This window comes from Miscanthus floridulus, chromosome 10 (assembly GCF_019320115.1).
Source record: "Miscanthus floridulus cultivar M001 chromosome 10, ASM1932011v1, whole genome shotgun sequence".
In the NCBI taxonomy this organism is placed as follows: Eukaryota; Viridiplantae; Streptophyta; class Magnoliopsida; order Poales; family Poaceae; genus Miscanthus; species Miscanthus floridulus.
This window is the reverse complement of record NC_089589.1, coordinates 84,042,201-84,107,122: the sequence shown is the minus strand read 5'-3', so window position 1 is coordinate 84,107,122 and position 64,922 is coordinate 84,042,201. Positions and strand designations below refer to the sequence as shown.

The 64,922-nt window shown below is 46.7% G+C and overlaps 6 protein-coding genes and 1 non-coding gene across 8 annotated transcripts; 3 read left to right on the top strand and 4 right to left on the bottom strand.

Annotated features, from left to right (window-relative positions):
* Positions 1-7,533: 7,533 nt before the first annotated feature.
* Positions 7,534-7,672, bottom strand: LOC136490473 (small nucleolar RNA Z247). Its single transcript, XR_010767752.1, has one exon. It is a non-coding gene; the product is annotated as a small nucleolar RNA Z247 (small nucleolar RNA).
* A 769-nt stretch (positions 7,673-8,441) lies between these two features.
* LOC136484992 (uncharacterized) lies at positions 8,442-10,164 on the top strand. The gene has a single exon (XM_066481946.1). It carries the CDS (start codon positions 8,675-8,677, stop codon positions 10,157-10,159), a length of 1,485 nt encoding a protein of 494 aa, XP_066338043.1. The 5' UTR covers positions 8,442-8,674; the 3' UTR covers positions 10,160-10,164.
* A 55-nt stretch (positions 10,165-10,219) lies between these two features.
* On the bottom strand, positions 10,220-11,876 carry LOC136484993 (two pore potassium channel b-like). The gene is made up of 2 exons (XM_066481947.1): positions 11,701-11,876; positions 10,220-11,596 (listed from the first exon to the last, which is right to left on the bottom strand). The coding sequence occupies exon 2, from the start codon at positions 11,567-11,569 to the stop codon at positions 10,496-10,498; it is 1,074 nt and encodes a 357-aa protein (XP_066338044.1). The 5' UTR covers positions 11,570-11,596; positions 11,701-11,876; the 3' UTR covers positions 10,220-10,495.
* Positions 11,877-26,211: 14,335 nt separating this feature from the next.
* LOC136488972 (pathogenesis-related protein PR-4-like) lies at positions 26,212-26,759 on the bottom strand. Its single transcript, XM_066485737.1, has 2 exons — positions 26,519-26,759; positions 26,212-26,381 (listed from the first exon to the last, which is right to left on the bottom strand). The coding sequence occupies exons 1-2, from the start codon at positions 26,757-26,759 to the stop codon at positions 26,212-26,214; spliced, it is 411 nt and encodes a 136-aa protein (XP_066341834.1).
* Positions 26,760-29,925: 3,166 nt separating this feature from the next.
* Positions 29,926-31,956, top strand: LOC136488971 (rhodanese-like domain-containing protein 4A, chloroplastic). The gene is made up of 3 exons (XM_066485736.1): positions 29,926-30,107; positions 30,594-30,770; positions 31,704-31,956. Exons 1-3 carry the CDS (start codon positions 29,926-29,928, stop codon positions 31,954-31,956), a joined length of 612 nt encoding a protein of 203 aa, XP_066341833.1.
* Positions 31,957-51,525: 19,569 nt separating this feature from the next.
* LOC136488970 (uncharacterized) lies at positions 51,526-56,352 on the top strand. Its single transcript, XM_066485735.1, has 2 exons — positions 51,526-51,924; positions 55,735-56,352. The coding sequence occupies exons 1-2, from the start codon at positions 51,526-51,528 to the stop codon at positions 56,350-56,352; spliced, it is 1,017 nt and encodes a 338-aa protein (XP_066341832.1).
* LOC136484991 (two pore potassium channel b-like) lies at positions 56,273-60,941 on the bottom strand. 2 transcript variants are annotated; one of them, XM_066481945.1, is made up of 2 exons: positions 60,793-60,941; positions 56,273-57,779 (listed from the first exon to the last, which is right to left on the bottom strand). In XM_066481945.1, the coding sequence occupies exon 2, from the start codon at positions 57,750-57,752 to the stop codon at positions 56,679-56,681; it is 1,074 nt and encodes a 357-aa protein (XP_066338042.1). In that variant the 5' UTR covers positions 57,753-57,779; positions 60,793-60,941; the 3' UTR covers positions 56,273-56,678. The 2 variants fall into 2 exon arrangements, with proteins under 2 accessions (XP_066338042.1, XP_066338041.1); XM_066481944.1 differs by lacking the exon at positions 60,793-60,941 and adding an exon at positions 57,884-58,740.
* Positions 60,942-64,922: the final 3,981 nt, after the last annotated feature.

Genomic DNA, 64,922 nt, shown 5'->3' with positions numbered 1-64,922 from the left:
GCCAGATACCTACAAGGTTTAAGACGACACTACAACAAGAGTACCGATCCTCGATCATTACAAATCGGAGACTTAGTGCTAAGAAGGATACAAAAGACTGACGGACGACATAAGCTACTCAGTCCATGGGAAGGTCCGTTCATTGTCACAAAAGTCACCGGACCAGGCACATACAAGTTAATAACCGAGGATGGAAGAGAAGTCAGCAATACATGGCACATCAGCCAGCTAAGAAGATTCTACACGTAAAAACAACTCAAGAAAAAATAGAGATGCAAGCTACAAGGGACCAACGTTCACAATCGACAAACATACAATATTCTTCGACAACATATGTATTAGCTTATATTCATGATCAATAAAGATGATATTCATCCACAGCATGTCTTGTCATGACTTTCAATGAGTTGTTTTCACGAAACAAAAAGCAAAATGGCTGAAAACATGCCTGAGCATCCCGACCGAGAGCAAAATAGCTGAAAAGACGCTTGAGCCCGCCGATGAGGGTAGCTAAAAGCTAACACCCGAAACAAAAAGCAAAATGGCTGAAAACATGCCTGAGCATCCCGGCCGAGAGCAAAATAGCTGAAAAGACGCTTGAGCCCGCCGATGAGGGTAGCTAAAAGCTAACACCCGAAACAAAAAGCAAAATGGCTGAAAACATGCCTGAGCATCCCGGCCGAGAGCAAAATAGCTGAAAAGACGCTTGAGCCCGCCGATGAGGGTAGCTAAAAGCTAACACCCGAAACAAAAAGCAAAATGGCTGAAAACATGCCTGAGCATCCCGGCCGAGAGCAAAATAGCTGAAAAGACGCTTGAGCTCGCCGATGAGGGTAGCTAAAAGCTAACACCCGAAACAAAAAGCAAAATGGCTGAAAACATGCCTGAGCATCCCGGCCGAGAGTAAAATAGCTGAAAAGACGCTTGAGCCCACCGATGAGGGTAGCTAAAAGCTAACACCCGAAACAAAAAGCAAAATGGCTGAAAACATGCCTGAGCATCCCGGCCGAGAGCAAAATAGCTGAAAACACGCTTGAGCCCGCCGATGAGGGTAGCTAAAAGCTAACACCCGAAACAAAAAGCAAAATGGCGGAAAACATGCATGAGCATCCCGGCCGAGAGCAAAATAGCTGAAAAAACGCTTGAGCACACCGATGAAGGTAGCTAAAAGCTAACACCTAAAACTAGTCGACCGAAATTGAGCTTCAAAAGACCCTCCAGCTCTTCATTCCGAAAAGCAAGAGGCTCGGGGGCTACATCCAGATAGGAATACTTTTTCCTCAGAAAAGCACAAGCGCCACTCAAGAAAGCATTCGGATGCCGAAGTTCGTCAAGGCAACATTCTATGCCGAGTCGTTTTTACATAGCGCGGACGAAAGGTTGTCAACACAAAGATTTACATCTAACAAGTCATAGCGTGGACAAAGCACTCGACGGATCACAAAAGAGGAAGAAAAGAAAAGTACTCGACAAATTGAGAGATTTCGTCAGGATAATGCACAGAGTTGTTTACGGAGCAGAGACGAAAACGGGACAAAGTACTCAGCAAGTCAAGTAACTCCGACCACACCCAGGCAAAGAATACATCAACGAAAATAAAGAATCTTCATTTAAGGAGGAGTGTAATATTACAAGAGGCTGGTCAATTGGATCAGGCATTGTCATCAGGAAGGGAAATATCAATATTAAGACTATCTACAACCCTACTGGCTAAATCTTCGACTTCAGGCTCCATCCTCTCAATGGCGTCAAGGTATTCTTGACTATCAGCTTCCTCCGCTATCTTGGACAGAGGCGCCTCTAGAGCAAGAACCCGGACCTGGGCCAGCACATTCTTGGTACATACTTGAGCGCACTTCTTCACGAACTCTTGAAAACGAGCCAGAATCCGAGGAATGAACTGAGCCCAAGATTGCCCGTCATCCGCTAGAGTCCGGAGAACATCAGCTACTGAACGGAAAGATTTCCACAAAACGTTCCAATTTTCAGTAGCCGTCGCCAGCTTCCCAGACAAGCCTTCAATAGTTTTTTGGGCCTGCACAAGATCTCTGTCAGCTCCACGCCTAATCAGCTTAGCAAGGGCGAGTTCTTCCTCAGCACGAGTAATTACCTCCTCAGCCTTGTTATGACTAGAGCGGACGAGAGCCTTCATTTCATCAATACTCTTCGAGAGCTTCTGCTTTTCAACTCAGAGAACTAGAAAAGGCACCAAAAAAACAAGTCAGCGAAAAAAGAAGTCAAAATACAAGAAGAAACAAGCAGAACCCATGGCACCTTTGCATTCATTCTTCGCAGACTCCACCGCGGCATCCCTCTGTTTCTCCGTCTCCACTACCCGGGCATGAAGGGTCTTCTCCTCCTTCTGGTGCATTTGACGCTCTGTCTCCAACTCAGCCCAGAGGAGGTCAAGATCGGCTTTCAGAGTGTTCACCTTAGAAGACAACTTTCTCTCATTTTCAGATGAGAAAAAGAAGCCAGAATGATCACGAGAGAAAGACTGAGCAAAAAGAGACAAAGAAGAAACAAGGCATAAGGACAGAGAAAAACGAGCATGCAAAAGAGGAGTAGCAGTAAAACTTACCTGGAGCTTTTCGCCAAAAGAAGTCACGAGGGTCGACAAGCTCCCCCAGGCTGCGGTTAGTTCCGATAACCGATGAGTGGCATCGAACTGTTGCACCACGTCACCGGAAAAAGAGGGACCGTCGGAAGCAAGAGAAGGGGAAGGAGAGGCCGGCTGGGGCGAAGAAGGAACGACCAAAGCAACCTCCAGGGAAGCCGGAGCCAAACCCTCAGAAGGACCCGGCGCGACGGCCACAGTCACCTCCAGAGCGGCCAAGTCCACAACTTCGCCAGGTAGCTCCGAGGCCCCCGCAGCAACTTCATCAATAGTATGTTGTGAGTCCTGAGGCTCGGAACTCGTTGGCATGGCTGAAGGCAGAGAAGAAGTCGATGAAGAAACGAGAGAAGATGAAACACTGAAAATTGATAAAAGGAAGCACCGATGAGAACCAAAAGAAGGAAGACAGAAGCAAAAAAGATGAAGCCAGAATCTACTCACCCAACCACTTTCTTCTTCGCGAAGCCAAAAGAAGGCCTCGCAGGGGGAACCACGACGGCGAAAACGTCCCCGCCACCCGGCAACGGGAGCGGGATAGCAGACAAAGGAGCCACGAAAGAAGCTGGAGCTGGAGCCGCGGAAGAACTCTGCACTGGAGGAGCGGTAGAGCTGGGTACCGAGGATACCAAAGAACTCAACGTCGGAGCTTCAGAAGAAGTCGGCGCGGGAGCCTCAGAAGAACTCATACCCGACGTTCGATTACTTCAAAAAGTTCAAGACTAAAAGTCAAGGCAAAGAAGAGAAATTCAATGCAACAGGAATATGAAAAACAACTCACCGCCGCATGATGAGGGGTACTTCATCATCCTCCTCTCCCTCAGCCAAGGAAACCAGAGCACCTGCTGAAAAAAGAATAAAAAGTACTCGGTTCAAGGAGGAAACAGGAAAACAAAGGAACAAAGAGTATTAAATGCGCTCACCTAAGAGCATGCTAGCAACAACTGGAGTACCTGAGAGAGTACTTGGTTTGCGAGGCTTCTTGGAGATAGGCAGGCCAGATGAAGACCCATCCGTTCGCCCCCTCTTCGGGACACTGCGAGGGCCGCGAGGGACTAGACGAGGAACATATTCTTCATATACATCAACAAATCCGGAAGAAACCCTAGGAAGGGCGGTAGAGGTTTGGGACTTACTAGTTGCAGAGGTTCCAGCAAGTTTAACCCCAGTCTCCACCACGGCGGGGAGAACATCAAGAGGGATCGGGTCGACAAAGTTCCGCCCAAGCTCCTGCGAAAAAGGATAAAACACCAAGACAAAGAAAAGCTAAGCAAAAATGGATGCAGCAAGAGTACATAAAATACCCAAACAAAGAGACAGACAACTCACAGCTGGGGGCGGGTTGTTGGCAGAGAACTCAGAGACAGCAGGGGGAATGACGCTCACTCCTTTCAGCATCTTCTGGAGACGCTCGAGTACCTCCTCACCGGTCAGCTCAAGAGCCGGGACCATGCGTGAAGGATCCTCGGCCCCAGAATACTCGAAGCCAAGGTGCTCCCGCTCTTTCAAGGGCTGAACTCGGCGACGAAGAAAGCTCGAAACAATACCAAAGCCGGTCAAACCCTGCTGTTTCAGCATACTAATCCTATCAAGGAGTGGCTAGATCACTTGAATCTCAGCAGGGGACTCAAGTTTCTTGTCCCATCGATCATTCACCACAGGACCAGATCCAGAGTGGACGACAAGGGAAGGGATCAAATTGGCAGCGTAAAACCACTCGGCGCGCCAATCCTTTACAGAATCGACCAGGTCATAGTCAAAAAACTTAATCTTGAGACCCTGGCAAAACTGAATCCCGCAACCGCCAAGAACGCTGGTTTCTTCGCGGCGGGGTTGAGGTTTCAGACGAAAGAAAAAGCGAAAAAGAGATAGAGAAGGAGGGATTCCAAGGAAAGCTTCACAAAGATGAATGAAAACAGAAAGATGGAGAACGGCATTGGGGGTTAGATGGTTCAGACTAACCTCAAAATAACCAAGAAACTGATGAAGGAAGGCAGAAGCAGGAAGGCAAAGTCTAGCGTGGACAAAGGAAACAAAGAGGACAATCTCACCAGGACCCGGAGCTGGAACCCGATGCTCGCCCGGAACTCTCCATTCAGTGATGACTTTGCTTTGGATCAAGCCGTCGCTGATGAGCTCGCGCAGCTGATCTTCGCTTGTTGTTGGAGCCGGCCAAACCTTCTGAGCAGCCCTCATGGCCACGAACTCCTAGTTTTCGATCAAAGAAAGGGATGACTCCTCGTCCATGAAGGTCGCCTAGGACTTGCTTGCAGTTTTCTTCTTTCCCATGAACTGGCGGAAGCAAAAAGGCACTAAGGAAGATGAAGCTAGGACGATGGTGCTCGGGTGACAGCAACGATGACGGCGGCGGGTTTCTGAAAGCTAGGGTTTAAAGGCAAGAGCTGGGCAGCAAAGGAAAGGAAGATGAAAGGTCTTTAAATAGATTTTTCAGTAATAAAAACGGCCCACAAGGCCCGTTAAAACACAGTGTGAGAACGCAACGGTCCATTTACCGACGCGGCTAAAACGACGGAGGGCACAAATCCACACAACGGTACAAACCAATGGGCAGATTTCAGACTTATCCGTCCAGCGCCACGATAGGGTTATCAGATCGCTACAAGAACAACTCGTCAAACCAAGAAGAAAGAAAGGGCTACCTCACAAGGAACAAAGGAACCCGATTATTTAAGAAAGAACTCGGTAACCTCAAGAACGACAGGGATCACAGCAGAAAAGTAAAAGACAACTCAGAAGACAAGATTCGTTCCATTACAAGCGGCTTCAAAAATAGAAGATTACAAATCTTACAAGACCCAACGAACTCGGTACCATGAAAAGCAAAGTAGCAAAGAGGAACACGGACACAGCTAGGCTCTGGAACGACTACGTATCCCAAATTGCTACTCGGAAGGACAAACCGCCATCAGCTACACTGTTTTCTTCAAAGGACGGACGTAGTGCATCCAAGGCGGAAATCGGCAGCACGGCAAGGCAACATGGAGCAGAGAAGGCCGGCGGGCATCTGTCTACCCAAGACCGATGTGATGCTGGATATGGTGTTGATCTGCACCGGACAGTCTCAAGACAGGCGACGAGGATCAACCCAGAACTGCCAGATGAAGGAACGAAGCCCACATCATAAGACTTCCTCCAACTACCGCCACGTACATCCTGGCACAATGTTGTCGCAGGATTAGCCTACCTCTAATCCCTATCACAAGACTTCCTCCAACTACGACAAGACGCAAAGGAACTACAAAATATGCCCGGGGGCTGCTCTACTTCACAAACTACCATGTTCATGACCACGAAGGTTTCAATAGAATGTCCAATGGATGAAAACAAGCACTCCGGGACAGTATTTATAGATCAAAGGAAGCAGCGCACATGGACTAGGAGTACCAACGAAATAAGCCTAACAAAGGACACAGTGAAAAGATAGGACTCAATAATGGATGACTCAGGCGAGAGGGAACAGTACTCGAAGACGGACATATTCGGAAGAATATACCAGCACAGTACAACCCGTGAACAAAAGGCATTTACACTCAACCACCACCATACAACTACGTCTGACAACAGCAAACTATCAAAGAATATGCCAAGACCTCGCATCCGAGTTCTTCCTGAACAAAACAACAAGGATATACGCTCGGAGGCTGCATGCTGCGAAACTACTCGGATGATGGTTTAATCCAAGACTAAAGGGCTGCTTCGAAAAGATGCCGCGAAACTACTCGGATGATGGTTTAATCCAAGACTAAAGGGCTGCTTCGAAAAGATGCCGCAAAACTACTCAGATGATGACATAACCCAACTCTCAGGAACTACTTCAGAACATAAATTTTCAAACAACATAAAGATTCAAGACCCTCCAACTTTTTGTCCCAAATAGCAAGAGGCTCGGGGGCTACACTCAGTGAGTGCACTTTTTCTTCAAAAAAAGCGCACGTCACCAAAAGACTTCCTCAACGTAGACCACTTCAAGACATTACGACAAAAAGAACCCGGAACGAGCCATATTCGAGTTCTTTTTGATAAAACTTCAACGAACAAACAGAGCAACTTCAAGACAAGATCCTCCAGCTCCTTGTTCCAAATATCAAGAGGCTCAGGGGCTACAACTAGATGGATGTACTTTTCTTCAAAAAAGCACTCACCACTCGAAGGTCCCAAGAAGCGCTACAAGGTTTCACTCCAGAAAGCACTCGGATGACGTTTGTTACTACTCATCAAGACCTGAAGGAGCAAAACGAGACTTTCAGAGCTCAACCATGAAGTGCTCGGGGGCTTGTCGATACGGGACCCACAGGATACCCCACAAAGGAGAGAGAAGATCTAGTCTAACTAAGATTCTTCCCTTGTAATCCTAGTAGTAGTACTATTCAGTAATCCTACTAGTAACTCTCATTGTAAACCGACTAGGACTCTGGCCTCCTGACTATATAAAGGAGGGCAGGGTCCTGGACAAAGGACGACAATTGTACAACACAACACTTGACAATCAATCCAACGCAAAGGCTAACGCCGACTGGACGTAGGGCTATTACTCGATCCACGATCGAGGGCCTGAACCAGGATAAATCGACTGTCTCTTGCGTTAACCGTCGAGATCAGCATACGCCGAAGCCCGAACATACTGCCCCGGGGATCCCCGTGGCAGGCTATCGGTGGTAAAACATCGACACCTTCCTTCTTACAGATTTGGCACACAGGCTTTTCAGTGCGCCTACCTTGATTAGTCTTGTTGGAACGATTGGGGTTGAAGTTGGTACTACCTCCCTGTTCATTGTTTCCACGACCACGTCCGCGGTTGCCACCACGCCCGCGTCCATAATTGTTGCGGCCACGTCCTCTACTTGCCACATTAGCAGAAGACTGAATTTGGCCGCCCTCTTGATACATCGCCATCCTTTGATCAAAAGTCAGGAGCTGAGAGTAGAGGTCGCTCAAGGATAGAGATCCCACACGACCCATCATGGAGGTGACAAAGGAGTTGTACTTGTAGTCGAGGCCGTTGAGAACGAAGTGAACCATCTCGTCTTCATCAACGATTTTTCCAACAGCAGCAAGTTCATCTCTAAACGAGCACATCTTGGTAAAATATGTGGATGTAGACATGTTCCCCTTTTTTGTTGTAGATAAAAGAACGCGCAGATTCGCGATCCGCGCCTTGGAGTGTGCAGCGAACATCCTCTCCAGTGTTCCCCATGCTTCTGCCGCCGTGGTCGCCGTAGCCACCGGCGCGAGCGCTTCTTTGGAGAGGGAATTCAGCAGGTAGCTCAGAACCTGCTGATCTTTCGCCATCCAGGAGCTATACTCCGAGTTGTGGATCACCTCCTTCTTGCCGCCTTCTTTTTCGACCTCCAGGGTCTTGGACGGCTTGGTGGTGGTTCCGTCTAGGAACCCCATGAGCTCTGCTCCTCTAACGCTGGGAAGAAACTGCGCCTTCCAGAGGAGATAGTTATCCCTCGTTAGCTTCTCGGAGACAGTACCGAGAGACGAGGACATCGTCATGCTTGACGAAGCCATGAGCGTCGTTGCGTCGCGGCCCTGGTCGAAACAGGTTCAGGACGCGTGCTTCTGTCCCTGGTCGCGACAGGGCTCTCGTCGATCTTCTAGGAAGTCGGCGATTGGATGTTTTGTGGAAGAGAGGCTCTGATTACCATGTAAAACTGGATGAGAACGTGGCTACCTATCTTGACTCACCACGGTTGCCTGTTATATATAGCAAAGCACAGGTACATGGCGCCAGGACTACGCAGGGGATTGCCGTGCGTTTTACGTTCCTAGCGATAGACTTGGATTCAGTTACAAACTCCCTATTTCTAGAATATATCTCTAACCAAGTCTATTTCCAATTTTAACCAACCGTGACTTCTATCCTGAACACGAGTACAACTCATTTACAATAGATAACCGACATCTATTCTAACAATCCACACCTGCCCAGGCTACTGCATCCGTGTCTTGGCGCCCATCTTCACCGCCACAGCATTCGTCCTGTTCGAGTTGAGCGACCTCGACCAAGGCAGCCGTGACCTGAAAGCTGACATTATGATCACCCGTGTTTTGCTGGGCGCCACCTTACTCCTGGAGACGGCGTCGCTGTTCAGGGCGCTGGGCTCATCATGGGCTGCATCCGCCTTGCGCTGCAGCAAGTGTCGATGGAGCTGGGTCCGCCATGCAGTCTTGTGCACGAGACGATGGCATCGGCTTCACAGTGCGCTCGCATCCCTTGGCAGCCTCATTATGTTTGCTTTAAGGCTGAAAGGAGGATACAGGAGGTGGTCAGGCAGCATGGGGCAGTTCAACCTGCTGCGCTTCTGCAGCACCTGCGACGATCCAGACGACCTATGCAGCATGCTGGCCAAGATGTTCGGCGTCGAGGACGAGGACTGGTGGACCAAATTCCGTCACTCACGGACAATTGAGATTCCAGAATGTGTCAAGAGGCTGCTGTTCGAGCGTGTAAAGGAGATGCTGGAAGATATCAAGGGTACAAAGGAGACGTTGCTGGATCAACAACGGAAGAAACACAAGGACGAAAAGGTCGATCAAGAAATTGTGAAAGATTCGATGGCCAAACTGGACAGGTTCAGGACGCAGAGGGGAGAAGCGGCGCTAGAGGGGCTAAGACGCATGGATCTCCGCTGGAGTCTTGGCGACGAACTCCAAGAGGGCATCCTCACCTGGCATATTGCCACCCATGTTTTCCTCTTCAAGTCCAACAAAGCCAAGGCTGAATCTGCAATGCCATATGTGAAGGCAATCGGGACACTGTCAAGCTACATGATGTTCCTCCTCGCATTTCGCCCTGACATGCTTCCCGGCCTTGCTCTTCGCAGCTTGTACAAACTGACCTGCCAGGATTTATTCCGATTATCGAGTGACTACCGGAACCGGAGTAGGCGGTGCAGATCAAGACCTCGGCGTAGCCTCTGGGACATCATCATCCTAGGTTTGCTCAAGAGATTGTTAAGGTGGCATGGTCATCCTTGCTCATCTAGGCTGTCACAAGGAGAGGAAACGCTCGCAAGCATCTTGTGCGGAGATTACTCCATCGTCGATGCAGCTCTAGAAGATGAAGGTGAACCCAACGCCAACGGGGTCCCCTCAAGTGCCAAAACAGCCAATCAGCAACATCTGATGAATACAGGCAGCATTAAAAGTTACATTCCTCTCGGGAGTAAACTTGCAGATGAACTTCTCCGCATGGAGGAGACTGAGACTCCGGGATTGGACTTCTTGCAAGCCATCTTCAACGTGTGGGTCGAGATGCTGCTCTGCTCAAGCTACCGGTGCAGTCGAGAGTCCCATGCCAAACACCTCAGCAATGGGGGCGAGCTCACAACCGTCGTGTGGCTGACTGTGGAACACGCTGGCCTGTTCCCCATCGACAAGGACAAGGACAGCAAGGTTCAAGCTTCGATCAAGCCGCCGCCAGGACCTACTACACCGCCCACACCAACACAAGATGAGTGTGAGGCCACTGGGATTGGGCACTCGGAGGTGAACATACGCATTTACGGGCTATTCTAGGAATAAGATCAAAATACATATGACATGGCCTCCTTCGTTTTGACGTTTTCTACTGTCTTTTATTTACGCAATCATGTTGTGCACCTTCCGGCCGGGTTTTTGACATTTGTCCATGGGCCTTCTTTTCTTGTTTTGTGTTGATCCAAATTTGCCTGTACCAAATTCACCAGTGCTGTCTTTATCTTAGCTAAAAAGTGTTACAGAGCTGAGCGCAGAGCCTAAAAAAATGGCAGTCCATCTGAAAGCTGAGCGCAGAGCTTATCCTGCGGAAGGAGCGCACCTGGCCACAGAACCCTGCTGCGTGTCAGTGGCTCCCGTCTCCCGGTGATTGCCGGTCTATCCGGGCTGTGCGACGGCCAGGTCGTGCGACGAGAGGGTGCCAGAGTGGTCGACGTCGAGCACGTCGAACTCCTCCAGGAACTCTGCGATCTCCTCCTGGCTGATCTTCCCCAGCTCCTTGAGCTTGTACAGCGCAAACTCTGCGGCGCTGACCCTGTGGTCGCCGTCGAGGTCCGCAGCCTCGAGGTCCATGCTGGTAGTCCGCCGAGTGAGCACCCAATGCGCCAGCTCCCTCTGCCGCCGCTCCGCGGCCAGCTCCGCCGCGTACAGGAAGAACAGCGCCACCACCAACGTGCTCACGGTGATCCACGCAGCTGCGAACGCGCGCCCTGCCGTCGACGAGAAGCTGCGGTCGCCGTACCCAAGCGTGGTTACCGTCGCGCACACACAGTAGAACGCGTCCACGAGGCGCATCCCTTCGACCTTCATCAGGAACGCCATCCCGGACGCGAGGACTACGGCAAGGAGGCCGGTGGCGGTGTAGAGCTTGTAGCGGACCTTGTTGGCCTCCATGTCCCGCAGCGACTTGGGGTCGTCTGCGTGGTTAAGGTGCACCGCGCGGAAGACGAGCGCCTCCTGCTTCTCGACAAGGTAGTCGGCGGCCTTGCTAAGGAAGGCTCCGACCAGGGCCACGCCGGCGAAGGCGAAGACGCAGGCCAGCAGCTTGGCGATGTCGCTGGACGGGACGATGTCGCCGTACCCGACGGTGGTCATTGTGACCACGCAGAAGTAGAGCGCGTCCAGCGCGCGGTTGCCGCTGCGGTCACCGGACATGTCGTCCATGGCGAGGTAGAACGCGGCGGTCCCGACGAGGAGGTAGGCGAGCAGGAGGATGCCCACGAGCCAGAACCTCGGCCGCGCACCGGTGATCAGCCCATTGGGCGGCACCGGCGGCAAGGTGCCGCTGGCGCCCTTCCGACTCATGTTCTGCCTCAGGAGAATGGATCCTTGCTCGGCGTTTTGAGACGGCGCCGTCTGGCAGCGCCGGAACCTTCTCGCCCTTCCCGGCGGCGGCATCTTAGAACGGTCGCCGTCATGTAACAGGTGTTGCTGAACGCCGTTCTCCGCCATTACTCTCTTGGTCTATAGGCTACGTTGCTGGAAAGGAGAGGCGAGATGGGGTGAAGAATTTGCCTGAAACTTCAGAGTTGCAAGCTTGCAGCAATGGAAAAAACTGTCGATCTCTCCCTGTCCCATCTTACCGTTGGTTTTTGAGAGGGTCGGATCCTTCTGAACGGCTCAATGCAACCTGTTCTTTTTCCTTGTCATTGTCTGGTGTCACAAGTTAACTATTCATGTGTGGACGTGCATTTTTGTTGTAAGTTTTTTGGGGCAAAAGAATCGGATATTCTTTGTCTTAACGTTATGTATCTTGTGAGCTTCACAAGAAAACTAAAGCTTTTTTTAATATAAGACCCAACTAAAGCATTGTTTTGTACTTTCTGCCTACAGTCACTGTCAATAGAAATATGATGTGCCAACTGCATTGCATGTGGTTGTGACTCAGCCTGGGCACATTTTACCCGAAACCCGAAACCCGAACCGAACCAACCCGAACCGCACCGAAATATCGGTTTTTTCGGTTGTTCGGTTCGGTTTCGGTTTCTGTGCTGGGGAACTTCGGCTTCGGTGTTCGACTTCGGTTCTGATGTTCACCGAACCGAACACCCGAAATCAACCGAACTGCAATCGCCAGGACTCCAAATCACAGGCTGAGGCGTCCGCATAGCAGGCTACCAGCAGCCCAAACCAAAGGCCCAACGGTGAACACACCACACATCAGCCTAAAACAGTGAAACCCTATCCACACCACACATAAGTCTCGACGGGCAACAGGCCAGCGGCGGCGGCACTGGGCCACTGGCGCACTGTGAGGCGTCGAGGCGCGGCGGCGACGGGCGTGGGTGCGAGGTGTCGCGAGTACGGCGGGGAGGCGAGGTGGGGCTGCGCGTCCCGGCCGCGTGGGCGAGCAGCGAGCGGGGCGGCACGACAGTGCAGGCGAGTGGGGCTCCGGTGCCGCGTGTGCGAGCAGCGAGCAGGGCGGCGCGACCGGCCAGCCATGCGTGGCGGCGCTGGCGCAGCGACCGCGCTGCGAGCGGCGGCTAGGGGCGGTCGGGGATGGCGCAGCCGCAGGGGACTACCGGGCGACGCCGCAGAAGCAGGGCAGCAGACGGACAAGATCCCACGCAGGTACGAGACAGGCAAATCTCGGTTGAAACCGACCACCGAACCGATGAAACCGAAACCGAGATCGTCGGTTTCTCATTTTCTCTACAACCGATCGGTTGTGACCTTCTCCAAAACCGAAGTTTTTCCAGACCGAATAACCAAACCGAATTATCGGTTTAAACCGAATGCCCAGCCTGAGTTGTGACTGCCAATGATGCGTATGGTTCCAACATTTTTGGTCTGCCTATCTCGGTACCAAAAATAGTGCACTTCTAACGGTGTAGGCGCCACAATTGTATTATTTTTTCTAGGATGGTGACAGTAGCAATTAATTAGAAGGAGACATTATGCATCGAGAATTGAGATATAATTTGCGGACAATAAGAGAAACAAGGATTTGTTATCAAGGTTTCTGATTCAAATAAGGTGCAGCGATCGCAAATGAGTCTATAGTCTAGTGGTTACGAGAGTCTCAGTAGCACCTCATGTTCTGAGTTCGACCCCTGTGCGAGCGAATTTTCAAGGATTTAATAGCGTTGTGCTTTCAGTGGTACAGGTGACGTTCCCATCGACAGCGAGATGCCTCTGGTGACTTCGTCAACCATGATGATCTCATAAGGGTAGGTTTTGCGTGCCTATGTTCATAGGGGTAAATGTGCGTGCGTTGAGTTTCCGTGTTATACTGTATAATACCTTTGGTGATTTCGTCAACCTTGAGAATCTCATAGGGGTAGCTTTTGCGTGACTATGTTCATAGGGGTAAATGTACGCGCGTTGTGAGTTTCTGCGTTGTACTATGTAGTTCAAAAAAAAATAAGGTGCAGCGTGATCAACAGAATTTAAAGTGATCCCAAATTTAAGCGTTTGAATTCTTTTGGATACGTAATTTGGAAAGCGTGAAATAAACACCAGAACTACTTTAATAAAATAAGAGTACATATCCTACGGGTTGGGTGGACTTAGACATTTGCACATCTAGAATGGTGCGAGGACAAGGAAGGGACTCAAATAGAAACGGCGAGATATGTAACCGACGTAAAGCTCAAGCTTCCTCGCACAGCGGAACAGGAACTCAAAGAAACATAAGCAAAGCAGGATCCACTGTCACAAAAACGATTTTGGAAGATATGGCTATTGATTAACGGAGGCAAGCAAACTATGTGCCGCCTAATGCTACATCAATAGATGCAGTTAAATTAGAAGGTCATACATTTTTTGATGCAGAGGACTTAACATGCAGAGGCGAGCATTCTAAGCTAACTACCTCATTTAACATCGATTAACATGCAAAGGATAAAACTCACGATCTCTCCCTGTCACATCTTACCGTTGGTTTTTGAGACGGTCGGGTCTTTCTTAACGGCTCAATGAAACCTGTTATTTTTCATTGTCATTGTCCATTGTCACAAGTTAATTGTACATGCGTGGACGTGCTTTTTTGTTGTCTGATTTTTGTGGCAAAAAGACTCGGATATCCTTTGTCTTTTGTTATGTATCTTGTGAGCTTCACATGAAAACAATAGCTTTTTTTTATAAGAGACAACTAAAACATTGTTTTGTACTTTTTGGCTTTTTCTAAGTTATAAGGAAATCAAAACATTTCGGCCTCCAACAAACCTACAGCCAACAGGTGAATGAGTGCAGCGGGTCACTACCAATAGAAATATGCATGTGGTTGTGACCGCCAATGATGCGTGTGGTTCCAACATTTTGGTCTGGACTATATATCTCGGTTGCAAGAATAATAATGTAATTCTAGCTGTGTAGCCATAATTGTATTTTTTTTCTGATACGGTGCTGGTAGACAATTAATTAAACAGAAACATTTTGCACTGAGATTTAATTTTTGAACAATATGGGAAACAAGGATTTGCTGATTGGTTTCTAGTTAGTTACAATAGAATCTTGGTAAGTTGTGGTAAATGCTTTGTGTAGCACCTCGGTGAAAAATACCCTTTGATTATGAGTTGTCATGTTAGGACTTTTCCTCTCCGTCTCTCATGATTAACATATAGTAGATGAGAATAGAACACATAGACATAAGAGATATGAAGACTATTCTTTATTTCTCTGAATATGATTATTGATACTCTCATATATATATATATAGTCCTGCAAAGGTCTAAGAGCATACAAACGTGCTAGGATTTTTTTTCGAATTACATAAGTACAGACGCAGACGCTCAACACACACGCACGCACACTCACCCCCTATGAACACACGTACGCAAACCTGTTGGTTTTAGTTAACGCAAACAGATAAATCCGCAAGCGCATGGATACCGCTGTAGCTTTCACCCGGAGTATTCCTAGGTATCGATTTCCACGGGGAATGTGAAGTGTACTAGAAAGGATCAAGGCCGTCTAAGGATAAAGTGTTTTTGTGGGAAGAGAGGGGTTTTCTAAGGTTCTCCCAGATAACTAGATAACCAAGATTCAAGCTTAATTACTAAACTCACTTACTTTGGAGCAACAGTACCTTTTCGATCCTCGAAAAGACTGGGAAGGGGTGATCGGGGTCAGGCTGCCAAAAAGCTCTACGAAAACACCAATCCGAACGTTGTGGATTCCAAAGGCCTAGTCAGAGTTGTCACCTCTGGGGCTACCATAACTATTCGTGGGATTGGGCACTAACTCAGGTAAACACTAGCCTAGACACCACGTCTACGCTAACGATTACTACTCTAGCCCGAATTCTTAGACTAGAGCACTCGGTCGAGCGGAGTTCCCGTAAGTAAGCAAAGCAACAACTAAACTTAGTTAAGTAGTATGCTTGAAAATACCAAAAGAAAACTTGGATATTACTCAAGTCGAGTCGGCTCCGTAGAGGTACAAAGTTGAGGAGGACCCGACAAACCCGGCTCCTCCTTCGCTCTATTTCTCTCCTGTCTTCCTCTTTTTCTCTATTACAACTAGGTGTGAAGCACCTAGAGGGACACTACTAGAAAATATGTGAAGATGAAGCTTAAGGTTGGTGTGTGTTGTAGAGGGGGTGCCTTTCTATTTATACAAGGAGTTGAGGCGGTGCAGTGGCTATTCTTGGCGCGTCCCCGACCTCCACCGCCTCTGCATGCTCCCATGCCACCGACTATCGAAGGAGTGGTAGAGAGGCGCCGGTGAGGGGTCGGCCACCCCCTGACCAAGCCCCCTCGCCACCGCCTTCGCGTGGTGAGCCGTGGGCTGGTCCTGGACTGCTCCTTGGTGGTTTTTTCATCCGAATGAGTTGAATTGATGGACGTCTTTATTGTTCCTTTGCACAAATCAGCGTCGGAAAGTGCCTTTCGGTAAATTTTTTCATGCACTTGTGTTTATGTCCTGCAAAACAAATGAGAGCTCCAAAACTCATGGAACTTGTTAGATAAAATAATATTTTGTTATGATGTAGCCTGAAATGTTGTCATTCTAATTGACTTTGGTGGGCAAAATATAGGAGTTAAGTACCGCCAACAAAACCCTACCCCTATGAGCACCTCCGAAAGACTGTGCTGACACATCTCGAGATTGACGAAGTCATCACAGGTCATCGCCTACCACTGAAAGCATAACGCCGTTAAATCCTGGAATAAATCTAGGAAAATGCGAGCACCTGTGCTAAGTCGAGGACTTGAACCCAGGTGGGCAGGTCCACCACAAGGAACCCTCACCAAACGAGCTAGGATTAGAATTCTTTCTTCTTCTTGCCTTCTAGGATAGAGTCCGTATGTTTTACAACTTAGCCAACCCTATGTTTAGGAGGGAATATATGTCCTCTATAATCATATTCGAGGGTCATGTCATTGTTAAGAGGCCATGATGAGGTAAGAACGGTGGTGTCACATCGAGCATGGATAGGAGGAAGAAGATGAGATAGTTTAGGTTTGACCGCTTAATGTCCAAACCATATACAAGTTCTCCATGCCCCACCGGTCCGAATGATGACAACACTTGAAACTACACGCCTAGTTGTAATAGAGAAAAAGAGGAAGACAAGAGAGAAAAAATAGTCTCTCTCTCTCTCTCACACACACACAAATACACACATACGCGCGCACACACGCATACGCACGCGCACACATCACACACAATCAACCATGTGCTTCCCTTGATAGCCTAGGCTTAGGTGCCATTCGCTCCTATATGACTGGGGCTTACTCTGGCTGATCGGCATATCCATTACCTTTAGATCTATCAGAAATGAGAAAACAATGTCCCATCAACAATCAGTGCCATCTTTTTTTTGTTGCTTTATGTTGGCTTAATATGAGATGCTTGTTAACCATTGCCCTTGCCATATTATTACAGTGGTAAATTTAGGTATTTGATAGTATATATATACTGATTTCCGGCTCCTAACATTGTATTATTGCTTAATTAGTTATGCTGATGTTTGCCTTGTTGCTTTATATTAGTTGATTTGAATACTAAATTGACTTGTTAACGTATTTATAGCTTCTGCTGACGGTGCACTCAGCACACAATGTTTTCTATTTTGATTTATTTATTTAATTGCTGAGCGCAAGGTTCAATATTCCAGTAGATTACCCAGCAGATGAACATCGAGTAATTAATGGAATACTACTGTCATCGTTATAGTTTAGAGCACCAGTATAGAGTTTGGATTCTAAATCAATTTATAAAGGTCAACCTTCAACAGGATGTGCCCTTGCTCGGCCCAGGTGGCCCACTAGGGTTCTGCCTTCGTGGCCATGGTCGTCTTATCGCCGCCACCAGCGCCCCCACCTCCTCTCCACCACTCTCTCATCCTCCCTCGTGCGCCTCCCCACCTCGGCCGGTGGCGGATGGCTGGCTCACGGCCCAGCAGCTATCGCCGCCCACCGCGCCGCCAGATCCACCGGCAACGGCCGATAACCAGCCACAACATGCGGCACTGCCTCTGCGTCCACTGCTACTCCAGGATGCAGCAGCCACTGTTGTCCATCTCCAGCACACCGATGTAGAGGAAGGTGAGGAGGAGCAAGAGCCTCCCTGCACGTCGGAGGTTGGGAGCCTCCTAGGAGCGCCGTCGGCTGGGTTAGGCCCCTCATCATCCTCGCGTCTGGCATCCCCTACCCGGGCCGTGGCATCCTCCATTCCCTCCATCAAGACCTCGCCTCTTCCTGTGTCGGGGAGACCCAAGTATGGGCCTTCTGGGTTAGTGGGCTCCCATCCCCCAAGCCCGCTGGTGGCCATAGCAGCGCCGGCAGCCACCCCAAGTTCCTTCTCCCTCTCACCAGCCGTGGCCCTATACTACCCTGACTTTTCTCTCTGTGTGTGTGTGTGGGTGGGGGGCGCTCTAAGCGTCGTCAGTGGGCTGATGACACTAGCCTTGAGGGGTCCAACGATCTATGGGTCCAACGTCATTTGTTGCCCACCAAAGCTATCTATGGTGTCCCCCATGCGCACCCAACCTCGCTCAATCATGGTTTCAGGGTGTGGTGGGTGGACGCAGGTTGATAGGGGCTTAGCGAAGGAGGCGGAAGCGCAGCCGGTTGCACCCCTAGCTGGTGTGCGGCCTGCATGCTTGAGTAGACAATGCCCATCCACAGGGGCGGCGAGGTGCCATGGATGCTCGTGTCCCTACCCACTAGTGCATCGGCCCTCGTGTCATGTCTCATCAACGACGGGTCTCCGACCCGAACGCCGATGGATGGCGGGAGATCCTCCCTCGGCCGGAGACATAACCTGCAGCTACCTCGGTTAGGCCTTGCCAGGGCCCAAAGTAGCACTCGCAGCCTTCTCATAGAGCTTCACAACAAATGGTTCAATTGCCTTTTTTACTTGCACCGAGTAGCGACTTGCTAGTTACAATGGCGTTGCCTATGCTGCCATGGCTTTCGCCACCTCACCAGGGACTGTAGGCAGCTAAGGTCTGCTGGGACAATGATGACAATGGTGGCAAAAAGGCCATGGCACTCTACACATGCGCGACCTCCCACCGGCCTACCAGCACGTGGCCCACAGTGGTCCACCAATCTAGGATGGGGCCACGTAGGGTGGGGGCACCGGGAGCATTTGTCGATGCCGATGCTAGTGGCACCAGAGTAAGCTGGCAAGGGAAATCTACATGGGGGCGCCTGAAGACTCCATTGACGCCATCGCTACTCGTGCTGCCACATAGTGCGGCCTCCTAAAGCCAGATCCACTGATTTGTGCTGTGCACAAGCATGGGGCATGCCGCCTAGGTCTAGGACACCACACATGCTGCTCGCAACGTCTCGGAGGACCCTATGCTGTAGGAGTTTGCATCCTCGCCTGCTGTCAGCTAAACTATGATCGAGCATCAGCACGACGATCGCCCTAGCCTTCTCCGACAATGTGTGTTGTCCCCTCATGCTCCGCTCAGGTGGCTACGGTCTCAACCCTAATGTTGCCTGAGTAGGGGCAGCGACAGGTCATGCCAACAGAAGTGGCACAGACCACCAAGTTGGGAGGTGATGCGTCTACAGGGGACGAGGTGGCCTATCCACTAGGTTTTGGCCCGACTGTGCCCAAGGCGAACAATGGCCTGCTTAGTACGCTACCATGGGACAGCTGAAAGGGTCGAGATGGCGACTAGAGGGGGGGGGGGGTGAATAGTCTTTTTTTAAAATTAATCGCGTCAGCTAACCGAAACAAGTGCGGAATTAAAACTATCGATCTAGCCAATACTACACCCCTCTATCTATGTTCTCTAGCACTTTTCAAAGATACTAATTAAGTAACTATGGTGCAGGGCTAGCTAGAGCTCTCCTAACCAATTCTAGGAGCAAAGTCACACAAACCTATGCCACTAGTACTTTAAGCAACAAGGGAGCTCCTACACATGCTAGTAAGCAAAAGCACAAAGCCACCTAAGCTCACTAGCAATGCTCAATAATAAGGAAACCAATGCCAAATTAGAGAGCACAATTACTTAGCTACACAAACTAAGCAATGTGACTAACAAGGTTACACAAACCAAATTAGCCACGCAAGGGAGCTACTTCTATGCTATACAAGCAAGAAGGTAACTAGCAAACTACACAAGCTAACTATTTACAAAAGCAACAACACAAGCTCAATGTATATGAAAGTAATCGCAAGCTTGTGTAACGGGGATGCAAACCAGCGGGAAGAACAAGGTTGACACGATAATTTTTCTCCCGAGGTTTACGTGTTTACCAACACACTAGTCCCCGTTGTGTTGACTGCTCACTTGGTGGTTCGGCGGCTAATTGGCATCACCTACCAAGCCCGCACGTCGGGCGCCGCAAGAACCTACCCTGGAAGTGAGGGTAGCTCAATGACACACTTTACTAAAGTTGCTCTTTGTGGCTCCCACAGGGCGAGCACAATGCCCCTCACAAAGAACTTCTCTGGAGCGCTGCACAAACTTCTTGCGGGCTTCGACGGAGACCACCACCAAGCCGTCTAGGAGGTGGCAACCTCCAAGAGTAACAAGCACCACCGGCTTGCAACTCGATCACCTAGTGCCACTCGATGCAACCTCACAATGCAATCGCACTAGAATTGCTCACTCACACAATCTGATGATCACTATCAAGTATGTGTGAGATGGAGGGCTCCCAAGTACTACCACACAAGCCACCAAGGCTCTAGTGTGCTTAGTTCTCGGCCAAAGGCCGACCACCACTTCTATTTATAGTCCCATGGGCTAAACTAGCCGTTACCCCTTCACTGGGTGTTTTTCGGGTCGACCAGACGTAGCACTGGACACAACGATCGTGAATACTGGACGTGTTTGGTCGCTATACCGGACGTGTCCGGTAGCTGTCTGACCGCCACATGTCCTATCGTTGCCTCCAACGGCTCTCTGACAAGACGACCGGACGCTCAGCACGAAACGACCGAACGCTCAGCCGCTGCGTCCGAGCGAGTCCAGTAAGCCTCCAGGGCCGACCGGACGTGACAGTTAGAAACTGACCGGACACTGAGCCTCAGTGTCTGATCGAGTACAGTAAGCACCCACGGACGACCGGACGCGTCTAGTCACGCTGGACCGGACGCTGCCAGCGTCCGATCAACTATTCCACCGAACACCGATTTTGCTGATTCACACCGAACGTGTCCAGTGTGGCGACCGGACGTGTCCGGTCGCTAAGTACGTCGCCAAATACCGGACGTGTCTGGTCACCATACCAGACGCGTCCGGTCACTCTGTAACCAGTGCGACTAACTTGTTTTCAACTCTATCTTCTTCACCCTTGCTCAAATGTGCCAACCACCAAGTGTATCACCTTGTGCACATGTGTTAGCATATTTTCACAAACATTTTCAAGGGTGTTAGCCACTCAACTTGCCACGCCACTCGATCCTAGCGACGATGCAAAGTTAGATCACTCGAGTGGCATTAGGTAACCAATATGCAAACAAGTTTGCCCCTCTTGATAGTACGGCCATCTATCCTAAACCTGGTCATCAACTTCTCTACACACCTATGACCGGTGAAATGAAATGCCCTAGGTTATACCTTTGCCTTGCGCATTCCATTCCATCTTCTCCAATGTCGATGCAACACATGCACCAACACGATCAACATTGATATGATCCACTTCATATTATCACGTGATCATATTGGTTCATCGATTTTGACTTCACTTGCTTTTCACCGTTGCCTTCGTCCATCGGCGCCTAGTCTTGCTCAAGCTTCACCGCCACGCGGTCCATCGCTCCAAAGCCTCCGACTTGCCCTTCACGCTTGCAACCGGTCCATCAAGCCAAGTCTTGTATTGATCTTCTCCACCTTTGATCACATGACTCAATGTCATGTCTCAAGTGCAATGAGCTCCTTCATCATCACATGTGTGAGCTTTGCAACATCTTCAAGCCATTTTCACCTTCATGGCATATGTTGCTCACACATATGTACCTATGGACTAATCACCTGTGTATCTCACATAAACACAATTAGTCCACCTAGGTTGTCACTCAATTACCAAAACCACACAAGGACCTTTCAACAGCCCTTCGACTGAGGACAGCGACAACTCCGTTGCATACCACCTCAAGAGCTTCACAGAGCGAATGCTGAAGAAAGTCAACTCCCCTCTAATTCGTTAGCTACCCAAGCAGCCATCGCCTGCTAAGCCAGCACTCCCAAAGAGGGGCAAGCGGCTGGCAGTTTAGAGCCTCTCCTGAGTACATGCCTTCAAGCGAGGTGAGGTCCTTATCATGCAGCGTATGGGCTTCGCTACGGGTCTTTCAACGCCAAGCATGTCAGAGTGGAAGGCCTATGATGAACTCTTCAATGACAAGTTGACTGCTTCCAACATCGAAGCATTGGACGTGCTCTTGAACGATGCGGGAAAGGATCGTGCAGAGAACAGCGGAGATGCAAGGCCACCTCTTAGGTTGCATCGCTGCGCATACTTTGGTTTATACCATTTGTGTAATATTTAAAGCTGAACTCATATGCTAGGATGTTCCAGCAGCTCCGGCTGTTACTATAGATCTTCTAGGACGCTTGCAAGAAACGTGTGGTTTGTATGGTTACATTACAACCTTCTACTTAATTACAATAATATGCAAATCTTTTGCGTATTCGAGAAAAAAAAGAGCACCGGTATATTCATTCGTACTCCATGTGTTGAAAATACACCCAGCTATCAATTCCTCTCATCTCATAGGTTACACGGATTAATATAATGTTCACTAATTCCGTGCACTTTTATTGTTACACTGGCTTGTTTCTCTAGATTTATTCAGCAGCTTGTCGATAATTAACATGCCCATCATATCTCCTACAACTAAAAAGAACAAAGTGTGGATATTTTTTGGTGCGACATTTGTTTTGGTTTGTCCGTCTGCCCACTCCTGCGATCCCACGACATCTCCCGCATGCTGATTAATTACTGATTGATCGTGCCATTCTCCTTGATTGAATATTGCCTGTCATGTGATAGAGGAATCACGGCAAAATAGAAAGTAGAAAATTATTGTGCTATCCATATATACATTGCATGTTTGCATGCACAAGCATACATGGCAACGAGCAAAAGGATAGAGAATTAACACAGAAGGAAAGAGAATTAAGACAAAAGGAATCTCTTTGCATTTCTGAGAACCTTGCCAAATCTACCTACATTTAATTACTTCACCTCTTTGCATTTGCAAAAGGGACAACTTTTTCCTCCTTTCATTTGGTTTTACGCTCATGTGTTCCATCGCACTCGCTTGCTATTTCTTGCTGAAATTGCCCTTGGGTCTGTTCATTTTGAATCCTTTCCTCATATCCTCGTTCCCCAATCCATGGTCCATCGCGACAATAGACACCAGACACCATTTCTTGCGTGAACCATAGTTGATGTCATCTGTCTTCCATGGTTCAGCCTCCCAATCCCAAGAGAAGGTCCCTACCTCTCCCTGACTGGAGATCCGACCTGCTAGAGGATCTCCTCGAGTCCATCGGGCAGTGTCTCGTGTCAGGCCACGACACGGTGTCCTTCCGATCTACTTGCTCCCCATGGCGCGTCGCTGTCCCATTCGTGACCTTTGGGCCGCTCCTGCTGCTCCCATTTGACCCCGACTCAGACCGCATCGGCTTCTACGTCCTGGAGAAGAAGGTCTTGTCCAAGACGCTACCCGACGTGCGCGACAAGGTGGCGTGCGGCTCCTCGTGTGGGTGGCTAGCGCTCATGTATGAGGCGGCGTTTGTGCGCTGCTGAATCCATTCGTCGATGCCCGTGCCCCCCACGTTGAGCTCCCGCCAATAGGCGAACATGTCGTGGCGGTGTCCTCATCAGAACGCATGTCTAGGGTCCATGGCCGGTGGGTCCTCCATCCCACCAATGGCTATGGGGATGCGGATGCCGCAGGCAGAGCCATCAAGCTAGAAGACATGAGGGACGCGTTCTTCCGTGAGATCGTGCTCTCGGCGCCGCCTGACGCCACCGACTACGAGTGCGTGGCCATGGCCACGCTTGGGTGCTCCACGGAGGTTGCGTTCTGCCAGGTTGGAGTTGACAGCGCATGGACGCTGCTCGACACCAAACTAGAGTTCTCCATGGGGTCCATCGTCCACTGCCAAGACAAGTTCTTGGCGATCGACTGCACTAGAGAAATCTTCGTCTACAGCAGCAACATCGTCGGCGCTACTCCAACCGCGACGTTGCTGCCATCGCTGTCGCCACCTGCGGGGCTCTGCCACTGTAGCTACCTAGAATCAAACGGTGAGCTGCACATTGTGGGTGCCATGGTGAGCACGTTCCACGAGACACAAAGCTTCACCTATAGCAACGCGATCTACAAGTGCAACCTCCACGACCGTACGCCAGAGTGGTCCAGGGTGAGGGACATCGGTGATCAGACACTGTCGTGTCTAAACATTTCAATGAAAGCTTCAGTGGAACAAGTGTATCCAAGTATAAGGAGAACAAAATCTACATGTCTGAGCCATTGTATGGGGATCCATATGACTTGGTCTATCGATTGGAGATCGTTGATATTGCTACCGGCGCATCCGAAGTGAAGCCCGTCCAGGAAAAGATGTAGGGTTCCGAGGCTCTAGGTTGGATTTGACCCAATCTCTGAAAGGGAGGTACGTTGATGTTCTTTAAAGGTTTATTACTTCAAATACTCATATTAGGGCAAGCGCGGTTGGGATGTTTTTCGCTTCTGCACACAAGTAGTGGCTAAAAGAATTCGATATATGCCACATTTAGTTATTACTATTAGTTCACGAACTAAGTTAATTCAAGCAAAACCTTAACTGACGTACATTATATGTACGAATGCAGCAAGTTCTCTCCTTTTATATTCAACTAGGTAGCGTGCCCGTGCGTTGCTACGGGACAACTAAATATTTTATACTAAAAACACACGGATCGCACGATAAGATAACAATACTGTTAAATTAAATACCGACGTTAAAGTGACATTTAATTCAAAAAACAAAGTTCGTGAAATTAACACAGTCACGGAGAACGCGGCGTCGCAGGCTCACAAACTCTACTGTATAGACTTTTTCGTGATATGACTAAGATAATATTTTATATCGGCAGAAAGAATTCTCTGATATCTATTTCTTTCATGCGCCAATAAATCCATGGATAAGTTCCGCTGCATCTCCATATAATCCTGTACACACAGGTTCGAGTATATATGTAAATATCAGTGCCTATCACATGGATAATACTACGTGTCTTAAAAAATCTCTCATAAAATTTTAAAACAAAGTATGTTATACTCACCGTATAAATATGTGTGGCTTTAGGACTATTCCACACAGACATATATTATAGAATAAGGTATCTACTTGAGTGTCTGTTCCAAGATGTTGAATTAGGTGCTGTAATTCTTAATTTTGACATATTTTTTAGGTCAAGGCAACCAATGGTGACACTTTTCTTAGTGGTGCATAATTTTATGGTACACCTCTTGATTATCTGAGTAAGGACAAGTTAGCACTACAAAGGCTCAGAAAAGCTGCTGAGAAAGTCAATGTTGAGTTTTCCTCCACTATGCATACTAAACCCTATGTCCTCGTTTATCATTGCCGAAGCTTTTGATGCAAAGCAATTCAATATTACCATGATCAGATATAAGTTTGAGTCTCTCGTGAGCAATCTCATAGAGGGACTCTCATCCTTTATGTGATCTGCCTCAAGGATATTGACAGGACGATGGACCCATGTTGGAATGTCACACCAAAAAGTATCCACGTTTTGTCCACGATTTATTTTCCATAAATACATGCGGGTACTATGATAACACTAACTACACCAAATGAAATATTAGAGAGAATTTGTATTGCCCCCAGAAGGATTTATTTATTAAGTTCTTTGGACTCTACATGTAGTTTTGAAATATCTGTTTGCATGTCTTACCTCGTATCCTAATTCAAAATTTTGTAGTTTAATTAGAATATTTAGGTGATTGTATATATATAATATTCAATACAAGAATAATATATGCACGATCTTCTTAAAAGATTTCTGCAGTGTAAAGACATCTTCGTTTTTCATGCATGCCCAGGCTAACGCTATGGTAAAAACAAAAGGATAATATATCAATTAAAAATAAAAATAAAACTCATGCTCAAAGTCAAAGAGATAAATTATGGATGCTTGAATTTTGTCATCCATTATCTACCGGCGTGCCTATAAAATAGACTGAATAAACAATTAAACATAGATAGAAAACTAAATTAATGAAAGGATCATTGCAAGACATCAATCATCTCATAGCTTCGGACAATATCGCAAAGCTACTAAAAACTGTAATCATGCCCTCACCTCAAACATTGTCCAGATAAATGGATTACAATGAAAGAAATGGATATCAGAGATTTCTTTCTGCCAATATAAAACATTATCTTAGCCGCATCACGGAAAGGTATATAAAGTAGAGTTTGTGAACCTGCGACGCCGCGCACTCCGTGACTATGTTAAATTCATAAACTTTGTTTTTTTTATTAAATGTTACTTTAACGTTGGTATTATATTTTTACAGTATTATTATCTTATCGTACAATCGGTGTGTTTTTAATATAAATTATTAGTTATCTCGTAGCAACGCACGGACACACAATCTAGTACGATGTATAAGCGATATGTTGTGCTGCCATCCGATCGAGCATAGATTGTTTTCTAATCTTGCCAATCAACGAATTGGTAGTCAACGGAAAGGTGGCCGTTGGCCATGCCACCTCCATCGGTGTCAATTTGCTGGAACACCGAGATGTCCAGGTCGAGCCCGCATTGTCGCCCTGGTCCACCACCCTCGCCACCGTGCTCGCCCCTGTCGCCCTGTTCGTCACCTGCTCAAGAAACCATTGTCGATGATGTTGCGAGTGCGAGAGAAGAAGAGACAGACAGACCCACAACAGAGAGGGAGAGAAGAGTGCATGCATTCGCACCTGGAGGCAGCGGCCACATGATGGCTCGCCATGTTCACCGGCAGGGCCACAGAACGCCGTCCAGCCGTAACGCTGCCGCCACGCCAGCGGCATGTCGGCATCCCACGTAGCGCAGAACGTGCTCGCCGTCCGCATGTCCCAGTTGATGCTCTGTGGGTTGTACAGGCTGTACGTCGCTAACACACCGTGTGCTTCCTGCGCCTTCGCCCCATCAAAAGCGGCCAGGACGAACATGGCCGACGCCATGAGGAAGAGGAGTGACACCCTTGAGACTGCCATTATATTGTCCTCTCTCTCTACTCGGACTAGTACTGTTGTTCTGTAAATAATTCGCTCAGTAGAGATGTGTGCATGCACTGGTTCTATAGGGCCATATTTATAGTCGTTGATGGCTACACTAGCTTCAAGTGCAAACAGAAAAGCGATGACTAAGCTGGTGCCTAGTAGCCGTATTTAAGCTCTGATATGTCCCAAATAAACTTGTTATCATCGTCTTGACTTGCTAAGATGTACATGCGACAAGAACTAGTACATGCATGGTTACACGGGCCTTGTTTAGTTCCAAAAAGTTTTCCCAAAAAGTGCTATAGTAGCTATCACATCGAATCTTGCGATACGTGCATGAAACATTAAATGTAGACGGAAAAAACTAATTACACGGTTTGGTTGGAAATCGCGAGACGAACGTTTTGAGCCTAATTAGTCCATGATTGAATACTAATTGCCAAATAAGAACGAAAGTGCTACAGTGGCTAAATTCCCAAATTTCATCCAACTAAATAAGGCCACAGTCTATGCCTTATTACTACGTCTTACGTCAGTTATGACTTATGACATATGACATTGATGGTTCATTTTTTATTTTTATTTTTAATCCTTTTTATTCAATATATTAATAATAATCGTTCCTAATTTTTTTTGCAGATCTAACCCATTTGGTCGCGTCAGTGCCATTGACGCGATAGAATAACGTTGTTGCGCCATATGCATTGGCGTGGTAACATCTCCTATGTTAGACGGCGTTTGCAACGTGGAAAACCATGTCACAGTAGTGTTTTGTCGTGCCACTGGGAGTTGCGTTAAGACTGAACCTTAGAAAAACATAACGTTTCGATATGATGTCGGATGAAGATGAGTTTTATATGAATATTGTAGATCTCGGTAAGATCTACAATGTTCTAGTTTCAAGTTTTTTTTCATTTGAGAACGTTAACATGCTCAAAAAATAATATTAAATTTTAGGAGCATAATAATCATGTATTAGTGCTTATCGCATTAGAAAAATAATATCTTTTCTGTATTGTGTCAAATGAAGATAATTTTTACATTAAAATTGTAGCTCACAATGAGATCTATAACTTTATAGTTTCGAGTTTTTCGATTTGAGGTAATTGAGATGCTCGAAAAAATAATATAAAATTTTAGCAGTATAATAATAATGTACTAGCGCTTGTCGTATTAGAAAAACAATACCGTTTTTTATGATGTAAAATGAAGGTACTTTTTATATCAAAGTTGTAGCTCTCAATGAGATCTACAACTTTCATTTTTAAAGGATTTTTATGCGACATCAAATAAGAAATATATGATTTTTCTAAAAGAATAAGCTTTGATGCACGATTAATATGCCCCTTAAACTTTTTATTATTCTTTTGAGTATCTTAACCATCTCAAATGAAAGACCTCTAAACTAAAACGTTTTTTTATCTCATAGTTAGCTACAACTTTAATATAATAAAAAGTATCTTCAATTGATATCATACAGGGAAAAATACCTAGGAAGTAAGCGGTACCATGACTGAAATGAAAAAAAAGGACTCATATTCGCAGGGTAGTCTTATGAAGGTAAAGACTGATTTTTCCTGCTTTGGAACTTTCATAATCTAGTACAACTCCCAAATTACGTTATGTCAAGATAAGTGGTAGGGCAACATGAGTACTTGACATTGCGAGAACAATTTCCTTGCCTATATAGCATAGTGAGAAACAAACATGACACAATGGCAGAAGTTTTGTGATTCTCCCCACCTAACCTATCATGGCATAGAGATCTTTCAAGAGCAAGATAAATTTCACTGGAACTTACACCTAGATAGGAAGTTCTCGGTGAAATAGCACTATCTAGCCATGAAATGATCTTTGGCAAATGAGTTATTCCTTATATGCAGTAGGTTATTTATATGGTTATCCATTGGCTTCTTACCTGTCATCACTCGAGAAGCCATACAGGATTTAATTGGGGTGGCATGCATGGTGATAATTAGAGAAGGTGACTAAGGATTATATTTTTCCTTGGTATATGGGTGACCATTTATTCTATGGACTGAATAGTCGCTTGCATGTCTATGTATTCTGCATGCATTCTAAATGCAGAGGTCGAAAGTGGATCTCATGGTGGTTACATACTCAACTCAACGAAACTGTTTGAAATAAGTAAAACCTTCCTTTATCAAAAATAGTATCTCACTGTTATTGGAGATCACATCATCAACCGCAATAGACTTACTAACTTGTAAGAATAATCAAATTAATGCTTAATTGTGACCTGATGCATCTTCAAAAGAGCATGTTTAATTAGAAGCGAGATTTTTTTTCATTATCTAAAAAATTAAATAGATGCTAACATCTTCCAAATTACCATGCTGAGTTTCCATTGCCTTGTGTAATGTGTTAGACGAACAGAATATCCTTATGATGGTACGCATGAATCTGGCTTGTAGTAAAGCTGTTGTCTATGTGATGTTTCGACCATACTTGAACAACGCTCTGGATTATTTGGACCACATATTAATTTTATGCAGGTGGATTACATCTTGTTCAGCCGATGACATGATACAATCCAATCTACTTGCTGCAAGAACAAAGCAATAATAGAACCGCCGTCGTAGTTACCAAGAATTTCAGTTAATTGTACCTATCTGCTGAATGATACGAAGCAGGACAGCTTGATGTGGACCAGTTGAAAGTACTGTTACACACACTGTAACTAGTTTCAAAAAATTGTACTAGCTAGCGAGTTCGGTAATTATGATCGATTAGAACGAAGAATCTTATATAGAAACTACAAGAGGCCAGAAACTTAAACAGACTTATTATTTTATTTACCGGCTATCAATTTATATTTCGAAAGTGAGTTTGACAATTTTGATGGTGGGTGTGTATCTCTACTATAATGGACCGATCAAAATTATACTATGTCCCTCCTGGAAAACATCCCCCGCTGAGAGCCTCCAACCATTGTGCACCCAGGAAAATGTACAAAAGAATTCGTCTCTATTAAAATCAAGAGCTAATAAAACACCTAAACCAAATCCGATGGACACGATTCGATGTGTGATGCCAGGTTTCTCACCCCTCACGCAGCCGCACCCCGCGCACCCCCCGCACGCCCTCCACGTGGCCAGGGATTGAATCCCACGTGATTTCTCCGGTGAAAAGAAAAAAAATGTCCGCAAGCCGTTCCTCCGCGCCGCAAAACCCTAGCCTGCTTCAGGGGCGCAAGGCCAAAGCATCCCCGTCCTCCCCCAACCGCTCCTCCTCCTCTCTGGCTCCGGCGGCCTCCCCTGCTCCGGCTGGGCGCCGTGGCCGCAAGCCGTGCCATCATGAGGCCCCGCCGACGCGGACATCGTGCGTTCACTGTCACTGCCCCGGGTCCGCAGCGGTTTTGGTCAGGGCCGTGGTCGGCGGGCGTGGGATCTGAGCCTCCATTGATGGACTTCTTTCGAGCCACACACGCTGCCTCCATCGTGCTTCAACTTGGGCGGCCGCCAGCCTCTCTCACGCCGCCCACCCCTCCACCGCCTGAGCCTCCCTCGATGCGGCGGTCGGTAGGCTCAGGAGGTAGCACCGCGGATACGGTGATGGATCTACTTGGCGGCTGCAGGAGCAGTTCCACCTGAGCAGATCGGTGAAGGATCCGATGAAGGATATACTCCGTTCGATTATGCTATGCAGTTTGTAGGGATGCAGTCTAAATTTCTAGGAACTTTTTCAGTTTTCTCCTTTTGATGTGGCACTATGGTGGCGGTTCTACAAATTCGTTGTGCAGGGATGCAGTCTGAATTACACTGAATAGTTATCCTGATAATTATAACTCTGGTTGTCTTTTTGCAGTAGTAATATTTCTGCTTGTCTACAATTTCGCTGCGGCACCTGCAGGAGTTCAGGCTCACCACTGTCGACGGCTTCGAACCCGGCCAGCCGATCAATCGACTTCACTGACCTCTTCAAGGAGGACGACGTCATCGATGTCTCCGGCAACTCCATCGGCAAGGGGTTCCAACTTCCAAGGTACACCAATTCTCGCACCTCCATCATCACTGTACTTGGCTACTTGCAATGCCAGCAACAAAAATTATCCCACATTAATCCGCAAGCCTCCGGTTGTATTGTATGTATCATTCCGTTTCTTGGAGAGCGTTGTTAGCAGCATTTGTAATTCTTGACTGAATTTTTTATGCCTGGCTGTTCTGTACATCTTTTGTAGGTGAAGAATGGAGAAAAATAAGAATAAATGCTATATGTAAAGGGACCTCAGATGGAATTCCAAATATTTTACATTCGGTCATATAATTCTGGTGTGTTGATTGCTTACATTTGTGTTGAAAAAACACTTGGATATCCCTTTTATTCCATCATTCCGCGTCATAGAATACTATATTCTGATGGCTAGAAATATTAATTTTGTACACTAGAGTAATAATGTTAAGAAGACCGTTTCCATTCTTGTGAGTCAATGAATTAGCTTCTATGCTTTCGAATGGTATTTTGTATTTACTAAATTTATTTTAAAGGTAACCTGTTTATTATAAATGGTAGGAATTTGCTTAATAAAATAAAATAGGTATAAATTCATAAATATAGTTGAAAAGAAACTTGAAACAACATGCACCAGATATGCTTCCTTAGTTCTAAGTGCTTGTTACTGTGATCATATACCAAAGGAAATCAAAATTTTCAAAATTTTCTTTGTTAATAACTCAATCTGGGTATTCCCACAAAATATTAGCTTTTCTCCATTATTCTATTTAAAATGCTTCCTGTTGGTTTAGTTAGTATGTTGTATTGTGGATGTGACTCTTTACTTGTTGGTACATTGATGTTTTATGGTTTATCATTTAATTATTTTTTCGATAATGATATCAATTAATTATTGGGTCACCGAAACTGATTCAGATTATGTTTTTGATATTGTCAAGATTGTTTGTTGCTTCTCGGATGCAGCGGCAGCGGCAGCTCCAAGCCCTATGTCATTGTGTCTGCCAGGGCGGGCTATCAGCTGCTGCTCGAGGAGCTTAACGCGCAGCTCATCGACATCAGGCCGCTGAAGGATGCACGGGATGCCATCACGCCTGATCTCAAGGAGGCCAAAAAGAAGGTGGCTGCCATGCTGTACAACGGGGAGGACAAAAACGGCTTCATGAAGAAGCTGACACTAAGGTTCAAGGACCTGGAGAACACCTGTAGATACTTCTAATTGTTCCCCGGTTGGATTGATTAACTCCTTACCACAATTTAACGAACCAACAGCATGTCTAGCATCAAATTGCTTGTGTGAAAATAAGAATTGTATCATCACGATGGAAAGAATAGAGTTCATTCAGCCCAATCTGTTAGCACACTTATGAAGTCTGGTTGCAAGATGCTGGAATGCAATGACATGATCATTGGATTTTCGAGCCACAAATGATCGAGTTATAGATCCTAAACCCTATTGCAACGCATGGGCATTTTTGCTAGTATATATTAATAAGAACAAGAGGATTGACCCAGTTTATAAGGGAAACCGGCCAAAAACCCGTACAACAAAGTACCAACCATGAGACAAAAGCCTCATCAAAGCATCAAGCAGCTACTAGGCATGTTTAGAAAATCTACCACTAAGATCCTTGTTCCATCCACTAATCACAACTATGAGTCATTGCTGGCGAGCTCGTTAATACCTCAACACAGCAGCTTTGACTTCTCAACAAGATGTAATTAGGTGCCACCACCGGTCGAGGAACTAGGCACAACGCAAGATTTCCATGATGATGCCTTCAAGAAGGTTACGACACTAACGACGCCACCATCGCCAGCCCACAAATAGGCTAGGTTTTCACCTATGGGAACCCAGCAGGGTTGGGTGGGGTGGACGCCTACACCGTCATCTGAGCTTTCGCCCCGACATCAACCGACCAACCCTCATAGAAAGCAGCTGAGGCATAGTCACGCCAGTAGCAAGGCTACGCACCAACTGCTGGAAGCAGCCCCAACGATAGACCTAGTGCAAGACAGAGCAGGACACGAAGCACCTAATGGAGACCACAAAGATGACGGGTAGCTAGCCAGCCCCACCGCCGGATAAACAACACTGCCTGCAGGAGCAAGCAACATCACCATGCTTCTCCGGCCACCAACACGCAGATTTGGCCTCGAACACTACACCATCCAGATCCACGTCACCATGCCAAGCCTCACTAGCCACCACGGTCACCATGCGTGACCATGTGCTGCTGCCCAACGCCCGCATGCCCCACTTGCTGCTGCACTGCCGTGCCTAGAGCTTGCAAGCAAGGCGCCGGCACACCGCCCTCGTGGGGGCCTATGTGTCGCCCCTCGCAGGAAATAGTGTATCCGCCCACTAGAGCCAAAATTGCCTCCACCACTATCAAATGTTGAACCACACCAAACGTCGCAACCAGCCCCACAGCACGCCAGCACTAGCTGCAAGGGGAACCCATCGTCCTATCGTCCACAATGCCAGGTGCCACCCTCAAGCTGATCCGGGTGCAGGAGCCCCGAATCCAGCCTTCTCGTGAACGGCGTTGCCTCCGAGCATAGCCAACCCAGACCCCAACCAAATCAGGCCAACCCTACTGAGGAAGCACAGATCTAGGTGGGTGCTAGCCAGATCCAACCAGAGCCGTGCCGAAGCCAATGATGAGTTGATGATGCAAGCACTATCTGCACGCTGGTTTGCACCCTCTCTGTTTATCCTTGCTTTATCTCTCTGAGTTTGATGTGTTTAGCACTGACATTCATGATAATCAAACTCAAAATGTGAAATAAAAGCATGCCAAACTATGAACTTGATTTTATAAAGGTGTCAACACAGAATTTTTGTCTTCATACCGCGGACACACGTAGCAAGCCAGAAGGGTCCGCTGGATGGAGCAGATCCACCTAGCTTCAGCGCAAGGGTGGTCGATCCTGCACAATCCTCCCGAGACATGCCAGTCAATTTGACCCTGCAATTGACAAGGAGAGAAAGCTCATCAGTAATTAAGGGCGGAACGTGCCGGTGTTGCCAGACAGTCTCGAATGTACGGCTCTGAGAGCCGATATGAGAGGAGATCGACTAAATAGTTGATTCCAGCATATTCATAAGAATAAATTGATTAAAACTCATGGGGTTGTATAAGAATGATCGGTTATCATTTAGGATAAATATTATTTAAGCAAATATTAGTCAATGTCAATAAAATATCAATGATGATCGGTTTATACTGAGCCAATGATTGCAAGTAACCGAACTCCTTTTTATATAAAGAAACAATTCAACAACACTTAACCATTTAATAAAGATAAATCTAATGAACATGTTAGATCTCATCTATCGCCATGACCAGTGGGGCATGGGCAGAATCATGCAGACCGTAGAAACAACAATAGACTTGACGACCCTAACTCATTACTAATATCAGTGGGGCATGAGGCAGAATCATGCAGGCCGTAATACAATAATAAGATCATGGGCTAACATATCTTTCAACTTATCTCTACTTCAATGATGTCGTAATGTGAACTGTTCGTGAAAGCGCTCGATATCGGCTAAAGAGCAGATTCAGGCATAGCGTACAGTTAAGGTCATGCCTTCTCAGGAACGGATCTACCAACTAACGATCCCCACTCCATGGTGCTACAGTGCGGTGAGAGGCAGAATCCCACAGGCCGTGATAACGGGCAACGAAACGGTTCTCACTAACCAATAGATCCACTCAAGATCGAACATGCCTTAACCGCATGCTATGCACGATTAAGATTGATATAAAATAGCAGATAAAACATAACTCATCGTTTAAGCTGTAGATTAGATCAACTTTAGATTAGCAAACGATGGGTTAAATAAGATATAAGGCCTATCTAGATCAATCTCAATCGGGCAGAGTGATATTGCTGTAATTAGATAAAAGATGAAAGCAATAAGCAATATCGATAACTTAATGAATCTACCAAAGACTGCCATCCTAAGGTAGAGCCGATAACTTGACCTTGATCTAATTCAAGCAGTGGGGTGTGAGGCAGAATCACACAGGCCATACTTGAATTAGACAAGAGTTGATAACTAGCCTATACTAGAGTCGTAGTGGGGGTCGATCGGATCGATGCAGCCATACGAACAGAGGTATAAACCATGACGGTACTTATAGAAAAGCAGTGGAGGTCGATCGGATCGATGCAGCCGTACTCGCTGAAGAACTCGCCGAGATATACTCTAATCCTACTCCTAAGGGGTGGCCGGAGCCAAAAAAAAGTAATTGACTTGTATTTGATTGATTGTCTGTTTTTACAATAGCTGGGGTTTGATATTTATACCCGGAGTCTAAACATTAATCCTACTCGAGCACGATTTGCTACAATCTTTGGCATAAAAATGAAAACATTCCTAATTTAAGATAACTTGGACTCTAATCTCTCTTTTTGTAGAGTCTAGTATGTCTCGTCCCAGCACTAATCATAGCCTCTGTCGTTATCTACTAGCGCTATCTGAAAAAAGTTGATTCTAGTGCTGTATCTGAATCAGCTGGTTTCGATCCGCACGTAATTGATCCCTTGCTGACATGATTTCGGGGGCTCTCGAGCTTCTGAGACCCTTCTTCCAAATTCCGGTGTAAACACATGTCCCCCAATTTTGGGATAAAAGTAATTTTATTCCAAAATTATCATGCCTGCATCCCTGATTGGTCCACAATCACGGGTAGAGATCCTTGATCTGGGGTCCACTGTTTGTCGCCGCTTACGTCCATTCATGAGCCTATGCCTCAAAACTTTTTACAAGAACATCACTGTTTCACGGGCATTTGGATTCATCTTCTTAGGCCGGCTATAAAACGCTTATCCGACCCTGGCGAGAGCAACTCAACACTTTAGCCATGTTTTTCTTCCATTCGTCTTTTCGAGTGCTCCAACTCTGATGGACCCTCCATGGCCTATCTTTTGCGATAAAGGTCTTGAGCGGTTAGAAGAATTCTTGTGCATAGAGTGATTTTATCACTCATCTTAGCACCTTGTCGAGCAAGAGAATCAGCCACTGTGGTTAGAAGAATCCTTGTGATATCGCCTGGGTCTTTTCTCCATGTTCATAGAGCCGTTCTAGTGTTTGTAAGGGCTAAAACGTGTGGACACTCTCCTCTTGTTTCCTCAGTCAAATGTCCATCGGGCAAGCCGCGAACTTCTTTCCAGCGATTTCCTAGTTACTGAAAAATCGGCTGGGTATCCGTTAGACAAGCGGCCTTTCCTTTTCTCTAGCACAATCATATCAATGGGCCGATGTGACTTGGTTCATGATGACCCTCGGCCTTGTGGGATCCGGACTCACTTCAATCCAAAGAAGCCTTGGTTGGCTAATCTCTGGTCAATGTAAATTCTTTGTATCCATTCCATGATGCTTCGTAATTTGGGGAAACGATGAGTTCGAATCTGTTACCCTTCCGTTATCCGTCCCCTAAATTCCTGGAGTGTCAATCCATTTCTGTCTCTGATTTTAATTTCATACCCCTAGCGAGATATATCTTCTTGCCTTCCTGGGCTATATGTATAGGTTACTACTATGAATCAAAGAACAACTTGCTTCGCTTCAAGCCTTCTGCATCCTCGATATAGCCCCCGTCTTTTCGTAGGTTTGAGATCATGGAGAACAGCAAGGGGTCGGCTGAGGAGGTCTCCACTGGATCTGCATCATCGCGCCAGTGTCTTCGCCGCCAAGAAGGTGCAACTCGTCACCAGCTCCCCTGCTATCAGAGGAGACGGATCGACAATGATGACCTTTTCGCCGCCATCGACCGTCATGGCCAGGGTCTCGCCGAGTGTATTTCGCTTGCAGAATCAACTCTGGCCATGGTTCGATGTCAATCGCTTCCCAAGGTCGACTCGGTGGAGGATAGGTTGGCTAGGGCTGAGGCCAGAATCACGAGTGAGACATTTGTCATAATGTTTGCCTTCCTTCAATCTCATCCTCAAGATTCTGATTATCTCTCCTCTCATTCTTTAGATTTGTCTACCCAATTGGAGTGCCTTCAATTGGCTGCGGAGCACACGGCAGGATTCATCAACGCCAGAGGTGCCGTCCCAGTGGTTCATTTGTATAACATCCCGAACCGTGTCAGGGAGGTCGCCCTTCATGGCATCCGTCATGGTGTTGCCACGGTGCTGGCTGCTGCGCAGTCCCGTTCTGGCCATAATCTTTGGCTTCTTCCTCATGGTTTTCCAGATGAGGTGCACCCCGGGGATCAGGATCGCTTGATTGAGGATTTCCTTGGCACTGCCAACTCCGTGGCCTTCAACACCCTGGCCGATGATATAGTAGGCAAAGTGTTTTTCGGCCCATAACTTGTAATAGGCGACATTTAGCAAACAATTTCTTTGTCTTGAGCGACTTCTCCTTCATTTTTGTGCTTCATATTATACGCATCACTCTGTCTGTATAATCGATATGCATTGTACTGGCTTTCACCTCTTCGGGTTTATTTTTGCGCTAGCGACGATACCCTTTCGGCATCGGCCATTAGAGATGACATCCGAGCAAATTGGTTGTTAAGTATTAATCCAAACGTTAGGGTAATATTCCTTCAAATATTTCCCATTTGATTGCTCTGCCGAATTCTCCTTCTCTTCTCAATATCTCTGAAATATAAGTATTACCAGGCGCATAACATTCGATCTGATAAGGTCCTTCCCAGTTGGGTGACCTTTCGCCAAACCTGCTGTTCTCTGATCCGATCGGCAACTTTACTTTCTAGATTAAGTCAGAAAATTGCTCAATCTTGAGCCTCTAATCGTAATATCTTGCAATCCTTAGTTTATCGGCTTCAAAGTTTTTGAGAGCATGCAGCCGAAGATAATTCAAATCTTCTAAGTTGTTCATTACAAGATTCTTGTAGACTTTGGCTGACAAATCGTTCGGCTCTTCTGCTCGTGGCTCTCAAAGGTAATCCACGCCAAGTCTTTTCCAGAATCTTACTGCTATTGATTGTCACAAGTCCATCCTGGCTAAAATACCTGATGCCATTCAACAAGAGAAATGTGAACTGCTGGCTGAGGTCAGAACAGGTTGAGCTATCTGAGTAGCCTCAAGAGCATCAGCTTGTGTGGAATCAATCATATTCCCTGTTGTTCAATTGCACTTTTTGTTTCGGCTAAAGAGCCGATTCGATACAGCCGATCCCAGATTTCTGATCTTAATTTAATTAAGTCTAAAAACACGGCTTTCATTAAGAGAGCCCTTAGATCTTCTATCCTCAGTCATCTGATGCCATATTCCCTTCGACATTGGTGAGGCGACGCTTTGCCTCCTATTAATTGCGGTTGCCTTTTGCGCGTTCCGAGGCGTCCGTCCCTTCGCTTCATGTCTTCAAATACCAGTCGATGGCTTCTACCTCGAACACATCTCCATCCGCAACTGTTCCTATACTCTTTTCCGCCTACCAAAAACCCTATAGCGGTTTTTTCTTCTTCCTTTCGTAGATCCAACCATTCTTCATGGTCGGCGAAGACAACAGAGGCAAGCGCACGGCAGAGGAAATCCCGAAAGAGAATATGCTGATGAACCAGCGTCTCCAGCGCATGAGGTGAGATTGACATTTCTTGTTTATAATGATGAACAATTCTGACTCGCCTACAGGTTTGTCGTGAATGATAATCTCCGTCCTCTTCCTAGGGCTGGCGGGCCTTCTGACGCCGCATCTTCTGTGCCGACCTCGTCGTCAGACTCTTCCGACTCCTACAATGGCGACGACGCCTGGCGCTACCTTCATGAGTGGAGGATGGCTTAGAACCATTACTCCGAGGCGACCTAGGAGACCGGCCAACTAGAGATTCGCCTCGGGGTTTCCTAGGCCGCTCTTCATGCGGCCGAGGAAGAGGATAACACTGCTCGAGCGTGGCTGATTGAATCGGATGCCACGGTGGTAGGTAAGATGAGCCCCAGGGACTCCTTTATGCAGATTTTTCGGCTGTTTTTATCTTGATACCTCTTCTGTGATCATCAGCCCTGACAGCGCAGTTGGAGTCTCTCCAACTGGCAGCGAACGCGACCGTGGATGTCGTCAATGCCCAGGGTTCCTCTATCGATGCTCGTCTCTAAGACATCCCGGCCTGTGTTCGGGAAATCGCCCTCCACGATGTTCGCCGCGGCGCATCAGTGACATTGACCATGGCGCAGGTTCAAACAGGGCATGAGCTCCACGCCATGGAGACCGGTTTCCTAGTAGGTGACAGCCCTGAGGAGCACGAGGACCTGCTTGAAGAATTCACCATGGTAGCGGAGGCCGTAGTAGACATCACATCCGCTCAGAATGTGGTGAACAAGGTCTTTGATTAGTCTGTACTTAGGGGAACCAATGAACAAATACTTCTCTTTCATGAATGCACCTCAGTGCAATGCCTTCGTGCATGACTCTAAATGTTTCTTGCTCTTTTGTTTTTGCTCTATAGGTGATACATATCATATCGGCTTTTACTATCTTTGAAGATTTTTTACTTTTTGAACTAGAGGCGATACCCTCCTGGTACCGGCTATTGGAGCCAAGAACGAATCGGCTTATCAAATTCAGATGTTAGGACAACATTTCTTCAAGCATTTTCATTCCAAAGATCAAATGATCGATCAATCCAAGTCAAGCATCCCATTAAGCGAAACAAAACTTCTCTTAAGAAATCCATTAACTCTGAATCACACTTACACTGTAACTCAACATTCACATATGTCGGCCTAAACCCATCTCCAAGACTCAATGCTTATTTTTCCTTAATGGTCGATGCGACGCCACGATTATTGATCAAAACAAACTTTCAGAGCCGATTGCTTAAACCAGCTGTTGGCCGTCATTATTAATCCTGATGAAGCCTCCTTCCCATGTTTTGCTAGAAAGGCATTCGAAGTCTCCTAGGCCCCAAAAGACTAGATCGGCTATTGCAATACTTACAGACTCGTCAGCGTGAACCATCTCGACATCATCTCCAAGCCATTGAATCAAACACTGATGCATGGTCGATGGCACACAATAGTTTGCGTGAATCCAGTCACGACCAAGGTGTAAACTGTATGATCCTTTTCCATCGATGACAAAGAACGTGGTGAGCAGAGTTTTACTCTCGATTGTTAGTTCGACGTTCATTGCCCCCTGGGTCTTTGATGTATTACCTCCGAAGTCTCTAAGCATCATGTCGGTTTCAAGCAAATCTCCTGGTCCCTTGCCAAGCTTACGGAAAGTGGTGTATGGCATAAGATTGACAGAAGCACCTCCGTCTACTAACATTTTATTCATTGGCTTCCCATCGACAAAACCTTTCATGTATAAAGCCTTCAAGTGCCGATGTTTGACTGGCTTATCAAATATCGCTTGTTGTGTAACCGTCAACTTGGCAACCATCTCTTCATACTCCTATTCATCGAAGTCTGAATAAACTTCCTGATCTATCGGAGCTCTAAATTCCGATGGCAGCAGAAAAGCTATTTGGATATTGGCCGATGGTTGTTTTCTATCGGCTGTTTGCTTAGCACGTCATACTAGAGTTTTACCAGATGCCTGAGCCTATTCCATCTCTTTATTCCTTAGGCGTTGCACCCTTCTCTTCTAGCTTCTTATCAATCCTCTGGGGCACCATTGGCCTTTCTTCCAGACATGTTCCCTCTGATTGCTTTCTTCTTCATGATCAGCCCAGTCTTGGTCAACAACTCCTTTTCCCAGCCGATCATGAATACTTTTATTTTTAAGCGCCGATCCATGTTATTTTGATGATATGCATCTTAGGCATGGATAGACCGGTGGTTGATTTGAGATTGCCTAAACTCTCAATATTGATTGCTGCATTATGGACAATTATATCTGGTAGGCAATTTCAAACCTTCGTTCCAGCAGTATCTGAAGAAAGGACAATTCCAGTGCGATTTGGCTTGCTTCTTTTCATACCTCTCTTCTTCCAGTTGACGCTGGTATTCTTGATCCTCTAACCATCGCTAATAATCTTTTTCCTTCTGCCGCCGCCACTTATTCAATAGGATTTGAGATGTGACTCGCTGCTTTGTCGCTCCATCCTTTGATGTTTCCCCCTGCTGACATTGGCTCTTCTGCTGATCACGACGTTTTCTAATCTCTCTGTATTCATTAGTCGATATATGCATCTTAGGATCAACTGTTCTAGCTTCTCTTGATTTGGTCGATATTAGGACCTTAGTCTTTTCTTTGAATAGCCCAACGTCAACCATATTTTGATCTCCTGGGAAAGGATTATCATCAACTTTGATCTTCCGAGGCATATCAAACTTGAGCCTCCCTTGCTAAATAGCCTTCTGTATATGCTGCCAAAAAATTCTGCACTCATTAGTGGAATGAGAAGTAGCATTATGGAACTTGCAGAACTTCTTATTCTTCAACTGTTCAGGGGGCAACATAACATGATTGTCTGGCAATTTGATCTGGCCCTTCTCAAGTAAGAAGTCAAAGAGCCTGTCCGATTTTGTGACATCGAAGTCATAGCTCTCCACGATTCCTCTTCCCCAAGGATTGGGTACCATCACTGTCTTCTTACCCCAATTCCATTCAGCTACAGCAACCTCTTCTTCTTCTTCTTCATAGCCGTCATCAATTGAGTATGGATCATAAGCTTCGGCTACTGTGGTGCTCTTCTAGAATCGGGTATCTCTACATATACTCTGGAATTGGCTATTGAGCGCTGCTGCCCGTTGAGCCAATTGTCCCAAGTTGTCAAACTCTTGTCACATCAGTTTTTCTTTCCACATTGGCAACATTCCTTGGACAGATAAAGCAGCTAGCTGATCATCGACCAAGTTCAATGAGAAGCACAAGTTTCTAGTCTCTCAGAATCTTTGAAGAAACTCAATGCCTGATTCATTAGTCCTCTGTCTCATGGTTGTCAAATCGGTTATCTTCTTCTCTCCAGTCCTAGTGTAAAAATATGTATGAAACTCCTTTTCTAGGTCAACCCAATTGGCAAAGGAGTTGACTGGTAGTGACGAAAACCACGTGAAGGCTGGCCCTGACAGGGATAAGGAGAAGAAACAAACTCGATGGGCATCCTCAACTAACGCTTCTCCCAATTGTGTGAGATACCGATTGACATGTTTTATTGTGCTTGTACTGTCTTGACCAGTGAACTTGGCAAACTCTGGGAGCCTGTAATTTGTAGGAAGAGCGACCAAATCATACCATTCTGGATATGGGCATTTGTACGAAAAGGTCAGCCCTTTTGGCTTTAGACCGAACTAATTCTTCATCATCTCGGTCACCTTCAGCAACAACTCGTCAGCTTGTGGATTTGGATTTCTCGATACTTGCTGACCCATCTGTAGATTGAAATCCCACGTGCCTTGATATCCTAGATTTGGCATCATGTGGAGGGTGTTATAATTTGTGTCATAGTGATAGCCTTGTGGAATCTTAATCTGTTGGGTCCTTTGCTGGCTTGCTGTTTGAAGTCTCTGATTATAGACATAAGGATCTATATCTCTACAGATCCTTTGCATTGATGGTGCTATTTTTTGAGCTGACGACGGTATGTGGCCTGATGTGCCAAAATTGATCATCTAGTTCTGACTTTGCCCCGCCGGCTATTGCACATGCTGTATTGACGGTCCAGGATTGTACTATATTTGATTCGTGGTAGTACCTAGAGTTTGTTCAGACGAACCTTGAAGTGCCTGGACGTCACCATTACCAGCTAGTGCTGCTTCTTGATGGCTGGTACCAACTTGATTAGTCCCTTGAGTCGACAAATCTGGAATGTTGTAACAAGTCGATCCAACCTGACCAACTGGAATTCCATTAATCATCTCTTTCATGGCATTGTGAAATGCATCAACAAAAGCTTCATTGTGGCTTGATATGGCATCATGAACAGATTTGTCTATGGATTCCGTAAATAAACGCCTGTCTTTAGCTTCGACTGTATCTATCTGACCCTGTAGTAGAACTCTTGGTAGTGAAAATTTCTGAATAATTGTGCTGTCACGTGTTTTGGTGTAGGACAACAAACACTTCTTCTAAAATTCTTCTGTAGCTTTGTTGATGGTATCCTTATCTTTAACAGGTAGGTCTTCATAATATACTATAAGGATGTTGTCATTGTTGTGAACCGCCATGACGATTGTGGTGTCCCACCGGGCGTGCCAGAAACGTGTGTCGACATAGAATTTTTGTCTCCATGCCGAGGACACATGCAGCAAGCCAGAAGGGTCCGCTCAATAGAGTAGATCCGCCTAGCTTCAGCGCAAGGGTGGTCAATTCTGCGCAATCCTCCCGAGACGTGCCAGTCAATTTGACCCTGCAATTGACAAGGAGAGAAAGCTCATCAGTAATTAAGGGCGGAACGTGCCGGTGTTGCCAGATAGTCCCGAATGTGCGGCTCTAAGAGCCGATATGAGAGGAGATCGACTAAATAGTTGATTCCAGCATATTCATAAGAATAAATCGATTAAAGCTCATGGGGTTATATAAGAAGGATCGGTTATCATTCAGGATAAATATTATTTAAGCAAATATTAGTCAATGGCAATATGATATCAATGATGATCGGTTTATACTGAGCCAATGATTACAAGTAATCAAACTCCTTTTTATATAAAGAAACAATTCAACACCATTTAACCATTTAATAAAGATAAATCTAGTGAACATGTTAGATCTCATCTATGGCCATGACCAGTGGGGCATGAGGCAGAATCATGCAGGCCGTAAAAACAACAATAGACTCGACGACCCTAACTCATTACAAATATCAATGGGGCATGAGGCAGAATCATGCATGCCGTAATACAATAATAAGATCATGGGGCTAACATATCTTTCAACTTATCTCCACTTCAATGACCTCATAATATGAACTGTTCGTGAAAGTGCTCGATATCGGCTAAACAGCCGATTCAAGCATAACGCACAGTTAAGGTCATGCCTTCTTAGGAACGGATCTACCAACTAACGATCCCCACTCCACGGTGCTAACAGTGGGGTGAGAGACAGAATCCCACAGGCCGTGATAACGGACCACGAAATGGTTCTCGCTAACCAATAGATCTACTCAAGATCGAACATGCCTTAATTGCACGCTATGCACGATTAAGATTGATATAAAATAGCCGATAAAACATAACTCATCATTTAAGGTGTAGATTAGATCAACTTTAGATTAGCAAACGATGGGTTAAATAAGATATAAGGCCAATCCAAATCAGTCTCAATCGGGTAGAGTGATATTGCTGTAATTAGATAAACGATGAAAGCAATAAGCAATATCAGTAACTTAAGGAATCTACCAAAGACTGTCATCCTAAGGTAGAGCCGATAACTTGATCTTGATCTAATTCAAGCAGTGGGGTGTGAGGCAGAATCACACAGGACATACTTGAATTAGACAAGAGTCAATAACTAGCCTATACCAGAGTCGCAGTGGGGGTCGACCGGATCAATACAGCCATACGAACAGAGGTATAAACCATGACGGTACTTACAAAAAAGCAGTGGAAGTCGATTGGATCGATGCAGCCGTACTCGCTGAAGAACTCGCCGAGATCTACTCTAATCCTACTCCTAAGGGGTGGCCGGAGCCGAAAAAAGTAATTGACTTGTTTTTGATTGATTGTCTGTTTTTACAATAGCCGGGGTTTGATATTTATACCCGGAGTCTAAACATGAATCCTACTCGAGCACGATTTGCTACAATCTTTGGCATAAAAATGAAAACATTTCTAATTTAAGATAACTTGGACTCTAATCTTTCCCTTTTTGTAGAGTCCAGCATGTCTCGTCCCAGCGCTGATCATAGCCTCAATCGTTATCTGCTGGCACTATCTGAAGAAAGTCGATTCTAGTGCTATATCTGAATCAGCTGGTTTCGATCCGCACACAATTGATCCCTTGCTGACATGATTTCGGGAGCTCTCGAGCTTCTGAGATCCTTCTTCCAAATTCTAGTGTAAACAAAAGGTTGGCGGGCATAAACTTTATTCCTAGCGCATTTAATTGTTGCTTGTGGACATATCTTTACTAGGAAAACATGTCAACTAAGTCGTTGTGAAGTGAGGTATGACTAAAGAAATCCTATCTTTTCTATGTAAGCTCTTGGAGATTTCTTGTTTTGTTAAAACTTCAAAATTAATAGCTTCAGTTCTCCTCAATGGCGAGATTTCCTACCAAGGCCAAATATCATGTTACATGCTGAAAACCTTCCACATATGCTACTTGTCTTTGCTTTGAGCTTTGTCAAACTTTGTTGACCCGTGTTGAGAATTTTATCATGCTCTCAAGATCAAGTTCACATACACTCCACCAAATATATGCTATACTTCTACACTAGAAGTAAGCAAAAACATGCCTTCCCATTTCTAACAAATAAAACTCCATGTTTTCAAGCATAATCTTTCTCCATCATTGAGGCATCAACTATACAAAAATATTGAAAAAAGAGAAAAAAAATTGGGACACATGAAAGACCACGAGTTAAAAAAATGTATGGACACATTTTTGGTCCATAGTCGAGCAAAAAAACTAGCCATGCTCCCAAATAAGGGATGGAGAAAGAATCGTGTCATGCTATGGAGTAATCATGATCATCCTACCCCCACACACATGCACATCTTGATATAAGTGTATGACATTTTTCTCCATGGATCCATTGTTTGACTTAGCAATATATACAATGCTCAAATGGACCCACCGAAGGTGTGTCGATGCTCAAATGGAAGTGGGACTTCATACCCATGCTCCCAAGCACCATAGGGGCCACCACAACAATGGAGGGAGGCCCACACCTCAGTGGGGCATCGCCCAACATCCTCCAAGGTTGCCCGATGGTGAACTCCACCAAACTGACTCAAGTTTGGACAACATGCAAGAAAACACAAAATAGACTAATCCCAAGCATTAGTTTGAGGTGGTTTGATCCAAGGGCTGTGAGGGGGCTCTCCCACGGATTCATGGGCCCACCTTGGAGTAGCCCCTACTCCACCTCTTGCTATAAATAGTACCCTCACTCCTCACTTGTAACAGACACCACAAGAGAAGCTCTCTCTACTCTCAGATGTAGTCTTAGTGTTAGTGTTAGTCTTAATGGGAGTTAGAGTGAAGAGGAGCTCTGCTTAGAGTCTGGAGCAGTCTTTAGGAGTCTAGCGCCCTTTTATCTCTCTTGTAAGACTTTACTCATTTTAATACATATTACTTTCTATGCAAGTTCTATTTCAAGTCTAGTTACTTTGAGTACTAGTATTGTTCTCTAGCTATGCTCTAGTGATACTTATAACTACCTTGTTTAGTGTGGTTACATCATGTGTGGGAACATCATCTGATTATGGTGCTCTAATCTTATTTCATTGGGACCCGGATTGGAGTAGTAAGTCTATAGATTAGCTTGCCTATGTGTTTATGGCTAGGCCTCCGGACAGTTAGTGGTAGGGGAGGTGGTGATAGCCCAATCCATTCTTCTGTATTGTACCACAATAGGTCTAGTTATTAAATCATAGGGCTCATGGCATGGTTGGGCCTAATCAGCCCTCTAGGTGAGTTTAGGGCAGGTGTGCTCTGAAGGGCATGCGAATCCCTCTATTTCTTGGTTTATTTGTATCACTGTAGTTCCTGGCTAGAGTTGTGCTTGTTTAGAAGTAACTTAGGACTCTTGTGCTTTCTCTCATTCATTGTCCTCTCACTTAGTTACACTTTCACTTTACCTTTTCATGACTAGAACTTCTTGTGTGTCGCCCTATCTTATCCTATATCACTTAGCCCCATTTTAGTCTAGTTGGTAAACTAGTTAGTAGATATGTGATGGTTAACTATCACCTTCTTTAGCCATTGCCTTCCTGAGAATAAATACAATACCTTGGAATACTATTGGGTGAAATGCTACAATGGTATTATGTGCTTGTAGAATATTCTATATGAGCATAAGAAATACCAACAAGTAGCAAGCAAAAATGTTTTTGAAACCACTTTGAAAAATGCTAACTTAGTGCTTAGATGTTGGGCAAAACATTTGGAAGTCAACACCCTTGCAAAGTTGGGGATGAAAGGCACTTGATGGTGCTGATTATTACTCATCAGATGTCTGGTGTGGCACTAGAGTGCCCACCAGAGAGCTCCTAGAGTGCACTGACCTGAGTGGATTTTCCAGCTCGGCACCTTGGCTTCTAGTGTACACCAGATTGATGGCACCTATGAGCACCACTAGAGCGTGTGAAGTTCAAATGAAGGCACCAGACGCATTTGGTGTGGTCACCGGACATCACACTGGGGCATTCTAATAGAGAGGATGTTTTTTGGGGACTGGAGCTCTATCATGCACCGGAGGTGTCTGCTGTCGCACGGACATGTCACTAGAGAGGAGTTCTAGAGAGCATGTAATTGGGGTTTCATGAGCGAACACTCACCAGACGTGTCTGGTGTGTGCCGGACATGGCACCGGAGATGCTACAGTGCCCAATGATAGTTTTCTAGCCATTGGGGACATCCCGTGGGGCACTTAGGTGCTCATCGAAGAGCTCTGGTGCACCCACGATTACTGAGTGAAGAGGGCAACATTTTGATTTTCGAGTGGGGCTATAAATAGACCTTGTGGCCAGCCTTGGCCATTATCTTGGCACTCCTAACACTTGTCCACACCATTTGAGAGCCGAGCAACACACTCCACTCACGTGCATCCATTTGATTCACACATTTGGGTGAGATTGGAGAGCCTCTAGTGCATTTGCATCGTCGATTTGCATCTCGTGGCACTAATTGAGCATAGCAGCTAGTTGTGGCTCTAATCAAGCATTGTGAGGGCCAGGGCTCTTGTGTTTGTCCCCATGGGAGATCACAAAGAGCAACTCTAGTGAAATGCTCGTGGCTTGTTGTAGTGCACCACTTGATTGATTATTATGGTACCTGTCACGGGGTCGGAACCGCGGCAATCATTGTTGTTCGAGTTGGTGTCAGAGTACGGGTCTCTGGTGGCTCAGGTGGACTCAAGAACACAAGAATCATAGAGAGGACACAACGGTTTATCCTAGTTCGGGCCAATTGGTGCCCTACATCCAGCAGTTGATGATCCTTATACTCAAAAGCACCCAAAATCGGGGGGTTACAATAGGGTTGTAGATAGGTTTTGCATGGGGTTAGCTCGGTGCTAATCCTAAGGTTGCCTCACCGCCGGTAGAGCCTTCCCTCATTGTCTAGGAGGAAGACGACGGGATGCGGTGGAGAAGCTCTCGGTGCCCCTCTCTGGGTTGCCTTGCTCTCAGTGCTGAGCAGAGGCCAAAGGATGGAATGGAATGATCTGTCTTTTGATGATCCTCCTCTCCCCTCCTAGGTCCGGCCTTATCCCATATATAACGAGCTTGGTCGGGTACATGGCGGTTTGGGGGAACTAGTCTACGGTCTACATGCGCCGGAGTCCAGGAGCGCCTTGCAACGACGCGCCGTGGACCGTGGAGGTGTCGTGGAGTCAAAGAAGCCTTGGGCGTCGTTCGACTGCTCTGTTCTAACACTCTGCGTGGCAGGTTGTGTCAGCTTGTACCGGCCTCCGCCAGGTAGACCTTATAGAGTCTTCTTGGCGGTGAAGGAGGTCGGCTCCAAGGGCTGACGCGTGAGCCCAGGAGCCTCCAAGCCCCTGGAGGCCACGGGGAAGCTTTGTCTTCTTGTGTCCTACCCCGTGCATGACCTTGTTGGGAAAGTGGCCAGCAATGCCGTGCCCAAGGGGCAACGCCAGGGAGCCCCCAAGCCTCGGTAGCTTGGGGCGTGTCTTCTTGCGCCTGGTCCTTGGCTGGCGTCGTTGGCCGGGCAGGAGCCAGGGGCTGGGGCTGAGTGCGGGCGTAGATTGGGAGCCTCAGGGCTTGGGCGAGCCCTCGAGTCCCAAGCAGAGGTCGCGGCGTAGTCAGGCTCGGTAGGGTTTCTCCTCCAGAGGGTGCGCGCGAGCGTACCCAATGGGTATAGCCCCCGAGAGATCCTAGAGGGGTCGGTCGGGGGGTCTTCATCGTTCAAGAATCACTAGATCCGAGGCTTAACATACCCATATGTTAGGATCTTGTCAGTACCCAAGTGTGGGTCTAGCTTGTCACGCTAGTTACACGTGAACCATCGCTTGGGGACTCACCACAACGAGGACGTGTGTTGCTGGCATGTAACCGAACCTCAAGGATAAATCTTGGGGACTCACTTTCCCGGTCCGGTATATTGCTTCCATACTTGTTGTTTCATTCATATCTTGCTTGTGTGGTAGTTTCTTGTAGTGGTAGCTAACTAGAGTATTAGTTATAGTTGTTTGTAGCAACTAGTTTTAGTTGCTCTCTTTTGTGGCACTAGTTAGTTTGTGTTAGTTGTAGCTCTTGTGTGGTGCTTGTGCTTAGATTAGAAATCATAGCTACTAGAATTGTGTAGGGGCTTGCTTGGGTGTCAATAGAGCTAGTGCAAGCAGAGGCTTTTATGATTTGTTATTTCACTAATTAATCTCCTTTGCACCAGTATTCTGAATTGTAGGAATAGGTTTATAGGATATTCAACCCCTCTAGCCATCTAGATTCTATCATCTTCCCCTCTTAGTTCCCAGGGTTAATCACCCTGTGGCTATCAAACTTGCCCTTAGTGGTTCTGTCACTCTTATACTTTGTGCACTAGGGCCTATTTGTTTGAGTTGTCGCTTTTGAGCTTTGGCTCAAAAGATGACTTTTCTGGCTTTTGGATACTAACTGTTGGCTTTTTGCTATTGACTTTGTGATAAATTTTTAGCTTCTCAGCACATCAAAAGCTAGAAAGGTTCATCTGAGTGTGCCTTTTAGGTTTTAGTTCATTTCTTAGAAGATAGCTTTTGTGGGGATTCTAGACAAATAAACATCATATTCAAACTAGAAAAGTGCAGGTTTTGAACTCTAGAACTTCTCGCATATCTGTTTATCATAAGATTTTGTATTTGGTTATCATTTAATCTTCTTGTGCAAAACTTGTACCGGAAGGCCAGAGATCAATGTGTTATGTGTGATCTCTATTGTTGGGGACGAAGCTCATCATCATGTTGTCAAATTACAAGGACCAGTGAACAAACATAGTACACCTCCTTGCTTTGTTTGTTTCTGTGATACATAATCAGTAGGGGGCAACAACCCCTCATGTTCTCGTCAAGAAAAACGAACATAGTACGTGTCCTAATGATCGAGTTTGAGCTCACTCAAACGGTTATCGGAAAGGACAGATGAAGTGTTGGTGGAACCTAGCAGTAGTGGTATCTTGCGCTAAAATAACCGTAGATTCCCCAACTTTGCTGTCGCTACTCTGTTTAATAAGGTTACTGGTTTGGTGGTCTGTCATGGGAATTAATTACAGGTATCGTCGCTACTCTGTTTAATAAGGTTACTGGTTTGGTGGTCTGTCATGGGAATTAATTACAGGTATCGTCTCAACAGCTTGATTCTTTGCATATGTACGCATGTGTATCACTCCCTAGCTACGAAGACAGCCGGCAAGCGTCACGGCCTTTTCAGCTTCCCTTGTCACGTGCTATGTAAGCATGAATTTCATTCATTTCCATGTATATATGCCCTCATACTCATTCAACAACTGATTTTACGGCCATTATTTTGTGGCCATTTTAGTTCAGCTCGTGCAGATCGATCGGTGAATCCATGGCTGGAGAGATGTGGGTGCTGGACATAGTATGGCATGTTCTGTTACTTGCTCCGAATGCGGTGGTGAGCTTTTTGAGTAGCTGGTCCATGGAATTCCTGGTTCTCGTGAGCTTGCTCCTGCACATTTCCCTCGCCATCTTCGCAGAGTTGAGATTGCACGGGGCTGGCCCCCAGCCCCGTGCTCAAATTCATCGTTTGGCTTTTGTACGTGGGTGCCAACTATGTCGGGACGACCGCCCTGGGCAGCCTCTCAGTCAGTAGCGCCACCGGTGAGCACCAGCTTGTCGCCCTCTGGGGCGCGCGCGATATGCTGGAAGCCTTGCTGCGGGTCGTCGGAGCTGGATATGTCGTCTGGACGTCGGTTTCCGGCAGCTGGAGCTTGGTCATTTCAGCTTGGCTGATGCTCGTCCTTGGTGCATACAAGTACGGGGAGAAGATACTAGCACTCTACCGTGCAAACCTGGACAACATCCGGAGCACGGTAGAGAAGGAGGAGCTGGTGGCACAGAACGGCTTGGACAGCGGCTGTGGACATTGCTACAGCCCTCGACCATGGACCGGGTCGGAGTCGGAGTACCTGCAGGAAGAAGCAGAGGCCCTGTTGTATGCTCACTCCCTGTTAGAGAACATTTGCGTGCATGCCATGGTTGATGCTTCGGATGTGAAAGAAGACCCCGCTGCCCAAGAAGGCACGTCGTTATCTCTGCTTGACCGTGGATGGAAAGACATGTGCAAGGTGGTCGAGATGCAGCTCTCCCTGATGTACGACGTCCTCTACACCAAGGCCTCGGTGTTTTGCTGGGCGCCACCTTACTCCTGGAGACGGCGTCGCTGTTCAGGGCGCTGGGCTCATCATGGGCTGCATCCGCCTTGCGCTGCAGCAAGCGTCGATGGAGCTGGCTCCGCCATGCAGTCTTGTGCACGAGACGATGGCATCGGCTTCACAGTGCGCTCGCATCCCTTGGCAGCCTCATTATTTTTGCTTTAAGGCTGAAAGGAGGATACAGGAGGTGGTCAGGCAGCATGGGGCAGTTCAACCTGCTGCGCTTCTGCAGCACCCGCGACGATCCAGACGACCTATGCAGCATGCTGGCCAAGATGTTCGGCGTCGAGGACGAGGACTGGTGGACCAAATTCCGTCACTAACGGACAATTGAGATTCCAGAATGTGTCAAGAGGCTGATGTTCGAGCGTGTAAAGGAGATGCTGGAAGATATCAAGGGTACAAAGGAGACGTTGCTGGATCAACAACGCAAGAAACACAAGGACGAAAAGGTCGATCAAGAAATTGTGAAAGATTCGATGGCCAAACTGGACAGGTTCAGGACGCAGAGGGGAGAAGCGGCGCTAGAGGGGCTAAGACGCATGGATATCCGCTGGAGTCTTGGCGACGAACTCCAAGAGGGCATCCTCACCTGGCATATTGCCACCCATGTTTTCCTCTTCAAGTCCAACAAAGCCAAGGCTGAATCTGCAATGCCATACGTGAAGGCAATCGGGACACTGTCAAGCTACATGATGTTCCTCCTCGCATTTCGCCCTGACATGCTTCCCGGCCTTGCTCTTCGCAGCTTGTACAAAGTGACTTGCCAGGATTTATTCCGATTATCGAGTGACTACCGGAACCGGAGTAGGCGGTGCAGATCAAGACCTCGGCGTAGCCTCTGGGACATCATCTTCCTAGGTTTGCTCAAGAGATTGTTAAGGTGGCATGGTCATCCTTGCTCATCTTTTTTTTTTTGAGGGAACAGGAGGGACTCGGGTACACTACGGGAAACTGGCACTTTGCCGAGTGTCTGCGGCACTCGGCAAAGCCCGAAATACACTCGACAAAGGCTTTGCCGAGTGTCGCACTCGGCAAAGGGCACTCGGCAAAGAATTAATCAGCAAAGAAGCTTTTGCCGAGTGTTTTTTGTCGGGCACTCGGCAAAGCCTTTGCTGAGTGCCGGAAAAGCGCTCGGCAAAATGAAAATGCAAAAAAAACCCAAAAATAATAGCAAAAATTTTTCAAAATTTTTTTTCGGGGGAAGCCGCCAACAACTAGCGCCCGCCCGTCTTCATCTAAGTCGGTGCATTTTTTGCGCTAAATTCGTGGCTAACGTGGCCGGCGGGATTCGAACTCAAGACCTCTCCCTCGCATGTCTGCTGCTGTATCACTGCACTACACTGTCACTTGTGTCTAGATTCCGTTATCTATCCTCATATATTATACTAAACTGAGAGTAAATTACTTATTTGGGGCCCTAAACGAATTCAAATCAAAAAGTGGTCAACTATAAAGTTTTATAACCTTTTGAGATCTACAATTTTCATTTAGGAAGTTTTTTCATACGATGTCGTTTGAAAAATTCGAATTTTAAATTTCAGAGATTCAAACGTAGTTTTGCATGATAAGATGATTTCAAATCAAAAAGTTGTCAACTACATAGTTTCATAACTTTTGGAGATCTACAATTTTCGTTTAGGAAGTTTTTCCATCCGAGGTCTTTTAAAAAATTCAAATTTTAAAATTTTCAAATTCAAACGCCGTTTTTGCATGACAAGATGATTTCAAATCAAAATATTGCCAACTACAAAATTTCATAACTTCTCAAGATCTACAAAGTTTATTTTGGTCATTTGTTCATCCGACATAGTGGTAGTAACATTATTCACAAATCTTATATATCCCTCTTCAACTTTCATGAAACTAATATGAGACATATGAGAGAGATGTAGATTTTATGAACAACGTTATTGTCGTTTTGTCAAATGAAGAAATGACCAAAATAAACTTTGTAGATCTTGAGAAGTTATGCAACTTTGTAGTTGAAAAGTCTTTCATTTGAATTCATTTCGGACCTCAAAAATTGCTTTGAAAAAATAATTTGCCAAGGGCCAAAAAAAATACACACGGCAAAATACCTCTTTGCCGAGTGCCAAAAAAAGGCACTCGGCAAAGACGCATTTTGCTGAGTGCCAAAAAATGGCACTCAGCAAAATGCCTCTTTGCCGAGTGCCAAAAAAAGGCACTCGGCAAAGACACATTTTGCTGAGTGCCAAAAAAAAACACTCGGCAAAGCCATCTTTGCCGAGTGCCGAAAAAAACACTCGGCAAAGCCGTCTTTGCCGAGTGCCCGATAAAATACACTCGGCAAAGCTTCTGGCACTCGGCAAAGTGTCGGTTTCCGGTAGTGGTAGTCCATCCTGGAAATTTATTAGAGTAACCAAGAAGGTTACAAAAAAGCAAAAGTTTTTCAAGAAGTTACAAGAAAGACCGCAGGCAGACCGAAGTTCAGGAAACAAAAAAAGAAACAAAGAAAATTAAAACAACCACAGAGAGTGCTCTAGCCATAATTCATTTGAAAGAAAGTATTTCTTTTTAGCCCTCCATAGGAGCAAGCCAAAAGTGTGCCTGAAAAAATCTGAAGCCCTTTGAACGACAGCAGGGAGTATTCTGAAAATGACATCTTTCCTAATAGTCCAGATACTCCAACTCATAATGATGATGATTTCCATAAAAAAGCTGACATTTAGCTGCATTCTGAAACTCTCGAAGATCTGCAAAGGGTCCAGTGCTAAATTAACTGTGATGCCAATAAGATTTCAGCAGGCTTTAGCCATTTTACATTCCAAAAAAAGATGCTGAATAGTTTCCTCAGAATTCGAAGAACAAAGCACACAATTGTGAGAAGGAAGATGCATGTGCTTCCTCCTCAAAATGTTACTGGTGCTCAGTCTGTCATGAGTGAGCAACCAGAAGAAGACCTTGTGATTATGCTGGCAAGAGAATTTCCAAATCCATTTATAAATTGGGTGTGACCAACTTCTTCCACGTAGCTGACAGTAAGCCTTCTTGGAGGTGAAAATGGAGCTGCCCCAAATATTCATCCAGGTGTCAACACCATCAGACAGCTGAAGGTTTTGCAGGATGATTTCAATCTGCTGAAATTGTGCAAAGGCCTGTGTTGAAAGAGGAAGGTTGAACAGGCTGGAGGTGTTACTAACTGAGGCTGCACATTGGAGAGAAAGGAGAGGCTTCTTGGCAAAAGAGAACAATTCAGAAAAGGTTAATCTTAGAGGTTGACCCATCCAGCAATCATTCCAGAGAAGGCAAGAAGCACCATCTGCCACTGAAACTGAGGCAATGTCTTTAAACTTATCTAACAATTTCAAGCATCTTTCCACCAGAATGACCCTTTCTTGACATGATTAGGGAGCCTACCATTACTATAATATTCCTCCCGGATAAGACGCACCTAGGGGATGTCTGCTCTGTTGAAAAATTTGTGAAAGTTTTTTAGGAGCAGGGCCTCATTTTGGGTTTTGAGGTCCAGCACCCCAAGTCCACCTTCTTTTGACTTGGGCACCATGGGCCAAGCAGCCTTGGCATTGATTCTGTTGTTTTCTTCAGCCCCTCTCCAAAGATAGTGCTTTCTATATTTGTCAATTTGCTCCCTGACAGTGGAATGAAGGTGGAAAGTGCTCATGAAGAACATAGAAAAGGGATGTGAAGACTGAATTAGTCATCTGGATCTTCCCAGCTTGAGAGAGAAAAAGAGAGGCGCTGACCAACCTCCTTTCACATCTAGTCACCAAAGGCAAGAAGTCCTCAGCTCTTGGTTTAGTAGTACCCAATGGAAGCCCCAGGTAGGTGAATTGTAGACTACCAGTGGAGCAGCCAAAGGTGGCAGCAAGGTGTTGAAGTCTTTCCTCAGAGATATTAATTGGAACTTGCATTGACTTGAAGAAATTCACCTTCAGACCAGTAGAATCAGCAAAAGTGTTTAGAAGAGCTTTCATCACAAACAATTGCCTAGCACACCCTTCCATAATAATAAGAGTGTCATCAGCATACTGAAGGTTTGGGAAGTCATTAGTATACTGAAGAGGGATTGGGAGATTGAGCAACCCTTGTTCCTTTGCCCTGTTGAGAACTGATTGCAGTAAATCTGCAGCAAGGACAAACAGAAGAGAGGATAAGGGATCCCCCTGTCTAACACCTCTTTTGCAATGGAAGACCTTACTAGGAGTACCATTTAGTAGAACAGAAGAGGTGTCAGAAGAAAAGATAAGCTTCAACCAAGCCAGCCATTTTTCTCCAAAACCTTTCTTCATCATAATTTGTAACATAGCCTCATGTTCAATTTTGTCAAATGCTTTTTCAAAGTCTAGCTTCAAGATTATAAGCTCCTTTCTTGAAGAGTGGTAAATGTGTAGATATTCAAAGGACCAAGCCAGACAGTCCTGAATAGATCTAGACTTGATGAAGCCATATTGATTGACATGGACTAACTTAGTAATCCAGGGCTGAAGTCTGTTAGCCAGCAGCTTAGTGGTGATCTTTACTGAGGAGTTGAGTAGGGAGATGGGTCTATATTCACTGATTCTGGTTGGTCCATCAACTTTTAGAATGAGGGTTATAAAGGAGCCATTGATGCTCTAGAGGCAAACCTCTTCAAAAAAAGAAAGCAGAGCATAGGTCATTGCTCATCTAGGCTGTCACAAGGAGAGGAAACGCTCGCACGCATCTTGTGCGGAGATTACTCCATCGTCGATGCAGCTCTAGAAGATGAAGGTGAACCCAACGCCAACGGGGTCCCCTCAAGTGCCAAAACAGCCAATCAGCAACATCTGATGAATACAGGCAGCATTAAAAGTTACATTCCTCTCGGGAGTAAACTTGCAGATGAACTTCTCCGCATGGAGGAGACTGAGACTCCGGGATTGGACTTCTTGCAAGCCATCTTCAACGTGTGGGTCGAGATGCTGCTCTGCTCAAGCTACCGGTGCAGTCGAGAGTCCCATGCCAAACACCTCAGCAATGGGGGCGAGCTCACAACCGTCGTGTGGCTGACTGTGGAACACGCTGGCCTGTTCCCCATCGACAAGGACAAGGACAGCAAGGTTCAAGCTTCGATCAAGCCGCCGCCAGGACCTACTACACCGCCCACACCAACACAAGATGAGTGTGAGGCCACTGGGATTGGGCACTCGGAGGTGAACATACGCATTTACGGGCTATTCTAGGAACAAGATCAAAATGCATACGACATGGCCTCCTTCGTTTTCTACTGTCTTTTATTTACGCAATCATGTTGTGCACCTTCCGGCCGGGTTTAGACATTTGTCCATGGGCCTTCTTTTCTTGTTTTGTGTTGATCCAAATTTGCCTGTACCAAATTCACCAGTGCTGTCTTTATCTTAGCTAAAAAGTGTTACAGAGCTGAGCACAGAGCCTAAAAAATGGCAGCCCATCTGAAAGCTGAGCGCAGAGCTTAACCTGCGGAAGGAGCGCACCTGGCCACAGAACCCTGCTGCGTGTCAGTGGCTCCCGTCTCCCGGTGATTGCCGGTCTATCCGGGCTGTGCGACGGCCAGGTCGTGCGACGAGAGGGTGCCAGAGTGGTCGACGTCGAGCTCGTCGAACTCCTCCAGGAACTCTGCGATCTCCTCCTGGCTGATCTTCCCCAGCTCCTTGAGCTTGTACAGCGCAAACTCTGCGGCGCTGACCCTGTGGTCGCCGTCGAGGTCCGCCGCCTCGAGGTCCATGCTGGTAGTCCGCCGAGTGAGCACCCAATGCGCCAGCTCCCTCTGCCGCCGCTCCGCGGCCAGCTCCGCCGCGTACAGGAAGAACAGCGCCACCACCAACGTGCTCACGGTGATCCACGCAGCTGCGAACGCGCGCCCGGCCGTCGACGAGAAGCTGCGGTCGCCGTACCCAAGCGTGGTTACCGTCGCGCACACACAGTAGAACGCGTCCACGAGGCGCATCCCTTCGACCTTCATCAGGAACGCCATCCCGGACGCGAGGACTACGGCAAGGAGGCCGGTGGCGGTGTAGAGCTTGTAGCGGACCTTGTTGGCCTCCATGTCCCGCAGCGACTTGGGGTCGTCGGCGTGGTTAAGGTGCACCGCGCGGAAGACGAGCGCCTCCTGCTTCTCGACAAGGTAGTCGGCGGCCTTGCTAAGGAAGGCTCCGACCAGGGCCACGCCGGCAAAGGCGAAGACGCAGGCAAGCAGCTTGGCGACGTCGCTGGACGGGACGATGTCGCCGTACCCGACGGTGGTCATTGTGACCACGCAGAAGTAGAGCACGTCCAGCGCGCGGTTGCCGCTGCGGTCACCGGACATGTCGTCCATGGCGAGGTAGAACGCGGCGGTCCCGGCGAGGAGGTAGGCGAGCAGGAGGATGCCCACGAGCCAGAACCTCGGCCGCGCACCGTTGATCATCCCATTGGGCGGCACCGGCGGCAAGGTGCCGCTGGCGCCCTTCCGACTCATGTTCTGCCAAAGGAGAATGGATCCTTGCTCGGCGTTGTGAGACGGCGCCGTCTGGCAGCGCCGGAACCTTCTCGCCCTTCCCGGCGGCGGCATCTTAGAACGGTCGCCGTCATGTAACAGGTGTTGCTGAACGCCGTTCTCCGCCATTACTCTCTAGGTCTATAGGCTACGTTGCTGGAAAGGAGAGGCGAGATGGGGTGAAGAATTTGCCTGAAACTTCAGAGTTGCAAGCTTGCAGCAATGGAAAAAACTGTCGATCTCTCCCTGTCCCATCTTACCGTTGGTTTTTGAGACGGTCGGATCCTTCTGAACGGCTCAATGCAACCTGTTCTTTTTCCTTGTCATTGTCTGGTGTCACAAGTTAACTATTCATGTGTGGACGTGCATTTTTGTTGTCAAGTTTTTTGGGGCAAAAGAATCGGATATTCTTTGTCTTAACGTTATGTATCTTGTGAGCTTCACAAGAAAACTAAAGCTTTTTTTAATATAAGAGACAACTAAAGCATTGTTTTGTACTTTCTGCCTACAGTCACTGTCAATAGAAATATGATGTGCCAACTGCATTGCATGTGGTTGTGACTGCCAATGATGCGTATGGTTCCAACATTTTGGTCTGCCTATCTCGGTACCAAAAATAGTGCACTTCTAACGGTGTAGGCGCCACAATTGTATTATTTTTTCTAGGATGGTGACAGTAGCAATTAATTAGAAGGAGACATTATGCATTGAGAATTGAGATATAATTTGCGGACAATAAGAGAGAGGGATTTGTTATCAAGGTTTCTAATTCAAATAAGGTGCAGGATCGCGAAAGAGTCTATAGTCCAGTGGTTACGAGAGTCTCAGTAGCACTTCCTGTCCTGAGTTCAACCCATGTGCGAGCGAATTTTCAAGAATTTAACGGCGCTGTGCTTTCAGTGGTATAGGTGACGTTTCCATCGACAGCGAGACGCATCTGGTGACTTCGTCAACCATGAGGATCTCATAAGGGTAGGTTTTGTGTGCCTACGTTCATAGGGGTAAATGCGCGTGCGTTGAGTTTCTGTGTTGTAATGTGTAATACCTTTGGTGATTTCATCAACCTTGAGGATCTCGTAGGGGTAGCTTTTGCGTGCTACGTTCATAGGGGTAAGTGTGTGTGCGTTGTGAGTTTCTGCGTTGTACTATATAGTTCGAAAAAAAATAAGGTGCAGCTCGATCAACAGAATTTAAAGTGATCCCAAATTTAATCGTTTGAATTCTTTTGGATACGTAATTTGGAAAGCGTGAAATAAACAACAGAACTACTTTAATAAAATAAGAGTACATATCCTATTGGTTGGGTGGACTTAGACATTTGTACATCTAGAATGGTGCGAGGACAAGGAAGGGACTCAAATAGAAACGGCGAGATATGTAACCGACGTAAAGCTCAAGCTTCCTCGCACAGCGGAACAGGAACTGCAAAGAAACATAAGTAAAGCAGGATCCACTGTCACAAAAACGATTTTGGAAGATAGGGCCGGCTATTGATTAACGGAGGCGAGCACGACTAAGTGCCGCCTAATGCTACATCAATAGATGCAGTTAAATTAGAAGGTCATACATTTTTTGATGCAGAGGACTTAACATGGAGAGGCGAGCATTCTAAGCTAACTACCTCATTTAACATCGATTAACATGCAGAAGACTTAACATGCAGAGGATAAAACTCACGATCTCGCCCTGTCACATCTTACCGTTGGTTTTTGAGACGGTCGGGTCTTTCTTAACGGCTCAATGAAACCTGTTATTTTTCATTGTCATTGTCCGTTGTCACAAGTTAATTGTACATGCGTGGACGTGCTTTTTTGTTGTCTGATTTTTGTGGCAAAAAGACTCGGATATCCTTTGTCTTTTGTTATGTATCTTGTGAGCTTCACATGAAAACAATAGCTTTTTTTATAAGGGACAACTAAAGCATTGTTATGTACTTTTTGGCTTTTTCTAAGTTATAAGGAAATCAAAACATTTCGGCCTCCAACAAACCTACAGCCAACAGGTGAATGAGTGCAGCGGGTCACTACCAATAGAAATATGCATGTGGTTGTGACCGCCAATGATGCGTGTGGTTCCAACATTTTGGTCTGGACTATATATCTCGGTTGCAAGAATAATAATGTAACTCTAGCTGTGTAGCCATAATTGTTTTTTTTTCTGATACGGTGCTGGTAGACAATTAAGTAAACAGAAACATTTTGCACTGAGATTTAATTTTTGAACAATATGGGAAACAAGGATTTGCTGATTGGTTTCTAGTTAGTTACAATAGAATCTTGGTAAGTTGTGGTAAATGCTTTGTGTAGCACCTCGGTGAAAAATACCCTTTGATTATGAGTTGTCATGTTAGGACTTTTCCTCTCCGTCTCTCATGATTAACATATAGTAGATGAGAATAGAACACATAGACATAAGAGATATGAAGACTATTCTTTATTTCTCTGAATATGATTATTGGTACTCTCATATATATATAGTCCCGCAAAGGTCTAAGAGCATACAAACGTGCTAGGATTTTTTTTCGAATTACATAAGTACAGACGCAGACGCTCAACACGCACGCACACTCACCCCCTATGAACACACGTACGCAAACCTGTTGGTTTTAGTTAACGCAAACAGATAAATCCGCAAGCGCATGGATACCGCTGTAGCTTTCACCTGGAGTATTCCTAGGTATCGATTTCCACGGGGAATGTGAAGTGTACTAGAAAGGATCAAGGCCGTCTAAGGATAAAGTGTTTTTGTGGGAAGAGAGGGGTTTTCTAAGGTTCTCCCAAGATAACTAGATAACCAAGATTCAAGCTTAATTACTAAACTCACTTACTTTGGAGCAACAATACCTTTTCGATCCTCGAAAAGACTGGGAAGGGGTGATCGGGGTCAGGCTGCCAAAAAGCTCTACGAAAACACCAATCCGAACGTTGTGGATTCCAAAGGCCTGGTCAGAGCTGTCACCTCTGGGGCTACCATAACTATTCCTGGGATTGGGCACAAACTCAGGTAAACACTAGCCTAGACACCACATCTACGCTAACGATTACTACTCTAGCCCGAATTCTTAGACTAGAGCACTCGGTCGAGCGGAGTTCCCGTAAGTAAGCAAAGCAACAACTAAACTTAGTTAAGTAGTATGCTTGAAAATACCAAAAGAAAACTTGGATATTACTCAAGTCGAGTCGGCTCCGTAGAGGTACAAAGTTGAGGAGGACCCGACAAACCCGGCTCCTCCTTCGCTCTATTTCTCTCCTGTCTTCCTCTTTTTCTCTATTACAACTAGGTGTGAAGCACCTAGAGGGACACTACTAGAAAATATGTGAAGATGAAGCTTAAGGTTGGTGTGTGTTGTAGAGGAGGGGGGTGCCTTTCTATTTATACAAGGAGTTGAGGCGGTGCAGTGGCTATTCTTGGCGCGTCCCCGACCTCCGCTGCCTCTGCATGCTCCCATGCCACCGACTGTCGAAGGAGTGGCAGAGAGGCGCCGGTGAGGGGTTGGCCGCCCCCTGACCAAGCCCCCTCGCCACCGCCTTCGCGTGGTGAGCCGTGGGCTGGTCCTGGACTGCTCCTCGGTGGTTTTTTCATCCGAATGAGTTGAATTGATGGATGTCTTTATTGTTCCTTTGCACAAATCAGCGTCGGAAAGCGCCTTTCGGTAAATTTTTTCATGCATTTGTGTATATGTCCTGCAAAACAAATGAGAGCTCCAAAACTCGTGGAACTTGTTAGATAAAATAATATTTGGTTATGATGTAGCCTGAAATGTTGTCATTCTAATTGACTTTGGTGGGCAAAATATAGGAGTTAAGTATCGCCAACAAAACCATACCCCTATGAGCACCTCCGAAAGACTGTGCCGACACATCTCGAGATTGACGAAGTCATCACAGGTCGTCGCCTACCACTAAAAGCATAACGCCGTTAAATCCTAGAATAAATCTAGGAAAATGCGAGCACCTATGCTAAGTCGAGGACTTGAACCCAGGTGGGCAGGTTCACCACAAGGAACCCTCGCCAAACGAGCTAGGATTAGAATTCTTTCTTCTTCTTGCCTTCTAGGATAGAGTCCGTATGTTTTACAACTTAGCCAACCCTATGTTTAGGAGGGAATATATGTCCTCTATAATCATATTCGAGGGTCATGTCATTGTCAAGAGGCCATGATGAGGTAAGAACGGTGGTGTCGCATCGAGCATGGATAGGAGGAAGAAGATGAGATAGTTTAGGTTTGACCGCTTAATGTCCAAACCATATACAAGTTCTCCATGCCCCACTGGTCCGAATGATGACAACACTTGAAACTACACGCCTAGTTGTAATAGAGAAAAAGTGGAAGACAGGAGAGAAAAAATAGTCTCTCTCTCTCACACACACACACAAATACACACATACGCGCGCACACACGCATACGCACGCGCACACATCACACACAATCAACCATGTGCTTCCCTTGATAGCCTAGGCTTAGGTGCCATTCGCTCCTATATGACTGGGGCTTACTCTGGCTGATCGGCATATCCATTACCTTTAGCTCTATCAGAAATGAGAAAACAATGTCCCATAAACAATCAGTGCCATCTTTTTTTTTGTTGCTTTATGTTGGCTTAGTATGAGATGCTTGTTAACCATTGCCCTTGCCATATTATTACAGTGGTAAATTTAGGTATTTGATAGTATATATATACTGATTTCTGGCTCCTAACATTGTATTACTGCTTAATTAGTTATTCTGATGTTTGCCTTGTTGCTTTATATTAGTTGATTTGAATACTAAATTGACTTATTAACGTATTTATAGCTTCTGCTGACGGTGCACTCAACACACAATGTTTTCTATTTTGATTTATTTATTTAATTGCTGAGCGCAAGGTCCAATATTCCAGTAGATTACCCAGCAGATGAACATCGAGTAATTAATGGAATACTACTGTCATCGTCATAGTTTAGAGCACCAGTATAGAGTTTGGATTCTAAATCAATTTACAAAGGTCAACCTTCAACAGGATGTGCCCTTGCTCGGCCCAGGCGGCCCACTAGGGTTCTGCCTTCGCGGCCATGGTCGTCTTATCGCCGCCACCAGCGCCCCCACCTCCTCTCCACCACTCTCTCATCCTCCCCCGTGCGCCTCCCCACCTCGGCCGGTGGCGGATGGCTAGCTCATGGCCCAGCAGCTACCGCCGCCCACCGCGCCGCTAGATCCACCGGCAATGGCCGATAACTAGCCACAACATGCGGCACTGCCTCTGCGTCCACTGCTGCTCCAGGATGCAGCAGCCACTGTTGTCCATCTCCAGCACACCGATGTAGAGGAAGGTGAGGAGGAGCAAGAGCCTCGGTTGGGAGCCTCCTTGCACGCCGGAGGTTGGGAGCCTCCTAGGAGCGCCGTCGGCTGGGTTAGGCCCCTCATCGTCCTCGCGTCCGGCGTTCCCTACCCGGGCCGTGGCATCCTCCATCCCCTCCGTCAAGACCTCTCCTCTTCCTACGTCGGGGAGACCCAAGTATGGGCCTTCCGGGTTAGTGGGCTCCCATCCCCCAAGCCCGCTGGTGGCCATAGCAGCGCCAACAGCCACCCCAAGTTCCTTCTCCCTCTCACCGGCCATGGCCCTATACTACCCTGACTGTTCTCTCTCTGTGTGTGTGTGGGTGGGGGGGCGCTCTAAGCGTCGTCAGTGGGCTGATGACACCGGCCTTGAGGGGTCCAACGATGACCGCTCCTCAACTCCCTACCTGGACGTCATTTGTTGCCCGCCAAAGCTGTCTATGGTGTCCCCCATGTGCGCCCAACCTCGCTCAATCATGGTTTCAGGGTGTGGTGGGTGGACGCAGGTTGATAGGGGCTTAGCGAAGGAGGCGGAAGCATAGCCGTTTGCAACCCCAGCTGGTGTGCGGCCTGCATGCTCGAGTAGACAACGCCCATCCACAGGGGCGGCGGGGTGCCATGGATGCCCGTGTCCCTACCCACTAGTGCATCGGCCCTCGTGTCATGTCTCATCAACGACGGGTCTCCAACCCAAACGCTGATGGATGGCGGGAGATCCTCCCTCGACCGAAGACATAACTTGCAGCTGCCTCAGTTAGGCCTTGTCAGGGCCCAAAGTAGCACCCGCAGCCTCCTCATAGAGCTTCACAACAAATGGTTCAATTGCCTTTCTTACTTGCACCAAGTAGCGACTTGCTAGTTACAATGGCGTTGCCTGCGCTGCCATGGCTTCGCCACCTCGCCAGGGACTGTAGGCAGCTAAGGTCTGCTGGGACAATGATGACAATGGTGGCGAAAGGCCATGGCACTCTGCATATGCATGACCTCCCACCAGCCTACCAGCACGTGGCCCACAGTGGTCCAACGAGCTAGGATGGGGCCACGTAGGGTGGGGGCACCAGGAGCATTTGTCGACGCCAATGCTAGTGGCACCAGAGTAAGCTGGCAAGGGAAATCTGCACGGGGGTGCCTGAAGACTCCATTGACGCCATCGCTACTCGTGCTGCCACATAGTGCGGCCTCCTAAAGCCAGATCCACTGATATGTGCTGTGCACAAGCATGGGGCATACCACCTGGGTCTAGGACACCACACACGCTGCTCGCAATGTCTCAGAGGACCCTATGCTGTAGGAGTTTGCATCCTCGCTTGCTATCAACTGAACTGTGATCGAGCATCAGCACGACGATCGCCCTAGCCTTCTCCGACAATGTGTGTTGTCCCCTCATGCTCCGCTCAGGTGGCTACGGTCTCAACCCTAATGTTGCCTGAATAGGGGCAGCGACAGGTCATGCCAACAGAAGTGGCACAGACCACCAAGTTGGGAGCTGATGCGTCTACAGAGGACGAGGTGGCCTATCCACTAGGTTTTGGCCCGACTGTGCCCAAGGCGAACAATGGCATGCTTAGTACGCTGCCATGGGATAGCTGAAAGGGTCGAGATGGTGAATTAATCACGTCAGCTAACCGAAACAAGTGCGGAATTAAAACTATCGGTCTAGCCAAGACTACACCCCTCTATCTATGTTCTCTAGCACTTTTTAAAGATACTAATTAAGTAACTAAGGTGCAGGGCTAGCTAGAGCTCTCCCAACCAATTCTAGGAGCAAGGTCATACAAACCTATGCCACTAGTACTTTAAGCAACAAGGGAGCTCCTACACATGCTAGTAAGCAAAAGCACAAAGCCACTAAAACTCACTAGCAATGCTCAATAACAAGACAACCAATGCTAAATTAGAGAGCGCAATTACTTAGCTACACAAACTAAGCAATGTGACTAACAAGGCTACACAAACTAAATTAGCCATGCAAGGGAGCTACT

Coding starts and splice junctions, on each gene's coding strand:
- LOC136484992 (XM_066481946.1), top strand. CDS start 8,675: ATGATCACCCGTGTTTTGCTGGGCGCCACCTTACTCCTGGAGACGGCG.
- LOC136484993 (XM_066481947.1), bottom strand. CDS start 11,569: ATGGCGGAGAACGGCGTTCAGCAACACCTGTTACATGACGGCGACCGT.
- LOC136488972 (XM_066485737.1), bottom strand. CDS start 26,759: ATGGCAGTCTCAAGGGTGTCACTCCTCTTCCTCATGGCGTCGGCCATG. Junction 26,382..26,518: donor GGCGTTCTGTGGCCCTGCCG/GTGAACATGGCG, acceptor TTTCTTGAGCAG/GTGACGAACAGGGCGACAGG.
- LOC136488971 (XM_066485736.1), top strand. CDS start 29,926: ATGTCCGCAAGCCGTTCCTCCGCGCCGCAAAACCCTAGCCTGCTTCAG. Junction 30,108..30,593: donor GCCCCGCCGACGCGGACATC/GTGCGTTCACTG, acceptor GTCTTTTTGCAG/TAGTAATATTTCTGCTTGTC. Junction 30,771..31,703: donor AAGGGGTTCCAACTTCCAAG/GTACACCAATTC, acceptor TCTCGGATGCAG/CGGCAGCGGCAGCTCCAAGC.
- LOC136488970 (XM_066485735.1), top strand. CDS start 51,526: ATGTTCGAGCGTGTAAAGGAGATGCTGGAAGATATCAAGGGTACAAAG. Junction 51,925..55,734: donor CTCTTCGCAGCTTGTACAAA/GTGACTTGCCAG, acceptor ATCAACTTTTAG/AATGAGGGTTATAAAGGAGC.
- LOC136484991 (XM_066481945.1), bottom strand. CDS start 57,752: ATGGCGGAGAACGGCGTTCAGCAACACCTGTTACATGACGGCGACCGT.